Source organism: Eumetopias jubatus, unplaced genomic scaffold, assembly GCF_037043125.1.
Source record: "Eumetopias jubatus isolate StellerSeaLion01/CBP00866 unplaced genomic scaffold, mEumJub1_p1.0 scaffold_4, whole genome shotgun sequence".
Taxonomy (NCBI): domain Eukaryota; kingdom Metazoa; phylum Chordata; class Mammalia; order Carnivora; family Otariidae; genus Eumetopias; species Eumetopias jubatus.
The window spans coordinates 161,469,966-161,542,054 of NW_028274810.1; the positions used below are offsets into that span (position 1 = coordinate 161,469,966).

Sequence of the window (72,089 nt, forward strand, 5' to 3'; positions counted from 1 at the left end):
TCCTCTCACTCAGGCTACATGTCTCTCACAGATGCGGGCTGTGCTCGTCTTCGTCCTTATTCCAGGCCACAGTAGTGGAGGGAAAAGAGGGTGGTGGATCACGAATTTGCTCTTAAAGCTTCCACTTTCAGTGGCACCTGTCACTTCTGCTCACATCTCAGTGACCAAAGTGGGTCACACAACCTTACCTAACACCACGTGTCAGGGAAGTATAATCCCGAAAGGAAAGATGTCAGGAATAGTGAGCAGTACTAATGACAAATAAGGGAGAAGACATCATGGTTGTCATTAATGCTGTCGCTGAATCAGTCTGTGGTCTGTGCTGCAGGTGGCCACATTCTCTGTTTGTCCCTCCAGGGTCTTTCTCTACCTTTCTTCTTCTTGCCCAGCCCCAGAGGCTGACTTCTGTGTGTTTCGTCCACTGGGCTCCCTTGCCCTCTGGTTTCTGGTTGGGGATTTGGCCAATGTGAAGCCTTGTGTAGAGATTGAAGGGTGAGAGTAGAAGGATGGTGGGACATTTATTCCCCAATCCCTCCTTGCCAGGCTGTGTTTGTTAGAGGCTGAATTCCTCTCCAGAAGGTCATAACCCCAGGTTGGGCAACCTTCTACAGGTACAACTGTGTCCTGGGTCTTCAGGCTGTGGGTGGAAATGGCTTCTCTCTGTTGGTACCCCCTTGGTGCTTTACCATCCTTAGCTGGTTTCTTTTCATCTGTCCATACCATTCTATTGCGATAGAATCATCATTAATTTCTCTTCATCTACCCATTTATAGTGATGTATCATCGGTTTCTTGCCAGGATCTGGACCAACATGATGATCAGTAAAAACTCAGCAACTCTTGGATCCATATGGTGGGCAGCAAGCTGGCTGAGAGAACTGCTCGATTCCAAGGAAGGCATATTCTCCAGTGCCCCTGTAGATGTGGCCAAGGAGAATGAAGGAACAGGCAGATCTACTTAGAGCCAAGAGCCAAGAACCAAGAACCATGGATGGGAGACCTCCTCCCTGGGTATCAGAATAGAGACAGGCATAAGGAATGTTCCCTCTTTATCCCAAGGGTAGAGGGCCCTCACAGTGTCTCACCAGAATTTCTATTGTCAGTGAATGCTATGTATCTTCTATTATTTCCCTTTAGAACAAGTGTGTTTATTGTGATCATCTTATCCCCATTTCATCATTGTATATTAAATATGTTGGGGAAAATAATTTGTCTTCCCAATTAAGTTGTCTCTGCTCAAGAGGACTCATGTCCACATCTGTCAGAGAGAGTACTGGGCATCATCACCCAGAGACCCTGGACCTTGAACTTGCTGCTATGGTCAAATGGACCTGGGGATTTTATTACAAGGACGGTGTGAGTATGCTTTACATGTGGGAAGGAAAGTGACTGAATGTTTGGTGACCAGTAGGGTGGTAGTCACCGGTGCTGTTCATTAAGTATTCCTGGCTTTCCTCCTTCTGAGCTTATGTTGGGATTGCACTTTCCTGCCTATTTGGAGCGAAATGTGGACATATCGCTTGCTTTGGCCAATGAAATGTGCTGTGTGCCGCTTCTGGGGAGAAGCTTAGGAGAGCCAGTGCACGATTTGCCTGCTTTCACTTTCGCCCTTCTACAGTGACCGGCAGTGTCTCAGAGAAAGGCAGCTCCCTGGCCTTTAGTGCAGAGTGAGGAATGACACGGAGTCCAGAGTGACCCATGCTGGACATGGATCAGGAGTAGGAAATAAGCCTCTGTGATTTACTAGCCTCCCTGAGATTTTGTAGATTTTATCACAGCCTGATCTAGCATCTCCTGGCTAATTTGGAGTGAAGGTAATTCTAGGCAGAGTACAGCATGTGCATAGAGACCAGAAGTTTCTTGTCAGCGTGAATAGTTTGGTGTCCAAGGGGAGTAATGTTCTTGAGAAATGAGGGGGACAGTGAGGCACTTTAATGCCATGCAGAGGAGCGCAGATTTCATTCAGCTCTGGCAGATTGGAGTGAAGGAGACATGATTTTTTTGTAAGAGGCTAATACAACCCAAACCAGGGCAGTGATTATGGTAATAGAAAAGAAGGAAGAAATGAGGGACAGTTCTGAGGTCAAATTGATGCTACCTGATGATCAACTGGAGGTGGGTGGTGGGGACAGTGAGGGATCCAAGATGACCGCAGTAATATGGGGGAGAAGCTTGGGAATCTTATTTTTGCTTTGGGCTGTGTGTTTGCCTTAGGAATTTTCAGCAAATTGTCTGATCAGAAGTCAAGGATCATGGCTTGTTCAGGGCTGGGAACACAAAAGGCGATTATTTGGTTGCTTAAGTTAAGGGTGCCATATCTCCTTCTCATTCTCTCCCTTGGTGGGATGGCCATCAGGACATTTTTGCCTATGTTTTCTCCTCAGAAATGTTGTAAAGGCCGGTGCTTGCCTCCAGAGAAAACAACATTTGTCAACCCTCAGTTGTTCCATATATTTTTGAGTACAGAAGAAACAGGAGAGGAGGGTAAATCTTTAAACCACTGAGATTACGTCAATTTTCTTCCGAGTGCATTTCAAAGTGATATGTGCCATTTAAACATTGTCCTGAGGAAACTAGACTCTGTAGAAAAAATTCTAAGTGGAGTAAGACTAACAATCTGTGGATAATTCACAAAATGACATCATCCCTGCAAAGAGCTCTTAGTTCAACTCTTAACGGGTCAGGAGGAGATGTTTTAAGCCGTACTAAAATAATATGTTGTGTCAGAGATGCAAGACTATTGGTTCCTCGACCTCATCTGTCTCTTAGATGCTTTCTTTCTATTGTTTTATTAACCTGGAAGGTGTAGTTGTTCATTTTTCTTCTTCTTGGATTCCTTTGGGTTCCACTTACACTTTTTTGAGTACGATTGGATCAGTTTCTTTTCACACCCCACCCCAGTGGAACATGCCCTGACTGACACAATATCACCATGGTGGCCATCAGCAAGAATCCACACATCTGTATCAATGCCATTTTGTAGTGGGGTCTCTCAAGTGAGGTTAGTACCACTTGGGAACATGATAGAAATGCACATTCTCAGGCTGCCACACAGACCTCAGGAATCAGAAATTCTGTGGTTGGAGCTCAGCAATCTATTTTTAACAAGCCCTCCAAATGACTCTGAAGTATGCCAAAATTTGGAAACCAGTAGTCTAGGGGAGCTTCAAAGACATAATACATCCTCACTGGTGTGGTAAGATTTGAGGATGGTCTGCTGATGAGCTACTAATAAGGAGAGCATTCACGCTAAGTGGGCCTTGTGAGCTGGAGCAAAATCACTTAGCCTTCTCTGTCTCTCTGTGCCTTAGCTTCTTCACTTTTGGGATTAGGCAGTTGGACTGGTCAGCATTTCCAGTTTAGGGACCCACAAAGTAGTGTGAGAGGTTTGTCAACTAATTCTAATATTTCAGAAAACTTCACAGAAATTTTATGTTTCCCCTCAATATGCTGCAAGGAAAGACCAAAATATCCTACTTGCTAGTTCTGAGCTAAACATAAGCAAGTAAATTGTGAGCTTCTTGTGGTCACTCATTTTCATGTTTCTAGGGCTTAATCACAGGGTCTGGCCCAATGGGAACCCTTCGAATAATGGTATATAAAAAAATTACAAACTAAGTTATGTAAAAAGCAGTGTAAAAATACAGATTATTTTATGCTAATCAGAAGCTGCGATCGACTTCCCAAAGGAAGATAATGGAGCCCATGTTTGTAGGCATGTGTATTGATGGCTGCAATGTTAGATTCCTATAAATAAAGGATATTCAAGATAGGGGGCCAGGTGGCCTTCCCCCCCACCCGCCCAGACTTGGCTTGTTAGTGCTCCTATGGACGATAGCCCAGTTTACTTATTCATAAGTCTGTGGTTTCAATCATTTATGATTTTCTGCTAAACCTGGATGTGGTTCCTTTGGTCCTGGAGGATCCATCTGGGTCACTGACAGGACCCTGCTGTGTCCATGTGTGCAGTGTGCTTCTTGGCAGCGCAGAATTCAGCGGCACGGCAGGGAAATCACATCTCACAGGCTGGCGAAGGTAGTCTGTGGCCACATGGGAGAACGCGAGGTGTGCCAGGAACCTTCCAAGTGCTTTGAAAGGGGGTCTCTTTCTCAGAATGTTCCGTCTGAACCTATGGTTATCTCCTTCGGTCCTGAATGTTTTTTTTTAAAGGGGAACAGATTGAAGACCTCGCCTGCTGTGCTGGCCTGTCAGAGGGAAAGAGAAAAGAGAGGCTGCCGGCTGCCCTAGGAAGGAAGTGAGTCAGCAGGGCACAGGTTTCCTTCAAACTCTAATTATTGTCTCTTTGCTTAGGGGATTGTCTAATCCAATGGCCACCCTTTCAAAATCTGAACTCCAGGGTCAGATACGTGAAGGGGCAAGAGACCAGACCGAATCTTTATTAGTTCACAGAACTCCAATTCTTTATTAATCACAGCTTGCTCACAATGACATACAGGAAAATAGCACTAATGAAGAGTAAATATGCAGGCAGCAACCTTCAGGAGTTGGGATTTGGGGGAGAAACGACTTCAAAACTGCGATAGGTACTTATGGTGGGTGTCTGGTGATTCTTAGTTGGCACAAATGCCCTGCCTAGCCCCCTTAGCTGTATCAGCCCTCACAGATGGAGTAAATTTCATTTTATTTTAATAGGCAGGATTGCCTCACACTGGGGAAGAAAGACCAGCTTGAGTGAAAGTCCGCAGTGTTTTTGATCTTGTTCGTGTGTGTGTTTTAATGCAACAACCAGCTCACAGTTTCCAAGTGGAAAAATACTCAGTAGCATCATGTACTTGTACTATAGGTAAGAGCTTAAAATGAACATCATCAATCATGGCATCCACAAATAAGCCACCTGACACATTAAGTAATTCATTCCATCAAAAGAACTTAAACTAGAGAATTAAGCCCACTTCATGAAGAGCGATTTCACGGCTGCTTGAACCATTTGGATTTGGATCTGTGTTCAGCAGTTTTAAGAGGTTCAACTTTTTGCTTCTACCCAGACTGATCTCAGATCTGTCTTCTCATCCATCCCTTTCTAAAGCCAAAGCACATTTGTAGCACATAATCCAGTAGAAGCAGAAGTAAATGCTATGAATGGTGTTTGTTTGTTTTTTTTTCTCAGCCTGGTTTTGTAGTTTCTAGACAGTTAGTAGATTATGAGTGAACAAATGTGGAGGTTTGCATGGAATCATAATACCTGTAACCTAGGTATGGTCTTAGTCAAGTTCAGAGATTACAAAGCTGTCTAGGTCATTAGGCAATGGTGGGTTTCTAGCACCATGGACTGTCTACTGACCTCATTTTTCTGTTGGAATGAAAAGGGCAGGGAATGGAGTTCAACATGAGGGCTTCAAAAAGAACAGACCTAGCAAATTCATTTGAGTGGAAAGACACAACATCAAAAGCCTGTTACAGGACATGTAAGATTATGAAATAACTTGCATAATGCAATACTTGTATTTTTTAACAAAAATGTAAGTATTTACAAAATAAGATCCAAGGTATTTTTTAAACATCAAGCAAAACATTCTGCAAAGAGACCGCATTGAATTTTTTTTTAATTTTTGATTCTGTTTTTTGTTTTTTATAATGAGTTCTTTTTAAACCATGTCATACATTTCCCATACTGATATCGCATGATCCATTATAATATAGGCAGGGGGATTTACTAACGGTGGGGCGTGCCATACCCTCCATCACTTCAGCCAGAAAGTTCAACCTGGAGCTCCTTGTTCCTGCGCACCTCGGCAGCATGCCTCTCCTGGAAAACACCAAAGGGAGAAGCAACGTCACAGAGCCCGGCTCTCTGCTCCACGGAGACCCAGGAAGGCCTGCCTACTCCTTTACAGGGTACGTGTCTCACTGGAAGTCACCCAGTTGTTTGGTGTCTATCTTTAGGAAATTTTCTCATTTCACGAGACATGACCACAGGAGACCCAGGAAGTATCATATTATGGAGGATCTTATAAGACTTACAGCATCTAAAAAAACCTTAATGCTATATTTGATCAAAACTATGATCGAAAGGTCCTATGATTAAGAGAATTTTGAATATGACGACTACTATCTAAATCCAGGAAGTAGCAATAAAACATCACATTGTTGCTTACCCTGTCATTTTTAATGGTTTCTTTTTTTTCCTCTTCCTGAATATGTTAAGGGCTTTATAATTGCCAGTGGACACTTTGAGAGGATTAATTGCAGGAAGAAGGCTTTTTGTATGTTTCCTAAATGCTTACTCTGTTTGTCAGGGTCTTTCAAAGCTTGAGTCCAAATAACCTTTCCAGCCTTACCCTCTACTCTTCTCCTACATACACATACTTGGTGTTTTTGTATAATGGAGTTGTCTTTTCATGCAATTTTTAATGCTTGAGATTCCTAGTCTTCTGTCTCCATTTGGTCAGGATCATAAACCCACTCTTTAAAGCCTGTAGCAGTTATGTCTTCCTCCACGAAGATTTTCAGGAGATCACAAAATAAAATTAATCTTACTTTCCTTTTGAACACCTGCATAAACCTTTGCTTATGAGTGGCAGCCATTTTATTTTAACTTCTACTATGGGCATTCCTGTTCTTGTCTCATCTTCTATATTAAGTAGAAGCTTATATATAAGCTCACTGAAGGCCAGGACTGTATTTTCTCACTTTTGTTACACTTGCTGGGCATAGCAGAGTGTTCTGCACTAAGCCCGTGATGGGTGAATATTTATTTACATGAGGAACTGAGGCGCTAAGTTTGGTTTGGGAACTGAACTTTCTGTGGAGGAAAGTGAGGGGAAGGGTGGATCAGGTATTTTTCAGTACACAGTTCTATACTGAATGACTATAAACCCCATGTCTTGCATATCATAGGTACTAAATAATTGCTTGTTGAATTGAAATTGTAAAATGCTAAAAATTATTAGTATTATTTCTTTTTCTACTTAGAGTATTATTTATATTGCTATTTTTTTTCCCCTGTAGCTCCAGAAATTTCTTCTGGCTCTATGGATTCCCTTAGTTCAGGGGCAAAGACCGTGGCCAGCTATAAAGTAAATCTTACCATTAAACTCGATTAATCTCAATGAGTCCCTGCTTTCTGTGTTCTTTATAATACTGAGCATTTATTAGGCACTTAATAGGTAAGCACTTCTGCATAAATACACATTTTTACCTGTCAAGTTCCCTGTTCCTCCTCACAACAATCCCACGGTAGAGGCATTATTCTGGTTCCCATTTAACAAATGAAGAAACTGAGGCATGGAAAGCCTACGCCACTTGCCCAAGATCACAGAACTAACAAGCGGCAGAGCTGGGACTCCACCTCCGGGAGCCTGGCTCTACAGCCCACTCTGTTAACCACAACTCCACAACCTCACTGTTAGCAGAAGGAAAAAATTTAATAGTTGTGCGGAAACATGTATCTTTTCAAATGTGGGTGCTGGGAGAAAAAGGCGTATAACATCTTACACTTCCTTCAAAGATAGAATTGGAGTAAGCAGGAAGTTGACTCCAGTGAGTTGAAACACAATTTTATTTAATTGGTTTAAATGAGCTTTTTGTGTATGTTGAAAAGCCGTGACGAGAAGGGGGAAAAGGCTTATATAGGGAAGTCACGTCTGTCCCATTTAGAAATATCACAGAGGAAGGAGCAGAGACACACCTGGCCCTTCCTTCTTTTTGTCCCGCCATCGTGAGGAAAAAGATGCAGCAAAATCTTTCTCATGCAGAAAGAAGCTCATTAGTGAGAGCTGAGCTCGGACAAAAATTGAGAAAAAGCCCAGACCATCAGTATACTAGAGCAAAATAACAGAGACCCAAGCCTAAGGATTGATCTAAACTCAAATTTCTAACAGGGAGCATTATAATTAGCAATCCTGGGCCTCCCTGGAGCACACTTCTTATGAAACTCAAAATTAATTGTAAGGAAATGGGTTCCGCTACAGGAAAGAACAAATAGATCTGTGAGCTGAAGAGAAACATTAAAAAAGGGAAAATAAATAATTTCTGAGTTTCTAGGAGAAACATTGTTTATTTTCAGGTAGTTTAGTAAATATGTTATTTGAAAACTTTGTATTCAAATCCCCAAATATATACCCATAAAATTGTAATTTGACTTTCTATCAGAATGTGGGAGAATCAAAGGGCAGACATGCGGGAGGTTTTCAACATAGTCTTTTTTTTTTTTTTTTTTTTAATCAGGAAACCGCAATTGTTAGAAGTTATTAAGGTAGTTGTGATGCTCATCAAAAAGTCAAGGCTATTCTTTGACAAGATGCATCTCATTATTGAGCTTCCACTATTCGGCGGGTGCTGTCATACCCTTGGTTGAGACAGACTGAAGCAGATCTACATTTACAAAGTTCTCTGAGATTTCCCTCCTTCCTCCCATCAATATAAGGGAAGTGTAATATATCATCTTTTAGCATTGTATGCAACTATCCCCTTGATACGCAAACATGTATGAAAGGAAAAGTTAGGAGAAATTCCAATTCCTTAAGAAAATGTGATTAGAGAGATTTCTGTGCTGGAAGCCAAGAAATATGAGGTCTTCCTTTTTTTTTCTTTACCTTTTAATGTCTCCTTTGCCTCACTAGGTATCAAATACAAACCAGGGATTTGAATTAGATGACCCAGAGTATCAGTTCCATCTATGAAATTCTGTTATATGAGTCTATTTAAATGCAAAACGAGGTCAATCAATATCATCAAGAATTCTTTTGACAAATGACCATGCACTTGCAAAACAAAAGTGGGGTCAGGAGTGAGCTGTGAGTGCCAGGAAGGCACGTTTTCATATATATTAAGATGACAGTGGTCACTGGAGTATAAACTTCCAATGGTACTGCCAAGCCTGCTTACTGAGCATTGTTTGATGATTGACAAAGAATTGCAGCTTTAGCTTAGTATGGATGTTGGGAATCAAAAAGACATGGGTTCAAATCTAAACTCTCTGGTCTACTTAGCTTTGTGATCTTGACCAAATGGCGTAAACTCTCTAAGGACAAAGTCCCTCAGATGTGCAACGAGGACAATAACAGTATCTCCTTTCAGGGTTGTTGTTTGGATTACATGCAACAGTACACGCAAAATGGCTGGCCTACAGGGACCAATCGGTAACAGCTAGTTTTAACTCCTCTTTTCCTTTCATTATTCATTCATCTGATATGTTCAATAGTAAATACTTACATAAATGGCACTTGTGAATAAGAATGAACCCCCCCAAAGAAACAAAGTCAGATGAGAAGAATAAAAATTGACCACAGATGAAAACTAATGATGGCCGAAATCTTGATCTAAAGCATTATGTAGCATCAAAATCATCCTTTAGGAAAAGAATCACAGAATCTTATTCCCTCAAACTATTTTTATTATTTTAAGCTATATCATATCATGTGATGTGATTGTCACTGAAATAATGGCTATAATGTTTTCACTTCAACTTTTCTCTATTGTTAGAGGTGAAATTATCAGTTATACTAAAACAACTCTTATTTCTTAAGTACTGTCCTTTGTGGTTGGCTAGGCAAAGTAGCTGTCAAGGCATCTCCTTTTTTTGTTTCTCTCACTCCTGAACACCATGGAAAATTCCTTTGGTCTCTGCCACAATATTATGATCTGGGCAGTCTTGGCAGTAGCTAGTGAGTGGTGGGATTGTGGTATAAAAGCAAGAGGATGTGACACCATTTGAACTAAGTGGAGAATTCAACAAGCTTCAGTGGAAGTCCTTTCAATTGACCTGCTAGGTAAACCAACATTCTCCATCCCCTCCATCATCCTGCTATCTCCTAAATGTTGGGTTGCCTGTGAGGCTGGGAGGCTCTTCCCTATTATTTCCACATACTTTTCCTCTCACTGGTTGAGTTATATGCTTGCTTGCAGTCATTGATATTTCCAGTCTGTTCCACTAGCTAGTTGAAAATTTAATTATATGATTCAGTTAAATATTACAGTAATAGAAAATTGTGAGGGTGGAGGGTAAGCTTTGGAAATACTCGAGAAAGGGAATTATGATCAGATATTGGATCGACTATAAAAGCGAGGCGAAATTGTAAAAAAAGAAAAGTTGTATAGATGCTATATATCCATATTATTTTGCAGATGTCTTTAGTCCTCACCCAATTTTAAAGAAATTGAAACTGTAAGACATGGCTAATGGGGCATAGGTGGAAAATGGGGGGGTGGGGAAAGGACATGGGACCCCTATTAACTGATCCACTTCTCACAAAGGTCCTGGCCTACATCGAAAGATTGGTGATTGGCTGGACATTTAAATGTTTGATGTTAAACTTATGTGTTTAATGAATGTATGTATTATTGTTAAAATGATTATACCCGCTTTAACCGATCTTTCAAAATTACCCACTACAGATCCTGTTCGGGTCTGATGAGCGAGCTGTTGCTACTCAGGGTTCCTGGTGGGCCAGGCAGCGAATTTTCTGCAGGATGCTGTCGAGCGTTAGGGGAGGAAGGACATGTTAGGGGAGGCAGAAAGTGTCTCTTTAATCCTTTCTGTGTGGCAGGAATAGGGGCTTTTCTGTCTCCATCTCCGTCTCTGTCTCTGTGTCTCTTTCTATTATTCTATTCCAAGAATAAGAACATTTTAAACCTCACCAGAGTGTCACTCATAAACCACAGACTACACTTTTGAGTCCTGGGGATGACTATTTATGTCACTCAATTTGAGGACTGTTGGGTATGTGTAATTTCGATTTGAGTGACATAAACAGATCAGCCTAGTGTAGCTCTTTGTGGCATAGCCACTCCTTCTTCTACACCTTTCTCCACATTTGATTCCTTTCTATATAATAAGCTGGAGTGTTGAGGTGAGGTGTTATGAAAACAGAAATTGAAAAAAAAAAGTGTAAAATTCTTTTCTGAAGGAAAAAACAGTTTTATGGAATTAAAAGATTAAAAGATTAAAAAATATTTAAATATAATTTATGACAACATAACAAAGCATATTTAAGAAGTCTTTAGCTCAGCAGTTCTCAACTCCTGCTAAATATTAGCGCCGACTGGCAAATTTTAAAAGTAATACTGAACTCAGGGTCCCATCCTGGACAATTACATTGAAATCTCTTAGTTTAAAGAGTACTTCAGTGGATTCTAAAGTGCAATTGAGATGGCTTTTGCTTTCGGCTTTCAGTTTTAGCTAAAGACTCTGAGCCTAACATGGCTGGGTTTCAAGAAATTTGTTGGACGTTATCAGTGAATGACACCCAAGAAACCATGGACACCACGGGAAGACATGCTCTGCTCCGATGCTCTGTTCTCTTACTTGAGGGGTGAAGGGCAGGGTCAGGGGAAGGCAGAGTGCTGGCAAAAGCTCACGTGGAATTGTTTCACGTCTCCTGGCTAATTGTTAGGGTCAGTGAGGCCTGTCAAAATGGTGGGAATTTAGTGTGTTAGCCTTGATGTGGATTTATTTTTACTCACATTTTCCCAGTGCCTTTGTATTTACTATCTTTATTGGTTCATATGATATGTTGACTTATTCTCTAATTTTTGCTGCTAGGTTATTTTTGCTGGGTTTTATATTGCCTGCATGGGGAAAGAGATGGTTAATAAATGCTCTTTGATATTACACCCCCTTCCAGGTTTCTAAGTACACAGTCAGTACTCCATAAATACTCATTGAATGGCTAACTCGTTAATAGGTCTCATTTTCAGTGGTAATCATCTTTTGATGCATCAGATTCCAAAACAGGTTATGTATGTTAGCAGTTTCATGCATTTTCAGCATTACTATTGTTACTGATTCTCTTTTTAATTTTAATCTCATTGCAGTAATTTCATTCAAACAAAAGGCTAGATATTGGTAATAATAAAAAACTTACTTTGTCTTATTTTAGGAAAAAGAACACATATTTAAAATATATCAGAAAGAAGTAAATTTGGTATTCCATAAGGAATACTCCACTTTATGGAGAAGATAATAGATCTTGGCTAACCCTGGCCAAAGATCTCATTAGATTTGAAAAGCATCTCTGCGGCTATGAAATACCAGGGGAAGTGTGGCCTTAAAAATGATCTGCGCTGTATCATTCAGCATGGGATAGAACACTGTCAGCTGAGATTTAAATCAGAATAGGCTATAAACCCCTAGTTCTCAAACCTGGCTGAATACTGGAGTCATCTGGAGAGTCTTAAAAAAATATAGATGCCTGGGTCCCACCCCTGGAGATTCTGCGGCTTCATATCAGGAATGTTAAGCTGTCCACAGGTTAATTATTTCCAGGACAAATTGCAAGTCTGTATGCATGTGTGTGTGAAAAGGGGTAGAGACTAAATCTGGGTGAGAATGGGGAAGAGTGCAAAAAGGTGCTGGGCAGGGAGTGAGTGAAGAGAAACACACCGAGAAAAAGAAACTGCCTATTAAAATCGAACACTTCTGGAAATACTAGTTAAAACATGGAAGTTTCATGTACCATTTTATAATTGAAATCAAGAGGGACATGCTGCATATTTGTATATGTGTAATTTCAAAGAACAATCATGGTCTTGGTTGTTGATGATATAAATCTTGCACTGGATACTAAGGTCTAATGGAAAATCCTGGAATATGACCAGCATGTCCCATCCCTAGCAACTCCACTTGATTTTTTTTTTCCTTTCTTTCTTTCTTTTTTTTAGGGTCTAGGATATGAGAGAGTTGACTCGTAATTATTCAGAGCAGAATACATGGTGGTCTTTTGCTGTCCATGGTACCAGCTTTAGTCAGCAAGAATCTCCTTGGTTGTGCATAAACGTGTGAATGGAGGATAAATGGAGGCAGACCAAATGGCTCAAGGTGAAGGGCATAAATTTTACCCAGTAGAACTTTGCTCTCCTGCATCTCAGCAAAGTACTTGCTATGGTACCACCATGTGTAACATGCAGAGAGCCGAAGTGCCCCTTCAAATTCTGACCTGATGCACTTAGGTGAAGCACAATGACATTGTTCTGAGAGTGTTGGAAGCACTAGCTTAGATAAGTAAATTAAATTTTTTTTTTAAAGATTTTATTTATTTATTTGAGAGAGAGAGAATGAGAGACAGAGAGTACGAGAGGGAAGAGGGTCAGAGGGAGAAGCAGACTCCCTGCTGAGCAGGGAGCCCGATGCGGGACTCGATCCCGGGACTCCAGGATCATGACCTGAGCCGAAGGCAGTGGCTTAAGCAACAGAGCCACCCAGGCGCCCATAAGTAAATTAAATTTTAACTTTAAGGTTCTGACCAAGGCATTCAGTGGCTCTCCGTTCCTGCCCAGGTCACCTAGTACTTTATACACCTCAGAGAGCATCAGTGTCCTCCTGCTGTGTCAGCCCACACACGCTTCCCCAGCAATGCTTTCAAAAATTCCTCAAGAGCACAGATGCCCACCAAAATCTCCATGGAATTAAATGTATATATTTTTAGGTTTTATGCCTGATTTCTTTTGGTTCTGGACTGATATTTGTAATCAGAGAATGGGAGTGAAAACAGTCATCAGAATAGATGAGAACATCAGAATAGGGTTGCCTGATTCTTAGGTGAGATGGGCCAATTCTAGTAGACGACATGAGTTTTCCTAAGAAATACTCAGAAAACAGGAGGCTGATCTTGTCTAGATCTTAATGCTCTGATGACAGGGGGAGTCCTACTTTTCTCTCCAGTGCCGACATGTCATAGCACTCAGTACTGGTGCTGGGGACAACTGCTCAAGAAAGGACTGAGGTATTGTTTCTCAAAAAATCATATTTCTCAATGCTTCATCCAATTTCTGGAGATGGAAAAGCTAAACTATTTATAGCTATACATTTTCAAAGGAAAGTTTTCTGGGTGGTGGTGGTGGATAGATAGCAACTGAGCCCGCATAAAGGAGAGAACACTTTCCAGAGAATCTCCAGCACTGCTCAGCCTGATGGAAGGGTTGGTGAGAAGAAAGGCACCAGGATATGAGAACTTGGGGAAATGAACATCCCTTACTAGCTCCCCTTTGCTTTGGTTTCATGAAATGTTATTATACCCTAGTTTTCCATGTAGATTTTCCTACATGGAGAGTATGGGCTTCTCATTTTTTTATAGATATTCTGTCATTTTCTGACAAATGTATTTTTCCAAATTACTATTTATATATTTAGCATTACATTTTAGTGAAGTAAATATTGAATTTATTATTTTATTATATATTATTGTTACTTATTAATTATTATTTATGTGGCATATTTCATGTTTCCAGTTTAGTATTTTTCTAATAGACTGGTTCTTCAAGTTTGTACAGAAGTCTTTTCTATACTTGAGAAGCATGGATCAGCCTCCCTGAATTCATTCACCGCTAAAAAAATCTGACACAGTTCTAGCTTCAATGTTGGATTCCTATTCCTCTACCACGGTGCAGTGCCCATGAAGTCAGTGCTACCATGGGAGAACCTGCCCAAGGGGTTGGCTGTCTCTGCACTTGAAGCAAGTTTTGACTAAGTCTCTGGTGCCGGGGCATTTGAGAGCTCACCCAGCTGTGTTGCATATGAACACATGCTTATTATGCCCAGAACTTTGCCGGGATTACCTTTTCCTGCAGACGTTCAATAATAGCAGCTAGATTAGCCTCACGGTTTTCTTTAATTTGTTCCATTTTCAGGATCAGCTTTTCCTCCGCCATTTTGCTGAAGTTGTTGTTCTCCTCCAAAGCCTTCTGAAGGACTTCTCGCTCATGTTCCCTCTTCTCTGCCAATTGTTTCAGCACCTGGGCCTCCTGAGACTGCGGAAGAAAAACATATCCATCTTATAGTCACCCACATGCAAACCTGGCAGAACAATGGTCCACTGATTCGAGAGTGTTCTTTTCAGATGAACACTACTTCTAGCCTTGAGCACTGTTACCATTCAGTACTCATCAGCATGGCTTAGAGTTATCTATAGAATGTGGTTAGCTGAAATTTCAGCTGTGAGTTTTCTGGATGCACTGTCTTAGAAGAAGCATTTAACGCCGACTGAGGAGTTTTTGTTTTTTAGAATAAGAGGGGAGGGCAGTGGGGGGATAGGTTAACCTAGTGATGGGTATTAAAGAGGGCACCTACTGAATGGAGCACTGGGTCTTATACACAAACAATGAATCATGGAACACTACATCAAACACTAATGATGTAATGTATGGTGAGTAACATAACCTAATAAAATTTAAAGAAAAAGAATAAGTTGCTGCTAAGCATTTATGTAACCGGGGATGCTGCAATTAATCACTGGATAGCAGCATCCATCGAAGCCTAAGGAAAATACAGGAAGATTGGGGCAAGTTCTAGTCTTTTCCCTGCCCCACTTTTTGATCAGCTATAGGCTGAGTCCTGCAGTAAGCTTTTCAACTCCAGCCAATCAAATCGCCAAATTCATTTTCTCATTTTATTACACCAACATTCCAACCACCCCCCCACCTCCAATCTGCCTGTTTTTCTTTCATTAGCCAAATTCTCTTTGGATACTTGCGAACGGTGCAAAGTTAATGTCCACTTGGCCACAGAAAATATAAAGCTCTTGTTCTGGCCTCCTCTTGAGCATGCTGAGGTCACCTGGGTAATCTTTGAAACCCTGTGGTCCTTAGTGATTAGAGCAGAAACATCAGAGCCAGATACACCCCACCCAACATCCCTCCACATTTTGTGCACTGTAATCCTCCTGCAGCATCAGGAGGCTGTTCAACTCTATACAGTGTAGGTTAACAATCACTGAGGTGCTTGATAAAAATGCAGAGGCCTGGTATCTACCCCCTCCCCTAATTCTGATTCTGTGGTTCTTTCCTAAGATCCAGGAATCTGTATTTTTGATAAGCTTCCCCAGTGATTCTCATGCAGGCCATTCACAGAATACCTTCTGGAAAATGCACTGGCATGGTCTATGGCCTGTGTTGGTGATTTAGATGTGCTATTTAACTTGATTTTTTCCTCCATAAGATGCAGCTAAAAGAAGTCTTACTCAATACTGAGCTATCCAGGTTTTTTTTTTTTTAAGATTTTATTTATTCATTTGAGAGAGAGAGAAAGAGAGAGAGAGCACGAGAGGGGGGAGGGTCAGAGGAAGAAGCAGGCTCCCCACTGAGCAGGGAGCCCGATGCGGGACCGATCCTGGGACTCCAGGATCATGACCTGAGCCGAAGGCAGTTGCTTAACCAACTGAGCCGCCCAGGTGCCCTGAGCTATCCAGGTTTAAGACTAAATTATTGCACACTCATTGTTCCTGGGTAATGCCTAGCACTGGCTGGTGCTCTGAGGTGAGCCTTCACAGGAGTAATTGTAAATGGCACATCAGAAAAAATATTTCATAGCTTGTCAAATATTGATTACTATTAAAAGCATTAATAGGAAACCATTTTAGGTAACAGTGGTCACGGGGCCTTACAGGAGAGATCTTGGTACGTAAACACTGTGAAGTTTGACAGGGGAAGAAACTTCTCTTCAGGTACAGTTCTACAGGAATGGTAAAATCAGGCAGCCTTAAGACTCTTTGCTGATGTGTTTATTCTGAAGTTCATCAGGAAGGGGTCTAGTGACTCACTGGAGATTAGAACATTCTGGGAACTAGCCCTATGTCTTCTTTTAACCCCCAAACGGTTTCACTGACATCTTCAGTAGACTCATCACATTCTTGCTTTGTTGTAGTTTACAAATAACCCAGTATAAAAAATAACGAGAAAGTGTTAGCACAGAATAAATTCAAAATCAAATGGAGCCTTTTGGGAAGAAACACGAAAAAATATTTTCTAGCTGGTTCGTCCTCCTGCCTCTAGGTGGGACTATAGGTAAAGCATCCTACATTGATTTTGCTTCTTTACTGCTACCAGGACTACTGAATTGTGACAGAGACACACTAACTACAGATGTGTGTGTTTGTGTGTGTGTGTGTAAAGTTTCTCTCTGACGGACTCCAGGGCAAGGGATCATGTGCTTGCCGTTCTTCACTGTATCAGCTCACAGAGACAGTTACCAGAGAGTTATCAAGGGGCAACTGAGTAACTTCTAATTTTCAGGTGCTCAAATTTACTCTGGCACTTTTAAAACTGTGTTCTAACTTACAGTTTGTATTTGCATTCTTAATTTTCTTTTGTGAAAGACCTAAAGACAGTCAGGAGACGTCAGGGGAATAGAATTGAGAAGGGAAGCCCTGGGGATTCAAAGGACAATATCGCAGCCCATACCTTTTCAAATGCCTTGCCTTGGTGGCGCACATGTGGTCTGCGTGAACAAACACTCCCACAGGCCCCGTCGTCAGTGACGGAGGGCGGCCTTACTGGGTGGAGTGTTTGGCTCCGTTTGAGCTGCCTCAGTTAATGGCGTTAGTACTTTGGCAGCCACTGGAGCTAAATGAGACTACCCAGCATCGATGTCAAGTGTATTTCTTTAGCACAATTAATGGGGTGAAACAGAAAACAGAAGGCAGTCCAGAGCATTCTTATGTGAGGCCACTGCTAAATGACGAAGACCCGCCAAACCGGGCCACTTCAGGCCTGCTCCTTCCTGTAGTTTCTTTTCTTATACAGAGGGAAGGTTATATTCACCATTGCCTCGACTAACCCATTTTTAGGATCTAATGATTACCTGTGTTTCAAATATTTAAAGCTCACATCCATTAAAAAAAAATATGACATGAAGTTGATTACGGAAAGAATTCCACACTGAGAAAATATTTAATGATGGCGCCCTCTTTTGGCTTCTCCTCACAAGTACTCAACTCTTAAACACATTCTTCCGCAGAGCTAATAGTCTTGGGGCCTTTACCTCAGTTCCTAAGGTCTCCATAATTCCACTGCTGAGACAGTCATACTCCTTTTTCTTTCTTTTGCCCCTTAGCACCAGATATCATTGCCTACAACTTCTCTGACTTTATTCTTGGGAAGACATTGATTCTCTCATATATACACCTTAATCTCCCAAGGGCACCTGGGGGCTCAGTTGGTTAAGCCTCCAACTCTTGGTTTTGGCTCAGGTCGTGATCTCAGGGTGGGGAGATGAGCCCCTCATCAGGCTCCAGGCTTAGTGGGGAATCTGCTTGAGATTCTCTTCCCTCTCCCTCTCCCGCTTGTGCTCTCTCTTTCTCTCTCAAATAAATAAATCAATCTTAAAAAAAAACTATACCTTAATCTCCCAGTCACAGCCTCAAGGAAGAAAACTGGTTATGATTCTAATATTTCTATCAGTGAGCAAATAAAGCTCACTTTAGTTTAGAAAACTGCCCAAAAAATAAGGTGCGTGTGAGGATAGAATAAAAATATGTGCTAGACAAACGTGGAAATATTTCCCTTCACTTTGGCAGAAGTAAAGTTCTCACTGCATGGTGGAAGAGGTGTTTTTATTTTATTCCTTGCTTGGGCGGATTAGCAGAAAAGAAGCCCGACTGGGAGGCTTGAAAGGTAGGATTTGCTAAAAGTTGTTAAAAATAAATTGTTTAAGGGAAAAGGATCTGACCATGGAGGACCATCTCTGAATAGCATGTACCTCATATAGAAGATCACTGTCACACTGAAATGGAAAATTAGGGCATGATAATCATCAGCTGATATAATGCAAATGTCAAGGCAAACTATTTATAGAACCGAGACATCCAGCAGGACATTCTGGAAGATCAGGGAACGTTCTCCACCTTGCTACTGTAATAACGGAGGCAGAGAACTGGTGAAAACCTTTTCTAGGCATAAACCTCCCCACAATGAACTCAGTATCACTGAAATGATTACATGAGACGTACATGAAGGGAAAAATAATGAGACAGAGAGAGGAGTTATTGTACATTTAGGAACACTTTAACATTTTCCAAAGAGGTTCATTACCATTCCTTGTATCAGAGTATGAATTTAATTACTATACAAATGATATGGAAGATAAATTTGAGTTAAGTGGTTTATAAAACTCACTTTATTTTATGTACACATAAAAGATTTAGGACTATATTTTAGACAGTGCTAGTGTCCCACTTACTTCGGAAGTGAACACACTTCTAGCCCTTTATTTTATGTCTCCTTTCATCATTTGGATATATTACTTGCCACTAACTAGATCTCCTAGCATCTGAGTGTCTTTACAGTGTTAAGTTAGAGGATGTGTCTCTAATTTTTGGCTTTACTGTTAACAATGAAAAAAACATTAGTAACCCAGTTGGAATACAAATAATGTGTTGTTAAGATATGATAATTGAATATAATTGTGTAAAACAAAAGGGTGCCATATTCACTTTGTGTTGAAGAGTGAGAAGCATAATAAAAACTTAAAAATGATTAAAACCCAAAGACCTTTAGAGTGAGCTCTTCTGCTAAAGCCTGTACTGAGTTTACCGTAGTGAACTCCCAGAACTACGGCGGGGGGTGCTCTTCACTGAGGGGACGACACACATGAGGGTTCTGTGGACCAGGTGTCAAATTCTCCACGGAGCAGATGCTTCCCGAATGTTGAATTACAAGTAATCTAGCACTTTAGCTCATAATCCATTGCTGTACAAACCACCCCTCTCTTTTCCTGGACGCAACTTTAATTGCCATCTATGAGGTGCCAACAAACAGAAGAGGTAAGTCTATCAAGTTTGGTGACTCATGGTCCACTTTATTCTATTTTGTTAAAAATGAGCAATGCATCTTTCTTTCAGAGATTCGGGGACTTTGGAGTTGATAGGTGCCACTATTGTCAGTATGGGTATCTCACTGAACTGGTTTGAGTAGTGCTCTTTTTAATTCAATCTATTTGAGGGTGAGATTTTATCCATCTCATTAGAATTCTTATATTTTCATCATTTTTTCCTAATACTAATTTTTTTTCAGGCCACTGGTAGCTGGGCAGACCTATTTATATACCCACTACCCATCAAACTGTTTCTCCTTCTTCATAACTTGATAAATAAATTTTATAATATTTGAAAATATTTATGAAATGCATGGTAACATTTCAGTATCTTTGTTAATAAGAAACTTCTTTTCTTTATAAAATTGTGAATTTTTGAAATCAGAGAGGGACACAAACCATAAGAGACTCTTACCTATAGGAAACAAACTGAGGGGTGCTGGAGGGGAGGGGGATGAGGTAACAGGCTGATGGACATCAAGGAGGGCACTCGATGTAATGAGCACTGGGTGTTATATGCAACTGATGAATCCCTGAACTCTACCTCTGAAACTAATCATATACTATATGTTTAATTGAATTTAAATAAAATAAAATTTAAAAAATTGTGAGTTTGCTGGACTATATAGTCTCTATGGACAGGAACCAGATGTGTTTTTGCATAATAATAGCAAATTGTCCCACAGTGCTTGTCATGTGTCTTCATGTAGGATAGGTCTTCTGGTTCTCACATTAACTCCACAACAGAGGTCCTATTATTAGTCTCATTTTACAGATGGGTAAAATAAGACATAGACAGGTTAGTGACTTGTCCAAGGTCACACGGCTATTATGTGGTAGAACCATACTTTGATTGCAGGTATTGTCTTAAACATACGTTCTTACCCATTGTGCTTTTTAAAGATTCTCTTCAACACTATGGTTGGCTTATGATGGCCATCTAATTTGTTGCCCAAACTGGGGCACTTATGAGATTGAAATGATAATACTGATATCAGAAAAAAACAGGACTAAGCTGGAGTTGTGCTGGGCCAACTGGGATATGGTCAGCTTCGCTCTGATGTTTCTTGTTAAACGTTTGTTGAATGAATAAATGGCTGGCTGGCTGAAAGGATGGATGACTGAAGTGTTTCACCCAGGTGGGTCAGTTGCAGTATGGAAACTTTGATTTCAAAATATGAGCTTCAAGCTGACCTCCTGAGATAATTCTTATGGAGGCGAATGCTGATTCCCAGAGATAATCAAAGAGAGGAGGAAAAGCAGGAAAAAGGCTTATTTCTTGTGTAACCAATTTCTTCTCTGAACCAATCAATGGGGCATTAATTCTGGTTCAAAGGAGCCTGAGGGAGGATTGTCCAACCTAGTAACCAGATGGCCTGCGCTGCAATAGTGTCAGCAGATGGTGTGAGGAATTGGGGACACTGCCAAAACATTTATCTCAAAGTGAGTTTGAGCCCATGTGGACATGACTCTATGGCAGCCCTCGAGCTGTCAATCCAGAAGGCCTCTGCAACATAGCCCAGGTCATTGGTTCCCAGATGTGGTCCCTAAACTCCCTAAACTCCCGGAAGCAGGCCTTTTGATGATACCAATGGAGGGGAAAGGGGCTCATAGCTTTCTTTATGTTTTAGAAGTCCTATCAGAAATCATATTTCACCTTTATGTCTATGCCTATTTTTATATTCACACTGAGTTAGAATTAAGTCAATCTAGTGAGAAAATGCTTATTTTTTATGATAATCAAAAATATTGACAGTTATAGATTCCTTTGATTATAACCATGGCAAAAGGAATTTATTAATACTATTATATTAATTTACTAATATTATTATATTAATTTTATACTACTATTAATAGTTTGTTTGATAGGCAGAATCTTTAAAAACTTGTAACTATGAGAAAGGAAATGGACCCAGGGCAAAATGTTGCTGACCCCTGGGCTAGGTTGGACATCTGTTTATTTTTGAAAGCCTTTGGTGACTTTTTTCTGTTTTCTGTAATACAGTTTGAGGACCTAACCTGGGATTCAAGGCCCTTCACAATCTCATCTCACTAGTCTCCAACTCCCAAACCAAGTCCACTAGTAACACTGGTCTACCCACTGCTCTGAAAACACACACTATGCATTCTCACCTCTGAGTATCTTTAGTTCAGAACCATTCTCTTAGTCTAGAACACTTTCATGTCTTCTCTAGTTATCTAACACTATTTTTTTTCTAGTCACCCAGCTTTTTTAAGCAGATATTTTTTCTGAAAAGATGCTGCGACTCACATCAAATAGTGAAATTGGTTTTATTTTCCTCAGTGGTCTCCCATTTCAGTTGAAGTCAAAGTCAAAGTCATTAAAATGCTACCTTCTGACCTCAATTCCTACTAGTCCCTCCTTGTTCCTTCTGCTTCATCCACACTGAACTTTGTGTTCTTAAACTGTCCTAGCACACTCCTACCTCAGGGCCTTTGCACTTGCTAATCTCTTTACCCCCAGAGAGAGTTCTACCCCCAGAGAAGAGTTGTAAGGCTTACTACTTTCCTTCGTGCTTTTTTTCCCCCAAATATTCTCATATTTAAGAGGCCTTTTTTGATCACCCTATATGAATAGCGCCTTCCACTCCAGTACTATCAATTACCTTTGCCCCGCTTTATTCAGTGTCATCTGATGTATTATATACTTATTTATTAACTATTTCTTCCCAATTGGAGTAAGGTTGATGAGGCATCTCTATTAGCTAGAACAGTGCCTGTCAAATAGTAGGTTCTTAATATATCTGTTGATCAAGTGCTTTTCCCAGACTAAGAATTCTTTGGATTGTATAATTTATTTAGTGCACTTTCAGAAGATATCCTTTGGAAATGTATTGACTATAATTTTGTTTTAGAATGGGAAGATGAAATAAAAAGTCAAAACAAGTGATATATTGCCACTTTAACATTTGGCTCTAAAAATTATCATTTACTATATGGTGATTAACATAACAATAAAAAATAAAAAAAATAAATAAAAATTATCATTTACTTATTCATTTAAAAATATTTGTAGTACTAACTATTCCTAGGGACTAATAACAAAAGACACAACCCATGCCTTCATGGTGTTTATAATCTAATGGGGGAGAGTATTAGGGCTAAATATATGCTTACTAATTGTGCTAAGAGCTACCAAAAAATAATAATAATAATAATAAACTTGAACACCAGGAGAGAGACCAGCAGGTGAACGTTGGGCCCAGGGAAGTTCCCTCCCCACAGTGAGGACTTGACAAGTTAACACAGAGCTGAGGGAACCAAAGAAGAAAGTGTGAGATTTAGAAGAGCCTACTTCCAGTAGGTCCTAAACGTCACCTGGGTTTGTTTTGATAACGTAAAGATTGAAATCATAGCACAGCAGTTTCTTTTTAACTTTCTGAGTTTCTATATCAATGTAATTCTTAGAAAATATGTAAAAAAATAGTAAAGTTGAACTGAATAATTACCTGGTACCAATTTGAAAAAGTTAGGCCTAAAATTCCTCCATGGTTCACTAAAATCTTTCTGGTCTAATTATTTGTATGTCCAACTCAGTAGCTACTAGCCACCTAGGGCTGTTTCATGTTACTCTTTACTTCTTAAAATGTGACTGCTAGAAAAATTTAAAATACATATGTGGCTCACATTGTATTTCTCTTGGATAGCTCTATTCTATATAGCTGCAGGGATTGCTTTTTTCACGTTGGCAGGGCTAGGAGAATTACCAGTTGAATAGTGTGTGAGCTAAATAGTTATTGTAATTGTTACACTAACGCTAAACCTCTACAGATAAAAATTGTGGATATCTCTCATTCTGCTTGTCTAAATTCCATTTCCCCTTTTTAGATAACAACACCTCAATTTTCTTTTAGGGCTCTACTCCTCCACATTTCTCTGCAGGATTCTTACCTCAATGCCTCTGCAGGTCATGTGACCCAGACTAGGCAATCAAAGTGCCGCATCCCCTCCTCCACAAGGATGGGCTCAGGGTTGGGCGTGTGACCCAGGAGAGGACACTGAGGCTCAATCCCAGGACTTTTGTTAGAACTACTGGGAAAGAAAAGCACTCTTTGTGCTCCAGTGGCTAATTTGTGAGGAAAATAAATTGGGAGCGACTGTTGGAAACTAAACTTTCTTGGTCTTGAAACCAATTAGAGGCAGGAAGAGATCGATGATGATATATAAAGGTTTATCTGACCATACTGCTTGATCTGGATCCAGGTGTTTTTGAAGCTGTAACCTTTCCTAGATATTTTAATCACATACCCACTTTGTGTTTTAGCTAGTTGGATTGATTTTTGGTTATATGCACGTCCTCATTAAGGTAATCATTGACACATACGAACTGGCTAGAGGTTCTTGGAGGAGAATCAACAAGTCTTCTGACAAGCACTAATTAAGTTGGCACAAGCCAATAGAATAAAATCAATTAATGATTTTTTTAAGTTGGTACTTTCTGTTAATCAGTTATATTCTCTTCTAATTAAAACCTTACTACCAGGACATAATCTATATAATGATTTTTGCCTTGAAAATTGTAAGAAGTAATACCAGACATGTGAAGGAATACTGATTTTAAAGGCTTTCAAAGAAGATTTTTCCTGGTGTCATGATGCTGGATGATTATATTTGTAAATGTCTTTTAGCCATGAGGCCAATTTCTAGTTCAATTCAATTGTATAAATGTGTAATTGTTGATGATTTATCATCGTCAGAGTGTAGGAATTTTACCAGAATTTGTAATTAGCTAACTCAGGGAGTTTTATGAGAATACCCAGTTCATTTTGATAATCTCTGGGTTGTTCTTTCCTTTTAACAATATCCTTCAAATTAAATACGTTACCTGGAAACACCAGCAACATTCTGAACCATGATGTTGAATTTTCATCTCTAAGTTTCAATCTCAGCTCAGTCACTGACTTTCTATTCTAAGCAAGTCACAGCATCTCTGTATGACAACCTAGGACCTGTATCTACAAGAGAACTTGAACTGCTTTGAATGCAACACACCCTCACTGTTGTAGTTAGTTACTTATATCTGCTGGTAGCAGGCTTGGTGGACTGTAACTGTTAGTTAATTTAGCTTTACTATAAGAAGAAAGCTATAAATAACAACAACAAAAAAAAACCCTGCTAAACATTTTTTAAGGCAACTTCCTGTACATAGACTTGGGTTAGTAGCTCAGTTTCCTCCTTTTAAAATCCACATCTATGATAACAGTAGTTGATCAAATATAATAAACATACATGTAAAGAAATACTTGTCAGATGCGTGGAGAACCTCACTCTTCAGTGAAAACTGAAATTGTATTTCGTATGTTTTTCTGACATAGGAAGATTTTTCAGCTACAAAGATCAAAACAAAAAGTATTTTCTAGCTCAGAAAATTTAATCTGAGGTCTTCTAATCTTTGAGTTTTTCTCATTATCTGCTATTACATATGTATGTATATATATGTGTGTGTGCATATATGTACACACATTATACACACACATACTCGCACATACACGTGTTTGGCTTTGTCACATTTTGACCGTTAGAGAATTCAGTGAGAAAGACTATCTTTGTTTTCTTTGTAACTATCCAACATAAAGGTGTTGAATGTATTGGCTAACTTTTTATAGGCAATATATTAATAAAATAAAAAATTACTATAAATGCAGAGTTTCATTTCCATTAATACTGTGCATGGAGCATATTCTCAATGACTACATGCTTCTAAAAATACTTTGTGATAAAGTCAGTGGAAAATACAACATAGGAATGAATTACCTAAAAATTATTCCATTTGGGTTGGTCAAGAGCATTTTGGTGGGATGGACTGTAACAATCACATGGTTGGTACAGATATATTCAGACATAACTTTTATCTTTATGTGTAGAGTCCTTGGGATTTCTGAGTGCCCTCCATTTTTAATACCCATGGCTTCTTAGTCATCTAATTGTGAAAAATTAGAGATTTGGCAAAAGAAAAGTGCTCTAAAACAAACAGGGACCAATGGAAAAGAGAGAAAAAAATGCCATCAAGGCTTAGAACTGGGTAGAGGAGGATACTAATAGATTGAGAGGGTCCTGATCTTAGAAGGACTAACTTCAAGGGCAGGAAGTGAGGCCTTGAGGACAGAGGCAAGCTTGGGGCCCTCACCCTGGGGTGAGCAGCATCCGGACAGAGATATTTCAGGGGGAGGATCTGGTGGTCTATTGTTTCAAGGAAAACCATGCACTACACTGGGGATGAGACACAGACCCTGAGAAGGAGGAATCACCAGTCCTGTACCCCTCCCCACCTCCAAACCCTGGAGTTAAGTTACCTAAGGCTCTTTTTCTGGATACGCACAGTGGACTAAGGTGGGGAAATTTTTGTGATAGGGGATGCAAGAGAGGGAGAAGAGCACTAAAGTATTGAAGCTCTTTTAGTGCTCTTTAGTGCAAATCTTTGGTTTTAAGTAGCCTAAAAGTAGCAATTTTTACTTGAACTAGCCTGGCTCCATGTATGTTGAAGACCTACACGTGCTGGGATGTTGCAGGTTCACACGCAGATGTCCCCTGGAACCTCTGCTAGAATATGTGGGGCGTGGAGGGAGGAGAGGGAGGGAGAAAGAAGAGGAAGGAAGGGAAGAGACAGAGAAAAGAGAGAATTTAAAAACCTATGGGAGAAGTTACCTTTCTTCTTTCCTCTGCAGCCTCCAGTTTTTTCTGGATCTCCTCCAGAGACAGGTCTTTCTTCTTAGGAGAAGCTAAAGTTCGTGGGGCTTCTGAGATGGGAGATGGTGGCTTCAGGATCAGCTCAAAAGCCTGGCCAGAAGCACGTTTGTTGATTTGCTTCACTTCCATATCTGAGGAATGAATATTTGAGAATGTCAAGCATACAGAGCAGTGAAGCAGGGGTTTATTTAAATAATTTGAATTCTGGCAGTTGCAAGTAGCCTTGTTATTCTGGCCAATAGGAATAAATGCTGCCTGTGATTATTTGTTCTACATGGTTTTGAACATACAAGACCTCTTTCTTTAGTATCATTACAGATATATTCCAACAGAATAAATATTTACAGTGTTGGGAGATTCCACAATGTCCACCGGGAGTCGAATGATGGCAAGCCTACTTAGGAAAAAAGAGCCGGAATTGATTTTAAATTGAACTTTATTTTCCTTTTGAATAAACATGAGCTTCACATGAAAATAGAGTAGCACAGATTTAGATTTATCTTTTGAAAATTACCATGGCTGGAGGCATTTTTGGGCTAAATGGGGAAGAAAAAAATAACAAAGGTTTATTGGAAATTTGACATGCTCTACCAATTCTTCTAGGAAGCAGTGCACGAGCAATGTTGAATTAATCTATTTAGTTTCTAAAACTCAGCTTATCCATAACTTCCGACTTTCTTTTTCCCTTGTCTTCAATCCCTAAAGCTGTAGAACCAGTCACTGTTTTCCCTGTCTTCCTAATACATTTTGTGTCACCTCGAGTTTAGCCCTTAATCACACTGTGGTCTGCTTGCTGATTATTTGTATATTGCACGTATGTCTCTTGTCGGCTCTAAGTTCCTCCAAGAAGAGGCCTGTTCCGTATTTATCTTTGGAGCCTCTGTGACAACACATAGTAAGATATTAGAATCCCAGAAGCAATGTGGCTGGATTACTAGTCACAGCTGTATCTAGCCGAGGAAGCATCTGTCCGGTTTATCTGTTGACTGAATGAACATACACAAAGTGGGCACTGAGCCTGCATTCTAATGAAAGTTTGGGTTGGAAACTGAAACCCTTTCCCCTGAAAGACATTGCCTTATGAAATGGTTAATTAGCATTTATGACACTTGTGCTGTGTTAGCATAACTTTGGAAGGAAAGAGCCTCTGAGTCCTGGGCTAGCCTTTAAAGGCACAGAAGGGGTTAAGTGCCACAGATGCCTTCAGCTTGTCTTTAATGCATGTCTTTACACATATGGAAAAGAAACATGATAAGCCAACAGTATATAAGCAAAATATACCTCAGCTCTGACTGCTACACATAGAACTCTTTCAAACATTTTAATTACAATGACTGAATTAAGTGAGGATGATATCATTGGCAATGATAGCTACGATTTTTGAGTGCTTACAAGGGGTCAGGCTTGGTGCTAAGCGTTTGACTTGCATTAGACCATTTAAACCCTACAACAACTGTGGGAGGAAGATACTGAGTTAAATAAGCCTCAGAAAATCTAAGTTACTTGCCTGAGGTCATGTGGATAGTGGCAGAGCCAGGAAGAAAAGCAAACTAAGTAGAATGAACTTGGATAAATCCAACGGAAAGGGTTGCACTACAGTGAAGTTCATAGTCATGCCAATTCTTTAGGCTTTTTTTTTTTTTTTTTTTAGTTCTCTTTATCTGGGGCCTTAGTCGTAAGTCACTTTTATCATGGGAACTTGTTAGCTTGTTAACATGCATACTCAAAATATGGGAACTTTATGAAGACTATAATAAGGGGGAAACAGTGATGGTTGTTGATTTTTTCTTTTGAGTTTCCTAAATATAAAGCATTTTCTTGCAAATTACTGTTTGGTCTAACTAAAGCTTAGTATATTATATTATTTGCAAAGAAAAGCTTTAGACATGTTATCGACGTTGATATGCTGGATGTGGCTTGTAACAACCATCTACCTCTGTTTCTTAGGAGATATTAATGTGCTATTGTTAGCATCAAACTCAAACTGTTTTAGGGGCAGCTGGTTCACTCAGTCGTTGGACGTGTGGCTCTTTCTTTTAAAAAGATTTATTTATTTATTAATTTAGAGAGAGAGAGAGCACGTGGGGGTCAAATGGCAGAGGGAGAGGGGGGGAGAGAGAATCTCAAGCAGACTCCATGCTGAGTGTGGAGCCCAACATGGGGCTGGATCTCACGACCCTGAGATCATGACCTGAGCCAAAATCAAGAGTCTGGTGCTTAACCGAATGAGCCACCCAGGCGCTCCCAATGTGTGACTCTTGACCTCAGAGTTGTGAGTTCGAGCCTGATGTTGGGGTTAGAGTTTACTTAAAACAAAACAAAACAAAACAAAACAAAAAACCCTCAAACTGTTTTGAGCAATAGGCAATTAATAAGACCAAATAGCTAGACACAACAAGTCAATAGTGAGATCTACAAAATATTGATTTAATTCTATCAGGAGTTGTGAGAGAGAAACAAGTGTATCTAAGTTTTTCTGAATGATGTTAGCAGGAGCATTTCTATTGTAGGCAACTCACCATCGTAAGTATAGATGTTGATGTTGCGAGGTTCCGGGTAAAAACAAGAGCAGATCAGTGACAGCATGGACAGCTCCTTCATTTTTTCCTTGTAGGCTAAAATAAAAGACTCGAGATTAGTATCTTTCATTTTCTGAGTTTCCTCTTAATGCCTGTTTTCATCTAAGTAACAGTTACAGACTCTTTCAGAATGAATATTGCCAAGTACACAGCTTTGCAAAATATAAGTGAGAGATTGAAACAGGACTCTCAAGTGCATATTCCTTATTACAGAGGACAGAAATGACACATTATAGCTGGTTAGATAAAAAGTGAGAGAAAGGGAGTGAGAGAAAGAAAGGAAAGTCAGAGAATTTAAGATCCAGTAGGACAGGGAGGAGAGACAGAAAGGACATGGAAGAAGCAAAACCAGACAAAATTAGCAGAGAGAGGTCCATCCGAGTACATGCGTATGTAAGTCTACTGGACATAAGTATGATTCAGGAGGTGTCCTTTGCTGCTTTGGCCTGAGTGGCCATGGATTCAGTCAGGGACAAGCAGAGAACCATCGGGATGTTCTCAAGCGGATGCATCCTCCAAGAATCTACGTTTCTGCTTTCTCTTTATCCCTGAGTGCACTTTCTTGTTGCAACTTCTTTCCACAACCATAAAGCTAGATCTGAGATCTTATAAGGCTCTCGTTTCCTCTGCGGAACCTGGTTTGGGTGCCCACCTTGCCAAGGAATTGCAGGAGTTCAGTGAGTGATCTCCCTCCTCCTTCACTCCCCCTCCTTATTTCATTTTTCCCTCTCTCCGTCAAGAGGCCTCCTGCCCAGGTGACCTGGGAAGGCATCTCATCAGTGCTGGTTGTCACCAGGACAAGAGAGGACCAGATGGGGATAAAGAGGTGAAATCTTCTCACCATTGTTGATTATCAATAAACTAAGAAAAATGGAAGAGAAATGATAGGTATACTGTGCACTAACTTGTGGAAAAGTATAAACAAATGGCGATGCCCTAACATGTTGAATCTCATGGGTAATGTTTCTTTTTTGGCAGGGGCTTCTGATCATTATGGTAACCCAAGGGAGGGTGAGTACCTTGGGAAGACAGGAATTCCCAGAAGATTAATTTGGGCATTACTGACAAATCCATCTTTTGTTGGCTAACAGGAAACGGATTCAACACCCATATGTTTTAGAGCTACAGAATGCTAGATTCGGAGGGTTCTAAAAGATCATTTAGCTAAGAGTCCACCCGCCCCACCACCAATTACGCAAATGAAACTGGCACCCAGAGGCTAAAGTCACACGTGGCCTCGAGATAAAAATGCGGTAAATCAATCAATATCAAGATTGCCAAGAGGCCTTTTTCTATTTCTACTTTTAGGATGAGGTTCAATGTGTCAAGGCTGGACATACTTGCATATCAGTGAACCACATGCAAAGATCAAATATTGCCATATTGTATATGGTTCAACCTAACACATCCAGAGGGTCACTCCAAGAGAATTTTTCTCCCCGTTTAGCTTATTTCCTTTAAAATAAGCAACACAATTTGCCTTTTACCATAACAGTCCTGCTAACACCTACTTTGAGAGATTTCGTTGGATGCCTTTGGAATTTTAGAAGGCTGAAACCATATTTCTTTGTCTTATTTGTTTATTTAGTTAATAAAATTATGTCACTTATAAAGGTCCAAGCAGGTCTTTACATGGATGCTTAGTGTGAATCACAGTTTCTGTCAGAGAGAAACATTTGGTGGTTTAATACATTTAATTCCATGAAGAATAAAACTCAAAACAGCAAGTTTTTGTAGGTGGGTGCCTTTTTTTTTTTAATAAGAGAAAGTAATATGGTATCCAAAATATTTTGAAAAATTAAGCACATATTCAGAGCACATGTTAGAGACACCAACTTTATTAGGGAGGGCCAACCCAAAAATAAAAATAAAATAAGATTCTCTATCTCATAGAACAGTAACAGATTAAAATAGTGTTGTAGAAGAACATGAATTTCTACTGAAAAGAATACTCCTCAACATCTGTCTTCAGTTTCTTGGAAATGAAATTCAATAATTTTTAGTATTAGCCACTGCTCTTTATACTTGATAGGTTAATGCCTAATAAAGGCAGACGATGTAATAAAGGTTGTCAAGGACCAACACTTTAGACCCCTATGTGTAATGTATAACCGTGACTGATAAAAAGTTTGTTTTTTTCTCTCCTAGGTGGTTTGGGGACAAAACCAATGGATTTTGTGGGTGTTTACTTAAGAGAATCCTTACATTGTTTTTATTGAGGGCCATGACTCTCCATGGCATGAACATACCCAGTAGCAGCCATTGCATAGATTCTCACTCATATAGTTGCTCTGAATCCTAGGGAGCTCCTTAAAACTACTTGCAACCAAAGTCCAAGCACATCTTGACTCTTTCCCTACAACAAAGGCACGCTCTCCAGTGAAGAAGGGTTTCCTGTTCACTTGGTACAGTTCCCCAAACTTTCCCCACATGGCATTGCCCTTCCTAATCCCCTCCTCTCATCTAAATTCTTGCCAAAATTTCAGTCCCAATTCACATCCTCCCTCCTCAGGGTTTCTCTCTCTTAGGGGTGCTGCCCACATTGATCTCCCATTGCCCTTGGTTGGCTGTACTACACAACCTTGATTATATACTGTTATATGGGATTCTATACTGTCTAAGGTCAGTCACTACTGGGTTTTGATGTGTAATCTTTGTTTACAAAACTATAGGCTCTTTGAAGGCAAATGCTACATCTCACTCATCTATGTAAAAATTCACAGCACAGGTCTGGATGGGAAAGGAAGTTATTGCTTAGTAAATCATTGTTGGCTACCTTGCTCATTGATTTTAAGTCAGTCTCTCAATTAACAAGTATTTGATTATGATCACCACCGATGGGCAGGAGTTTCTGTGAGGCACTATGGAATTACAAAGGAATATAATAGTATCCTCATTCTCAACAAGCTTTCAAATCCAGGAAGTGGAGTATATGTATATAAAAATATGGAGTATATGGATAGAAACACATGCAAAATAGGGTGTCAAATGGAGGTACAGATGATTTGTGTTGGAAATTCAGGAGAACCTCAAAGCCTTGGTGCTATGGGCAGAGTGGTCAGGAATGGCTTTACAGTAACGGTTGCCAGGTTTAGCAAGCAAAAATACAAGATGCCTACTTAAGTTTTAACTCAAAAATTGCATGGGACATACTGGAAAATCATTCCTTGCCTTTCTGAAGTTCAAATTTAATTGGGTGACTTGTATTTTATACGCAACCAGAGCAGTGGACCTGGATGGTAAAGACTGCATAGTGTTAAGGAAAACAAGGAAGGGAGAAGGTATGTTTATTATTGTTGACATGGAAATGGGGTTCTGAAGAAGCTATCTGGAAGGCTTTTATGGGTGGGCAGTGAGTTGAGTTCATGCAAGAAATGATAACTCAACTACAGGGAGCATTGTTCACTTCATTTTCATGGACTACACGACAATGAGGTTTTCAGGAGTTGTGTCCGGATAGAAAGACTTCCTGGAGGTCAGTTTTGCTCTAAGACGTTCGGTAAGATGTTTTGAATTTTTGTTCATGTGAAAAGGTTATGACTTAAGATATTGTGTTTACATTAAGACAACCATAGGTATAAATATTTTTTTACCAGAATGTCAGAATATCATGAATTTTCCACATGTTACTTAAAAGAAATTTAAGCTTGAGTGTTCTGTTTTGAGTCCACTCTCAGGAATATTTCTGTGGGAAAATTTGAGAAGCACAGAGGTGAGAATGAGTGAGTTAGCTAGAAGTCCTGTTTGCTTGCATAGTTCTGATTGAAGCCCATTAATAATATCCTCATTCACTATCAGAATTTGGCCATTACAATTATCTTAGCAAGAGGCAGCCTCTGAACATTTTGAAAAGGGGGGGTTACCTGATGAAAGGCTCTTCTTAGAAAGATTTATCTAGTCATTTCATTATGCAGGAAGGACGCATTACAAGAGATACCCTTAAGACACAAGCGAATGAAGTTCAGCAAGTAATGTGGTATGTATGGCTTAAGCAAATAGTAGGGAATAGCAAAGGGAAAAGAAAGGGAAGATAGATACAAGAGACCTTATGAAAGAAGAATAGATAGTAAACAATAATTGTATTTGGAGTCAAGGGCAGAGGGAAGAGGGCAAGAGATCCTTATAGATGGGTGGTTAAGGAAACTTTCCAGAAAAAGAATCACTAAAGCTGAGTCCAGTAGGATAGGTCGGCCTAGCAGAAAATAGAGTGTGGGTTGAACTATATGGAATTTAAACATTTTTTTTAAAGATTTTATTTATCTATCTGACAGAGACACAGCAAGAGAGGGACACAAGCAGGGGGAGAGGGAGAAGCAGGCTTCCCGCGGAGCAGGGAGCCCGATGTGGGGCTCGATCCCAGGACCCTGGGATCATGACCCGAGCCGAAGGCAGATGCTTAACGACTGAGCCACCCAGGCGCCCCAGGATAAACTTTTTTTTTTTAATCAGCAATGAAAAATCCCAAGCTAATGTGAAGGCTATTAGAAATGTGCGAATAAGATTTCACTACTGATATTTCATACTTTGAATTGACAATCCCGTTCACTGGTGTTTGGAACTTGGCATATATTAATTTTTTCATTACACCCCAACACCAAGTAGAGTTCTGTGCATGTTTGTGAGGATGTGGGAAGTAACAGGTAATTCCATATAATCTTTCTCATAGTTGGTTGCATTTGCCATTAACTATTAATGTTTGCAAGTTAGTGTATTTCTCTAGTGAACTCATTTAAAATTCAACCCATATGATGTATAATGATTCTATAGCAATACCCATTTAACCTAATGATGTATGAACGCTAATTGTTTTTCCATTCTTCCAAATGGCTACAATGAACTATGAATCATGGTAGCAGTTGCTATTTGTGTTTGGAGCACAAAGAATGTATCAGGCACCGAGTTCAGATATTTGCATGCGTTTCTCATTTGATCCTCTCAACAATGCTAGGAGAAAGATATTATAATTAGACTAGATTTACGGATGAAAGAAAAAGATGCAGAGAAGTGGAGTAGTTTGCCCAATATCCAACAGACCATAAAGTGTGGAGTTCAGTTTGAATATAGGTCTGTCTGACTCTATGTGCCTTGCTCGTAATGCCATTCACTTCCTCCAACAATCTGTTCAGATGCATTACACACACCTTCACCATCTACATATTGTTTTTAACAAGAAAGTGATGTATGTTACTACTGCCTTTGAAAATAAAGAATCCAAGACTTTTTTCTCTTCCCATTTTTCTTTGGCATTTGTTCTTTAATTAATTACCACATGTGACTTACTGACTACACAACTGTAGGTTAAGTACAGAGATTTACAGAAAGAATTTTTTTTTTTTTACTTGTATGTTTTACTTGGATAGTAAATATTGGTGCAGAGATGGCTAGAAAACTCAGGAACAGTTTCTCAAAAGGAACTGTGAGTATATGTATTCTTATATGACTGAATATATCCTCATACATTCATATCACAGCTAATGGGGTAAATGGAGAAAGTGGCAATTACCTAGGTATTTTACAGGAAAAAACCCATTTGCATCAGTTATTTGGATATTTTAAGAGTGATATATTTTGTCTGGCAATTACCTGAATTTTCTCATTTTTTTCTTTTTCCTTTGTGTTTGTGTGTGTGTGAATCTGAGCAGTATCTTCTTTGAAGAACAAAGAGCACCAAGGAGAATGGTACAATCGATACTAGAGATTTAATAGTCAGATTAGATCTTGGATTAGATTAGACTAAAGCAGCAGAGAGGTTAATTGCACTTAGTAAAATATGAACTAGACAAACATATATAATTATTTCCCTACTCTTCTAAATATGTAGTCTCCACATAGATCAGGATCAGTGATCTTACAACTCTTTCTTTGGCACCTTCTTTTTTCATGTCATAAATTAAGCTCCTCATCCCTTTTTTTTTAAAAGATTTTATTTATTTATTTGACAGAGAGAGACACAGCGAGAGAGGGAACACAAGCAGGGGGAGTGGGAGAGGGAGAAGCAGGCTTCCTGCCGAGCAGGGAGCCCGATGTGAGACTCCATCCCAGGACCCTGGGATCATGACCTGAGCCGAAGGCAGACGCTTAATGACTGAGACACCCAGGCGCCCACCTCATTCTTCTTTTAATTTGATTTTGGCCCGTGTGTGTGTGTGTGTGTGTGTGTGTGTGTGTGTGTGTGTGTGTATTGCGTTTGGTAGTTTGACTGCTTTGGGGTCCTAGAGCCTGAGGTCAGATTATTTTCTAAAAGTCAAATCTATCATCCTATTTAGAAATACTTTTGGGTGCTCTATCACTGTGATTTTCTTCTTGAAAGAGGAAATAGATAAAAAGGATTTTATTTAAAACACTTGTATACTATATTAGCTTGAATTTGGACCTTAAAAATGGTTGATGAATATAGTTGATGAATATGTAATTGAAGATTCAACATTTACATGAAAAATAAATCTCACATTTTTGAAAATCTATTTTAACATCCCAGAAGATCACTGATATGAGGTAATGTTCTAGATATTTCTGCTATGATGATGTAATGTTAATTGGCTTAGTACAAAAATGGATTCAGTCTACATTCATTCTACCCACCTCTCCCCCACGAAAATTATGGTTTCCTAAGATATAATGACCAGGGAAGGTTTGAAAGACTGATGTTTGAAGAGCTGAAACAGCATACTTTTCCTGCAGGAATAGATATCAAATCAAATTAAGGGACATTTAAGAAGGTCAAAGCTATACAACCCATCACTGGGTTGTACAGAAACATATGAGGCTCTTAAATTTCAATTTGATTGATTCTTGGCAAAGCAACTGTGACAAGGAAAAGAAATTGGATGACTTGAATCAGTCCTTGTGATAAAAACTGTAATAAAAGCAGTAAATTGTACCAATCTGAGATCTCACCTTACCCTTGTTTCCAGTTAAAGCTCCTGCCCAGTTTAATGAGAATCCCACTATATCATGCAGGGTTTTGTCCTTTTTTTCTTTCCCTCCGATGAAAGACATTCTTACAGTCCTACATGGAAGTTAAACTACACTGGTTTACAGGAGTGATGAAAGCACTTTATTCTGTTTATATTTCAAGACTTTATTGCCTACCTAATTTTGAGTATTAAAGGATATCTTTTCTTAGGCCCTCAACACTACCAGGTAGTATGAATAAAATGAAAGCCTAAAATGATAGCTAGATGGCTGGGACTTAAGTGAGAGAGAGCCATCTCAGACACTCAGGGGAGTCTGTTCATCTGGCTGAGTAGAGTTCTCACAGAGGGATGACTCTTCCATTCCCTGTAGCCTCCTGAGCTGGAAGCAACTGTCATCTGAGGCTACCATGATGTTCTCTGAATTATGTCTGCAAAATGGCTTCCTCTGGCATCTAAGTAATTTAAATCACTCGCCATTACTTTTTTTTTCTTCCCATTACTTTTTAATTGTTTTGGGGTGAAGACTGGAAAAATACTTTCCATCCATTCTTAATTCAGCCAAAACTCATACTTACTATCCAGACTAATTATTGCATTTGTGGGCTCAATTTCTAGAATCAAAAATGTTTTGGTCATCAATGATAATGATAACGGTTTCCTTTTTCACTTTGTTGTAGTGTGTGGCTTTTCTCCAGAAAATAAGACCTGGTTTCTACTTCATATGAATTTTAGAATTAAGTTTGTGTCTTGTGTCTTTGCATTGAATAAAATGGTATGAAACTACAAATACAGTAAATTACCTACTATGTTCTCAGTAAAAGCAAGAACTTTCAGAAATGGAAAATGCAAGACTTTTATCACAAGCACAAAATAAAAAAAAACCTGTCATATAAGATTGAGATGACTTTATCTTATTTAATGAGCCAGTTGACCTTTTCCCTGAATGGACCAGTGGTTTAGATACCAAGGATACAGAAAATGAATCCAGAGAAAATCCTATCTGTCAATTACAAGATGGGGCTGGCTGTCTTCATATAATGGAACACGTTAATTTACAGAAAACACTGTGAAGAAATAGTAGGATTAAGCAGAGACCCCACAGCAATTTGTGTGACAAGCCCTAGATGTTAATCTTGATAGAATTCCTCTATCAGTCTGAAGACTTACTAAAAGTTGAAAGCATATTTCTTGAAGAGTTTCTTTGTAAACTTCTACTTCCTTGGAATGGTGTGAAGTTTCTCTGCATTCAAAAAGCTCCATATTTTTTTTTAAAGATTTTATTTATTCATTTGACAGAGAGAGAGACAGCAAGAGAGGGAACACAAGCAGGGGGAGTGGGAGAGGGAGGAGCAGACTCCCCACTGAGCAGGGAGCCTGATGCGGGGCTCCATCCCAGGACCCTGCGATCATGACCTGAGCCGAAGGCAGACACTTAACGACTAAGCCACCCAGGCACCCTGAAAAAGCTCCATATTATTGTTTTAGTTCTGAGTGTGTTCTACAAAATACATGCTACTTAGTTACTAGCATCAATCGTGAATAAAAGTATTTTACCTTGGTGTTACTGCCAAATATTTCTTAAAGTTCCACTGGATAGAATCTTTATCTGGATAGTATACAAACTGCACTCATACTGGTCTCCCTAAATGTTTTCTTAGGAAATAAATGGTACATAAATCATTAATAGAAAATAACTAGTTCAGACAACAGCTACAAAAACCTCATAGAAGGGCAAGCATTTTGCTTGCTTCCAAAAACCTAATGAGAATTCCAGGATCTCATTTAATGAAACTTTGTAAAATGTACCGTATGTAACATTTACTTAATAGCACACTAAAAAGTCAGATTTTAAAATCACATTCAGTAGAGTTTTATTTCAGCCTTCCATTCAAAAACTGAACATTACATGCTTCTGTAATTGGTATAGTGAATGAAAACTGAATAATCAGTTTTTCCTTCTGACTGAAAATAAATCGTGACTTTGCTAGTCACACTTAACGTGCCAGTCACCCTATGTTATGGAGAATAGAGTGAACAAATACATCTTTAAAAAATAGGAAATATAAATATTGTTAAGGTTTAGAACCACCTGATATTAAAAATATTTACTGTAGTAATGTTATTCTTGAGTAGCTCTGGTAGGATGAGGGAGTAACAGAGCCTTGGAGGTGAGTGTGAAGCACCTTAATGTTACCATGTCTGCAGTGGGATCTTCAGCATCCATTCTTGTTCTCGAGGAATGAAAGAAACCCTTCAGGTTAATCCAGCTAGGGAACAGAAATTGCTTTTTTGTTTTGGAAATTAAATGCTACTTCCTCAAGATCTGCCAGGTAAAAACTCATTTTCTGAAATAGGATTCATCAGATCATACACTGGAACTTGAATTAGTATAGTTTTCTGCAGGGAACGTAAAGCAACATACAAAGCGAGTATGTAACACTCTTGAAGGCTCTGCATTCTAGTCAGCTGGCGTCATCGCGGCTACAAACAGGATTACAAATATAAAAGACAACTTAGTCTAAGGCAACTGGAATCACTAGCCCTTAGACTTGGAAGGAACACTTGAAATCATCTATTATTCTTATTTTATAGATGAAGAAATCAGATTAATAACCTTTATTGCTTTGAAGGCTCCCTTAGGGGGTGATCGGTGGTGGGGTGATGCTGGTGGCAGGGACAGAATGGAAAATAGAAGTGGGAAAGGGGCGTCCTAAATGAAAGTGATGGTAAGTTTTTAATAAATCAATGTCTTTCTTCAATATCAAAATCTTAAAAAAAAAAAAGTAGGTATAGAGTAAGAGTCAAGAGCCCAGATGCTGGAGCCAGATTGAGTTCAACTTTTCTTTTCTTTCTTTTTTTTTTTAAGATTTTATTTATTTATTTGACAAAGTGAGAGGGAACACAAGCAGGGGGAGTGGGAGAAGGAGAAGCAGGCTTCCTGCTGAGCAGGGAGCCTGATGCAGAGCTCAGTCGCAGGACCCAGGGATCATGACCTGAGCCTAAGGCAGAGGCTTAATGACTGAGCCACCTAGGCGCCCCGAGTTCAACTTTTCTCTCCACTAAATGTACTAACGTCGTTTTATGCTACAGACTGGTATTTCTGCATACTTGAAGTTGTTTGTTTCTCTCAGGTAATACTTACCCCTTGCTGTAGCTGTGTGGATAGTTTCAAAATGGCACTAGTTAATGGCACGACTATGATTGTGTGGTTCCCTGGCAAAATTGAAGAAAGCCCTACCACCTTTATTCTTCACAACAGCAGGTAATCAACTCTCTCTATTCAAGGAGAAGGAGCCAAGAGAATGTTTCCTCTACATTTATATGCAGTGTTGTTTTCTTTTTCCCCCAATGGAAAGAATATGAATAGGAGCTGAAGACTTATGCTCTCGCTCAGGATTTTTTCAACTTTAAACAATTTATTAAACCTGAACAGTTTATTTACCCACAAAATGGAGACAGGATATTGTTGTAAGGATTGAATTAGGTGTGTGTTGGGAAACTGAAATGCTGTACTGATATAAGATATTGTTAGTAAAGATTCTTCTTCTATCAATTGATCTATATTCTTGAGTGACCTTTGAAGTTTTACCGGGCTTGGCTATAGTGAAATATTGTGGAACATTGTTTTGTACAATTCTGCCAGCTTCTCTTAGTTCATCCTTAACTCATTCTCATCGAGTCAACGAACACAGTCAGAGCTCCTGCGATGTCCAAGAGAGACAGAGTGGTTAACCAGGTGAACTCTGGGATTTGACTGATTTGTCTTAAATCCTGTGTGTGACTTTTCCTCTCTCCCTTTCTCACCTGTGAAAACGGGGATGATAATACCCCTCGCAAGTGTTTGGCATAGTCACAGATCCCTGCAGAGTTCAGTACTCAATACATGTTAGCCAATAGTAGTAGTGTTATTGCCAGCCACAGAGGTGCTATGGGGGAGACAAAGTAAGTGGAACATGGTTCTATCCTAAAAGCCCTCAGCATAGTTGGATTGAACACAGAGAAATGTCGGCAGCAAAACAGGAAGTAAGAACAGCGCATGATGAGGAAGCTGGAGTGCAGGGTAGTGAGCGCTAGATTTGAAACCTTGCTCTGCCCTGAACATTTGTGCCCCAGAGCAAGTCACTTAACTTCCCTTGGCTTCTGCTTTCCTTTCTTGTCAGGTGGGGATAATGAAAGCTGTTTGGGGGGTTGCCATAAAAATTAAGTGGGGAAAAAGAGCGTAGGGAGCACATGAGACATGTAGATGGCTCATGTGTAGTAGGGAAGCAATAGATGACCAGGAAGATGTTAGCAAAAAGTGCTATTTGATGATATATGGCCAATTCCCACATTTACTGGGAGACAGTATATGTGGGAACTCTTATTGCTATAAGAGTTCATAGGAAGGAAAGATCAAGAAAAACTTGACTTGGGAAAGCTGCTACTATTTGCTTCAAGGAGAGCAAATCCTTTCTCAGAAGCAATTCTGAGAAATCCCATTTGGCTTCTTAGCTGACGACCCTATGTATTCCCCCGTCACTTCTAAAATTTAGCAGAAGGGATAAAACGTGTAGTTTTCTGGATAGAAAAACTTCGGGGCTATTTGTTATTTGTCAGGAATGACAGTTTCCCCTTGCAATTAATTTAGATGCATAAGCTTTCTTTCCACCAGGCAAGCAGGACACAAAGTCCTGTGTTCACTGCAAGTTACGTTTTTCTGCATTTCTTCTCTTGCGTACATTGTAACATAGCTTGTGGCGATTTGTAACCAATACAGACTGCAACTGTGAACACTATTTTAAGATTTCATTTTAAGAAAAATTTCAGTGAGCGAAATCAAGTTCTTTCAAAGCTACTTAATTCCATTTCTTCCATGTTAGCCCTGAACTTAGAAAACAATTTTCATCCTAAATACTGAGTTTCATTTTCATTTATTTTTTCTACTCCTAAACTTTTTTCTTTTTTTAAGCCAAGTTTTTGGTTGATAGAGAGATGCAGTTCTTTTCTCTCTACTTTGTGTTTGGCTAGGTATTTCAGAACCCTGCTAGATTTTCTTAAACGAGGAAACGTCTACATTATCTTTAAAGCTGAACTTTCCTACCGGGTGCAATGTATTATGGACTTGTGAGGATTTACATTGTTTTAATGCTTTCATATAAAGCTCCTCCTTTGTCATTATTCTATGTTTATGAGAAAGTAGGCGTCTATCATTACCTGTATTTTATGGCCTTTAAATGAAAAAATATTGAGTATTTTTATATGGAGATTGCTATAATCAACAGTATCTAATTTGAAAAAGGACTATATAACACTTGTAAAATGTAAGCACATATTAATATGGCTGCAGTTATGTCAAAAATATAATTCCTAGTTTATGTACCATACATTTATATGAAATTTTGGAGGCAAAATATTTAAAATGCTCTTTTCTATTGGTAGTCAATTATCCTCCTTTCAGCCTTTCTAAAGTCAGATGCCAGATGAATGCTAATTTGATTTCTTAGGATATCTTTATTATTCTAATGATTACATTCTGCTAACATCTTCCAGATTTATATTGACTGGTACCTGAAACACTATTGATTGAAAAGGTGTTACTGTCATGAATGACTGAAGAATAATATGAAACTCCTACGTATCCATAGTCTTTTCCCACCACAGTCATCAAAGGAATATTACATTCGTACTGTTTGGCCCTAGTGTCTTTGTTGTGCTACATCTACTAATGGATGGAGAGGAAGAAGGCTAAGTTGATCCAGATAAGAAGGTACCCGGAGTTATCTCTGAAAGAAAAGATCTAACTGGAGGAAGGGTGTTGGAAATGGAAAGACAGCAGGAGAGTGCCAGTTAGGGAAGAGACTGAGGAAGCAGGGGGGAGGGATTTCGCAATAGCCAAGTGCTCTGGAGATCCCATGAAACTGATGGATTAATAAGATTGTAAGGAGAAGGGTGCCTGGGTGGCTCAGTCGGTTAAGCGTCTGCCTTCGGCTCAGGTCATGATCTCTGGGTCCTGGGATCGAGTCCCACATCAGGCTCCTTGGTCTGCGGGGAGCCTGCTTCTCCCTCTCCTCCCCACTTGTGCTCTCTCTCACTATCTCTGTCTCTCTCTCTCAAATAAATAAATAAAATTTAAAAAAAATTAAAAAAAAGATTGTAAGGAGAAGAGACTCTGTGTGGTATGTGTGTGTGTGCGCTACATGACATAATGCCCCCTTTCCTGCTCTCTTGTTTTTCTTTAAGAGAGAGGGAGGCAGAGGGAGAGGGAGAGAGAGAGAATCCCAGCAGGCTCCATGCCCAATGCGTGAGCACCTGCCAAGGGACTTGGGCAGATCTCACAACCCTGAGATCATGACCTGAGCAGAAATAAAAAGTCAGAGACTTAACCCACTGAGCCACCCAAGTGCCTTCCTTCCTGCTCTTTAAGAGAACTTAGTGTAGACTTTCACATCTTAATGTTTCTTATTATTTCTATTGAATGTGACAATTTATGTAGCTGAGCCTTACTGGGCAGACAAGAACGGTCAATTTTATTGGAGTTTTATATATATTTGAAGTAGGATGAGACACGAAATATGACGGTGAAAAACAAAATGAGAAATAAATGCAAGAAAAGTGTACTTTTAATTTTGGCATTGCCCAGAGTGCATTTGTCTTGGAGATATACTATACTGGTAGCTGCGTCATAAATATAATATTAGCTCTCCCTCTATCACAAAGAATCGAATAGTGATCATTTCTTAAATTCCAAGTAATTTCTAGTAGATTTATTACTTCATGTGGAAATTCACAAATCACGAAAATTTAGATGTTTATTTTATTTTTTTAAAGATTTTATTTACTTATTTGACAGAGAGAAACACAGCGAGAGAGAGAACACAAGCAGGGGGAGTGGGAGAGGGAAAAGCAGGCTTCCCATGGAGAAGGGAGCCAAGGACTCTGGGATCATGACCTGAGTCGAAGGCAGATGCTTATTGATTGAGCCAGCCAGGTGCCCCTAGATGTTTATTTTATTTTATATTTTTAAAGATTTTATTTATTTATTTGAGAGAGAGAATGAGAGAGAGAGAGAGCACGAGAGGGTGGAGGATCAGAGGGAGAAGCAGACTCCCTGCTGAGCAGGGAGCCCGACGTGGGACTCGATCCCGGGACTCCAGGATCATGACCTGAGCCGAAGGCAGTCACTTAACCAACTGAGCCACCCAGGCGCCCCTAGATGTTTATTTTAAATGATTACTTTTATTTAGTGTTTTCATCATCTATTTAGGGAGTCTTGGAAGGAGATTAATTTTTTTTTATTACAAAGTACTTAACAGGTTTAATTAAGCCTCATAACAACCATGTTAGGTGGCATTTAGGTGGCATTATTTTCCCCATTTCATATTTGAGAAAATTGTGGTATAGAAACGATAATTTGCTCAAGGATTATCTGATAGTGAGTAGTGGGGCAGGCTTCAAAACAATGTCCATCTAATATGCAACCTATCTTTAATCTGCCAGAGCGCTCTCTTTCATGTAATAAGAATGTTCCTGACCTAAGCTTTTTTTTTGGGGGGGGGAATTTATAGTACTCTTTTTAACTTTCATAACATTTTGCATTCTTTTGAGCTCCATGACAGTTTGCTTTTTTCTATTATACAAAGTGTTCCCCTTTTGTTTTTAACTTTTGGAAGCAGCTTTAAGCCAAGTTTTCAGCACGCATGAACATCTGGGCTTGGGTTGCTTTGTCTAAGGTGGGCTTGTACGGTTGCTCGATGGGGCAGACTCAGAGGGTAGAGAATGTCAAGGTGGTGCTGGTAAGGGGCAAACATGGAACCAGCAGAACAATTTGTATTGAATTTTTACGTTTTCCTTTTCAACCCTCTCATATTTTGTATTTCTATTTGCGGGGGCACCGCTGCTTTGCTCAGCAATTCTCTTAGCTTGATGGCTGCCATCTTGGGCCACTATTCCCCACCCTTCCCTTAAAGAAGGTTGGGTTGGGGAAAAAAAATGAGTGGGGACTGACTGCAAGAGATTAAACTTTGGATGGGTAAGTTGCTTCTTCTCAACTGGCATTTATTTAAGAATTTTAAAGAGGAATCTTGGGTGGGACCTAAGCACAAGTCTTCCAAAATATCAGATACTGTTGCCCAAGCAATTCACTCAACATTTTATTTCAATTTATTATTTAGGAAGTGTTTTTTTAAAAAAAAACCCAAATGACTCAGTTTCTGTGCTCCTTGTTCCCTCGTTATTCATTCACTAAATGTGCATCAGTACATGGGTAAAATATCCAGGCATTCTACCTAATGACACACAATGCTAAGGGTTCCATTTATATAGTATTTGACAGATACTAATCATTTTCACATTTGTTTCCTTGGTTCTGGAAAGGACCCTCTGAAACAGACAAGGCAAGATCTCGCCACTTTACAGATGTTGCAACAGAGGCACAAAGAGAAAAAGGGACCTGACCAAGGTTGGCTAGCTGAGAGAGTCAAGACTAGAGCTCAGAGCTTCAGAATCCTGCTCCTGGGCTCTTCCAGCAATGCAACACCGGCAGCATGTGGAGAGGGACGGAGCTGTTAGGGTTTAAGTCCTCTATTCTCTTGAGTCCAGAGTTGCAGAGCTGGTCAAAGGAGGGAAATCACACTAGAGGGCCATGTCGCTCCCTGCACTGTGCCGGGTACCCCACTGGTCACCAGCATTAGGTTTGATCCAAGTGTGGTTCTGGACCAGCAGCGTCAGCATCCCCTAGAAGCTTGTTAGAAATGCAAATTATTGAGACCTACCTCAGAGCCACAGAATGGGAATCAGAACCTCTGGGGGTGGGAGCTGAGTGCTACCGATGCTCAGTAAAGGTTGAGAAACGTTTTAACTAAGGGATTCCCTGGCTGGATTTGTTGATAGAGGAGACTAGTTAGATATTTCAAGTTTGTATCCTCTGGGTGGATCATAGTACTTCATAACTGATATTCTTTGTGTAGCATTACGTACTGTCTTGTAATATTGTAGGGTAGATAGTAAAATTTTTAAAATTGTGGAGACTTCCAGTTATGGTTATAGCTCCTACTATTGGCATTCAACTTTTTTGTATGTACAGAATCTTGTCTTCTACAAAAGACTAAATTCCCCCAAGCAAGAGAATCATGTTTATTTATGTTCTCATGATACTTAGTTTCAGAAGAGAATTGGTGCTTGTATCTATTTTACTTTGGTAAGTCTTGTCATTAACTACTAATGACTTTGGACTAAAGGCAAATATGTTTCGTGTACGACCTCTCTCATGTGTGCATATTTGCTTATAGGACTTACAGGAGTAAGTGCTCAATTTTATTAGTTTTATTTTTTATTACTATATATTTTAGGCCATTATATTTATATAGAGTATATATCTAATACGTATTATATATATACATATATATATATATATGTCTTTATTAGACACATATTCTGGCCCTGGCCCTGAAGCTTACCACATATGAACTTGACTGAGTAAAGTCTTTGAGCTTAAATTGACTCATTTTAAACAGAGCAACATGTATACTATGCCCATATCATAGGGACTATGTGAAGATTAAAAAGGCTAGAGGAAGTGAATATTTTCTAAGAACTACAAGGTCCAGTATAGATAGATCATGCTATCTAACATTTCTTTTGAACCTTTTATATTTTTCAATCTTCTATGTTAGTCTTCTCTCTTTTTTAATATAAAAGGAAAAGGTGAGTCTGAAGTAGAATGAAAAAACTTTTAAAATGACGGGAGTTTTGGATCATGTAATCTGTGCATCAAAAGACTAGAATTGACTCTGGTAATTTTTCGTGTGTTTGAATGGTGATAATGAGAAGGATGAGAAGGATGCTAACTGGCGCTTCTCAGATAAAGCTGCAAGACTTAAATTACAACAACAGATATTAGTGTTGGGAATGACAAAGAACTTTGCAGTCTTAAGGACAATATGTTTCGGAGCAAGGTTCCAAGGGAGCCTACGATAACTCGTGTCAGCTCAACGGCCTGAGGAGGCTCCCATCCCATGGGAGTCTGGAAGTGATAACAAGGAACATCTTGATGAGATTTCCTGGTGTCCGTTTTGCAAGAGTCAGTTTATTGTAGGTTGAGCTTTGTCACGTGAGTTAAGCTTCTGTCTACTAGGATACCGGAACTGAAAGATTATCATTAGGTTCACCTCGAGTGGTGTTACTGAATGGAAATCAAACTGGGGCTGTGGTGCACAGGGGTAGGGTGGAGGAGTCGGGGTGAGGTGTGGGGGGGTGGGTGTTGAAAAAAATCTTCCAAAAGAGGGAACAGAGTGCTAACAAAAAATTAAAGCTTAAAATGCTCTCTCATACAAGTATTTGTGGAACTAGGTTTAGATAGAGTTCATGCTTTTCTTTTTATCCTGATATAAAGACCTGCAACTTGAACGGTGGAAAGATTGATATTCTGATGATCTATTGTTACACTAGTTACTTGTTCTGTGGATGGTGTACAAACTCTGACATCAAAAGTACAATTATTCCAAAAGAATAACTGCTAAATAAGCACTCATACAGGCATTGCTTTACGATTTTGCTTAAAAAAAAAATCAGTCCCAGGCAATGTTCTTTTTAATGTACTATACACAAACTGTTAATTATCTATTTCTGGTCAAATTTTTTGAATTTTGTAATTTTTCCAAGTACTAAATATTATAAACTGGAGGTCGACAAAATTACAAATGAGAAAAATCTTAAAATTTTTGTTACGGTTTTGTAGTATAATGTATGGCTGCTTCTCTTAAGTACAATTCCTAGAGAAGCTATATTTCCAGCTGACTAGCAAAATGATTGCCAAAATGCATTAATTAACCTTTATATTCACATAAAAGTGTTTTGTGAGAACCAATGTACACAAAATGTTATCTTTAATCATGGCTAATAAAAATGGGTTATATAAACACAAGTTTTACTACTGCAAATGTCTCCTTGACAAATGACAGGACCTGATTCCTTTATTAAAAGATAATTAAAAATGTTTCACAAGGGATTCAGAGCCTTCCTCCTGTCTGCTTGCTTTTGCGGTAATAAGGGGAAGAGTCTTGAAGTAATACCGAATGATTATACTAAATGTGGATGCCTGGGTGGTGTATCTCTTTTAGTTCTAGATTTATTTTATAAAACAAAATATTAAAGTTAAATATCTAGTGTCTATGGAAGGAGGTAAGGGTCCCTTTTAAAATGTGATAACCATGATGACATTGATTAGATTAAGTCAAGATTTTTTTTTTTCTTTCCGGAACTGGTCATCATGGTGTGTCCACATCAGATGTCCCTACTCCTCTCTTAGCTGAGCCTTCAGACAGCCCTGTGTGCCATACATTACAACCCCCAAGGTCTCATAGCTCTTGTTCCCCCAAAAGCCTAAATCAAAGCAATTATTTTAATAAATCCCAGGTTAGCAATTAAAAGTAGTCATCAGTTTGAAGGTATCTCCTCTTTAAAGTGAGTCTGTGCTAAGGATAAGACCATCTCAGCCTCATTAGACAAAATGGCAGTCTCACAGGTTTGACTGCCATGGTGGGAACACCTCTGACATGGAACATTTATAAGAGTAGCTTGTACTGGTTAAAGGGACAGATTCTGGAACCAAATGGCCTGGGCTCAAGTTCCATATCCAACTGTGTGATCTTAGGTAAAAATCACTTCACCCCTCTGTGCCTCTGTTTCCTCATCTGTAGAAGTACTTACTTTTTAGGATTATTGGATGATTAATATAACTAATAATGTGTAACGTACTTAGTGCCTAGCATGTTATATATGCTATATAAGGATTAAATCAATCAGTAAAAATCATTTCTTATAGATACTTTAAAATTTATGTCTATGCTGGAAAAATGAATCTTGAAAGAGAACAGTGGCAGAGGAAAACTGTTGATTGACAATAACAACAACAACAAAGGAATGGAAAACTTTGAGGCTTAATCCAACCTCACATTGCATAATAATATATCCTACAACCCTAGGGCCAGTTTTATTTGGGACTATGATTTTAGTGCCCTATTTGGGATATGTATTTCTAATTTGAGATTATTTTATGTATAGTATAATTTTGTAGGATAGCATTTCCAGAAATGTGGTAATTCACCCCACTGCATGGGAGCACTGACATATGGTATTTTTGGTGCTATTCTTTGAAGACCAGTTTTTTTTTTTTTCCTTTATCTTGACTTTCTTAAAAAGTTAGTATGGAATAATGGAGGTCCTTTATTGGCTTAAGTAAGGAGAAAACATATACATAATCTGTTTTCAATTATGCAGTCATACTCAATAAATTATCAATAATTTTCTCATGTGGAAGAAATTCTCTGTTAGAATAATTTGGTAAGTAACAAGTATGGGCTATGTTGAAAGGCAATTTTAGTGCTGTTCAATCTGTTTTAGTTTCTGCAGTATGTGGAGTATTTGTAGCGAATTATCTATATGGCAAATGGGATTAACTATAAGGCAAATGGAATTAGGCAAATTTTAGATTATCCCATAACTAAAAGGTTGTGAGTTGAACTCTTTGTTCTGCACATTGTTTTGTAAATAACAGTAAGCTAGCAATATTGATTTATCATCTTTCTCGACTGTACCACAAGCCATATTCATTTTTCTTACATATACACACACACACACACACACACAGCCAAATTCTCATTTTCCACATTTCTCTTGAAGGTCTTCTGCTGAGTCCTACAATATGAATATATTTTTAAAAATCTAATTAAGAAAGAGTGATGGCAGAGAACACATAACTCCCAGAGGAATAAATCCCTAAGAGTACAAAGGGGTAAGTGAAATATTTTGTAAAGATTGCCATGCATTTGAAAATATTAAGACCTAACACCAAAGCTTATTATGGGAGGAACACATCTATCACAATTCTCTATTTCTAAAACTGACATGTTCCGTGGTTAGAATCAGCATCATCTGGGAGTTTGTTAGGAATGCAGAATATCTGGCCTCCACCAGACCTACTGTATCAGAATTTGTATTTTAATGTAAATCACAGATAATTCATATGCACATTAAAGTTTGAGGAGCACAGTAATATGAAACTATTAAATATTTTACAGATGGATTATAGTTACGTGACACATAAGAGAAAAAAATCTCTGCCGATGCAAACAGAAAAAATCTACTTTTGATGATCCTAAAAATTAGTTTATGCTTGTTTTCGGTACCCCCTCCTCAGTATCACTTTGTATCTACGTTTTAACTGCTAGCCTGCAAGCTCCCTGAAGGTGGACACTGACATTCGGGTATGTCCCCAACATCTTCAGCACATTTTAAATAAATGAAGAAGTAAACTATGTTTTTGTTTAATTTATTCCTTTATTTAAACATTAAAACATTCTGTTCCTAAATAATTTTGCTATTACTACTGGCCATTTTCTACCATTCATCCACTACAAACTCCCAAAAGTAACATAAATAATATTATAATAGCAATGTAATAAAACTAGAAAGTAAAATCGTAAGAGAATGACTAACCAGGGTTAACACCCATTTCCACTCATTTTGTCAGTCTCCTTGAAAAAGTGCAAAAACCCTTTTTATCCAGTAGGGTAAAGCATGGCATTAATTTATTGAGTAAGCAATTGAATGTCCCAGACTAAAAAAAATTTTTTATTAAATAGTATTTGAAACTGGGTTAAAAAAAAAAAAAATCAATCACCTATTTCTTTAGAGAACTAGATTGCCCTCTAGTGGGGTGAAAGCTAATGTGGACTCTAAGGTTTTCCAATTGAGAGAACCAGGAAAGAGAACCAGCCCTCAGTTCTGGAAACATCTGGGTCATCAGCTAATTTGGTATTTTCTTCTTATGTGGCAAATTTCTTGCATTTTTCATATAAGGTCACAGATCCTGTGACAACAGTATAGTGTGTGTTTCTCCAAGAAACAAATCGAAATTGGTGTGAGCTGGAATGAGGTTTCAGCAGCTTGGGAGTGGCCACACCCAGAGCAGGTAGCCACCTGCTCAGGGCCAGTGTCATCCAGCCTTGTGAACAAGGAGCTCCTGAGGTGGAATGTGGCATATAGTCAGTCCTGTTCAGTTGGAGTAAAAAACAGTGGTGACTGATAAAATCAGGAATTTTCCTTAAGATGGTCTGGATTCATTAATAACAAAAATGCTCAATTAAATATGTGATTGATTCATCTCCCATTTCATTTTTAACTGTACAGATTTAACTTGAAATTCTGGATGATAGCAACTACTAGATATTCACAGAATTAAGTAACTATTTTGATCCTACATTGTAGGGTAGAAAACTATTTTATTGCGTGAATCAGCTTTATGCACTCTGAAAGGACTGACAGGCACTCAGGAATCTGGCAAAATGTAGCCTTTTGCAGCCTTTTCATCACAGAGAGCAAGCGTGGCCCAAATGGCCGAATGCTTATTCCACAATCTATCCATTAATAATTTTAAAAATCCCCAAAGTAAGTAAATGTGTTTTTAGTACAACAAATAAAATCCTGCTAAAAATGTTAATGACTAAGAGCAGACGCAATCGTTCTAACAATAAAAATAATCCCCTCCCCCTTAGGATAGAATAATTTACTACAAATCTGTAGGTTACCTCACAAAACCATTGCGAATTGTGACTGAAAAAAAATTCCAGACTTTAATGTTAAAAACCATTCAATCTTATTTATTATTTTAAAATATACTTTCAGAGAATTTTAATGTGTAGATAAACACCACCAGGTTTACTAATTTATACCATCATGTATAAATGTATTTGGGCTACACTGGGTCACATAGTGCTTATTGCAGGCTCAGCTTACTCAGCTGGTATTAACCATATATATAATTAATTGATAAGCTACTGCTATTTCTCTTTCAGTTTGATCTTGCAATCCTGACCAAATTCTCATTTTTCCACTTCAGGTTATTGATATATCCATTTAGAAGGTGCCCACTTCATTAGAATAGATAATGGGGAATACTATATGCACCTAGTACAATCATGCTGAATAATTGTTTAATGAATCAGGAAAAAGCACCCGCCCTGGTGATTAATTGATTATGCTTTGCAACTGAAACGATTTCAAAATCCATTATTTTAGTATTGTAGAGGTTGTACTTCTCTTCATGATTTGCAAATACAGCTTACTCATGGCAGAAAGGACCCTTGCATTTGTCATATTTTGGGTGGGATTTTTATTAATGGGATGGTGGCTACCATTTCATGATCCAGGTTTCTGTGCAGGATTGAGACTGTATCAAGAATCAGCAATTGCAAGAACAGTTTCAAAAAAAGAAAGAAAAGAAACAGTTAAAAATTTGTGCATAACCCATATATATTGATTAATAGATATGACCTTATGGAATACACAGTGAAGATCATAATATCTCAATTATATATGCATAATTTTACCCATTGCAGTCACAAACAATGATCTGCGGAGAATTTTCCAGCAATTTTTGGCACACAAACCCTACCCTTAGTAAGCACCTGCACATAATATCCGACCCACAAGAACATATGTAATTCAGGCAGGAACTGAAAATACATTCGCTTTATAATGTAAAATGAACAACAGGACAAAAAATTCTTTTTTTAAGGGGTAGGGGAGAAGGAAGGGAAGAGTAGAAGGAAGAAAAGTGAGTGCAACAAGGGTTAATAATCCTTAATCAAATTCAATCGTTCAAACCTTTTGAACAAATAAGGCCATTGAGTCATTAAGTAATAATAATAATTTGAAATAATACTGATAATGATGAGTTTGTAGCCACCCTCCTGCAGCAGAAACCTCTCGGTGGGAACGCAGAACGCAGAGCGAGACCGCCCCATCCCTCATTCTGAGAACCTTTCTGGACTTGCGGGTGAATCGCGAACTGTGAGAAGCGGGGGTAGCTCAGGACACTGCGCAGAAACCCGTCTCCCGGGCTGCACCCGCGGGGGCGAGCGCCCAGCTCGCGGGAGGGGAGCACAGGGCGCGGCGCTGGGCTCTGCAGGGCTGGCAGCGCTCCACGCGCCGGCTCGCCAAGTGCGCCCCCACCCGGCCAGAGGCTGACTGGTCCCAGCAGCCGCTGGGAGGGGTGGGGCCGAGCCGCGCCTTGCTCGATTAGCGAGGGTCACTTCTGGAGAGACTATCCAAAGGGTCTACGTCCCAGGAAATGATAGAGAACCCGGCTTGGGCCGAGGGCTTCAGCTGGGGGAAAGTAGCCTGAACTCCGCGGGCTGTGGGAGGGCAAGAAGAGGAAAACCCTCCCCGCACCACTGGGAAGGGGTCACCTCTGCGGTCTTGCCGCCGGCTGGGGTGGGGCCGCGCCTTTGTATGGCCGGGCGGGGCTCGAGCCAGCTTTTCTGCAGAGACACCCTCTTGGCTGGGAGGGGCTCGGCGCCAGCTCTCAGAGCAACACCGGGTGTCTGCGCCAAGCGAGGGGGTGTCTGGGCTGTTCCGGACTGCAGGGCTGAAAAAAAAGGGGGCTCTAGGACTGCAGACCATTCAACCGCCCCTCCCCAACTCTGTTTCTTCGCCACGCCTCGGAGCCCGAGGTCTTCCCAGCACCGCGGAAAGGGTGGGGCAGGGCGGAGCTGTGCAGAGCGAGCCCTGTCCATCGCTTTTTCGCTTCTCCGCATCCCGCACCGGGTCCCGGGGGAGGTGGTGTTTCCAGCAGTCACCAGACCTCGGGCCTCTCCTTGCCTGTCCACCCCGAGGGCCACCGAACGCTGGAACCATGGGGCACTTAGAGGCGCACAACCGGCTGGGGATCTCTGTGTCTCAACTGTTTCCCTGATATATAGGTTAAGCCTATGAAAACTGCCATTATTTGGCCCTGTTTGCCCTAGAAGACGGGTATTTCACGTGGCTCAATTTAAGAAGTTGGCCTCTTTTTTATCTGTATTATTATATCTACACTTATCTAGGTTCCCAAAGCTTTTACCCAAAACGATCAATGAGCTCTAAGAAGCCTTCGCCCGCGTCAATGTCTAGTCACCCTATGCAATGTGGTTTTTGAAAAAGAAAAGGGCTAACCCACTTTTTTCCTTCTCTCCGTAAAACAGAACAATGAGGCCAGGGTGGGGAAGGCAGGAGCTATGGTCAGATCTCATTCGGAAGCCGAGTCGGAGTCAGGAGCGACAAGCGCGGGGCGTGGCGCTGCTGTCCGCCCCACCCCCCCAGGGCTGGGCTCCTGGGTGTCGCGCTGCGCTCCCTACCCGGCCCTCTTTCGGCTTAAGCTGCTGCACCCGGCAGGGGGGAGGAGTGAGGGCGCCGGCGCCGCTTCGCACAGGGTGGGGCGGTCCGCATTGTGCGCCCAGCGCTGCAGGTGCCTCCCCCTGGGACCGCTCGTCCTCACACAAAGAAACCCCACCCCAGCGCCTGTGAAACCGCTGTCCCTCCACCCCTCCCCACCGCGCGCTTCCCCGCCCCTGCAGCTGCCCACCCGCGCCCTCCATGCCCTCCCCGACTTCCTTTCTCCTTCCCCTCCCTTTCCCTAAAACAAAGGAGCGTAGCACCCCATCCCCCGCCCTAACCTCCCCGCACCGCGCCCCAGGACTAGCGGTTTTTCCGACGAGACAATACCATAAAATTTGCCCCGTTCTCCACCCGCCCCCACCCCCCCGTCTCCACCCATCTTTCAAACAACCTAGAAGGGACCGATTTGACTTCGCATTTTTCTTTTTCCTTTCCGCCGCCTCCCTCTCCTCTTCCCCATTTTCTTTTTCTTAACTAGAGAAGAAATAAAGGATGTTACAAAGCACTTTCCAAAATGTCCCTTAACCCCATTTAAGGCAAACAGTAAAGGTAGCTCCCTCCCCCAACGACTGAGCCCTAATTTTAAACATGGAAACAGAACAAATTCTCTTCCCATGGGAGGGCAACTTACCTGCTTCTACCTTTCAAAAGAAAATTTTAGTTTTAGATTTCCAGGGACCCTCTCTTTGCCCTTCCCAAACCCCCAGAACTGCCTTCGTCCTTCCTGGTTTCTGTTTTATCATTAACGTCTTTTTCTTTATAAAATATTTCCGAATGCCTTCAAAGCTCTAAGAGAGAAGGTGAGAGGTGGGCTCCAGGTCGAGCCGAGGGAGAACGAGGCGCGATGCCTTACCCATTGCTGTTTTAGCCATTGTAGGGATGTGCAGATGCTGAGCGGTGGCGAAGGCGAAGGGTCCAGCTACAGCAGCGGAGAGAGCGAGAGAGAAGACTGAATAAGGCACTGAGTCTGCAGAGTGGGACCGTGCGAGAGAAAGAGCAAGAGGCAGGAGCCCATGAATAATTATCACTCAGAAGCTCAAGCAGATTGGCTCCCAAGGTCCCCTGACATGACTCCCGCAGAGTCAGAATCTCCAAGCATTAAATATTGATCGGCCAATGGTGCTGGAGTACAAAGTACCAGAATGCAGTTTGAAATGGAAATCAGTCCTTCCCTGGCAGCTCCCCCCCGTTTTGGGGGCCTGATAGTACAGTCCAAGTAGAGTGGAGGCTTAGCCCAGAAGCCTCCTAAGAGCTAAGAACTGGACTGTGTCTACCTGGGAGCCAGGATTGACTTTGTTCACACATGTTTTATTGCACAAATAGACATAAAAAGGAAAAAGGATTTAGAGCTTTGAGAAGTCTTCACAACTTGCTGACTATTGGAAACATCTGTTTAAACATTGTGGTTTTACTTGTTCATGTTTTCTCTTTCACCTCTGGCCCTGTTTTGGTAGTTTCTGGTCTCCCAGGGTGACCCCACGTCTGGCTATGGTGGTAGCCTGAAACAGAAATGCATTATTGCCCTTTGTCTCTTAGCACAGTTGGACTCAGATGTCTCGGACTCTTGAAGGTCTCTCAACAGAGTGAGGCCTGGTGTTTTCTACTCTTGGCACAGAAGGAAGGGGCTGTCTGGGCTGTTGGGAATAGGGACAAATAGTTATGGTCTACCTGGAGACCTCATGGAGGAGGATGAGAGTCAGCTTCCTGTGTCTGTGTCTTGTCCATCTGGTTACAGGGCAGAACCATTGGTTTGAGCATTGGAGGAACCATAGGTGGATAATGCCATTCTGCCTTGGAGATGTAAGATTACGGGGATTGAAACCTCAGTGACTTTTGCAAGTCTCAAGGAGAAACCTTTATATTGAAAGCTTCGTGTAGATGAAAGATGTGATCTGGAGCATGATTTTTCAGAGATCCAGAGACTCCATTGATAATAGGCCAAAGAAAGATGTTTTCAGGTTTCAGGCTGAGAGCAATGTGGTGTGTGAGGATCTCCCAGATCAGGTGCAAAAAAGTGACCTTTCATTAGAGAGAAGATATTCACTAATTCATTTTGGTTGACTTAATGAACATCATTCATTAATTCATTCTTTCTCAGAAGACTCACATAAATATTCATTGAGCATTTATCATGTGCCAAGCTTTGAGGACACAATGGTGAAAAAGATTTTAGACCTTGTTCTCATGGAGATTTTAATCTCTGTTAATTTAACACTTCTGTGGTTTCACTGAGCCTTCCTCCATTCTAGATCCATTCAGAAACTTGGTTTTGACATTTGAAAAAAAAGCAAAGGATTGCTAATTCCTTGTGTTTGAAAGCTAAAAGAATAGCACATTGTTGAAATCATGAACATATACAAAATGTTGGCAATTTTTAAATTTTATAGAAATGCTTGGGATTATGCAAATGGATGAAATAAATTCTTAGCAGCTTTCTATTAAATAACATTTCAAAATTTCTTTCTAGCCTCATGAATAATACGCAGTTTTGAACTCATAAAACCATTTGAAAATAACAGGCACTCTCCTTGGTGCTGAAATAAATTTCTTCACCCCCCCCCCTATTAACTTGTAAGGCATTTACATCCCATGGATGTCTTGCTGAGTGATAGAAAGTACTGGAACTAGAGCAATTCTAACCTGCTGAGTCATAGGAAAAATAAAAGATAAAGTGGAGATCAATAAACTTACTTCTTGAACAGGAAGATTTAGAAATTATTTTTCCTGTCATTGTTCAGGTCTGTGACTATGACACAGCAATAGAGCAGTATGGAAGTTGGCAGGGTCTGGAAATAAATAACCATTTTCTACCTTTCTATGGCCATTTCCCACTTTAAATGTGAGAGCTAATTCCTTCTCAGTGGAGTAGTTAACGCGTTATGATAAGAAGGATCTTCAGCATTCTGTGTGACTCTTTAGAGTATTCCTTCTTTAGAGTATTCCTCTTTAGAGTATTCCTCTTCTCCTCACCACCCTCTTTCCCCTTAGGCTATGTATCATCTTTACCTATTCTTTAACTTCCTTGGAGAACAAGATCCCTAAGTCATGGCATTAATGTCTTTAACAATTATCACTTGCCGTTGAATAAGATCTTTTGCACTTCTAATTAAACAAAACAAAACACACATTCTACTGTCTAATCTCTCATTCTATGGTGAACATGCCTTACTAGTGGATAGTAATATGAGAAGGAGGTCAGTATCCAGAGGGGCAAGTGTCAGATGTGTGTCTCTTTTCTATTTCTGACTTTCTGGGCACTAGTCACCTAACCTCAGCTCTGCGTGATTTTCAAGTAATGTCAAGAAGGGGAGAGGGTAGGTTGTTAGTATGTTTTACTATAGAATATAGAGATAGCAGGTTGTCATCAAGTGGTGAAGAAAAACTAAATAAATTCAAAGAGCTGACTTATAATCAATTATTGTTCTTTCTTTTCTTTTAACATAACAATTTCAATCATGGATCTTGGCCTGGGAGGGTAGGGGCAAACAGGAACAGAGAATTATTTTATATTCAATAGTTTATTCATCATTTGTTCAGCTAATTCATTCACCCAACAAATATTTATTTAGTGAAATTTCGGGCTTTTATAGTATGAAATCACCAACCTTCTCCCTAATGTCTAAAAAATACACAGTGAAGGAAAATGTAACTCCCACTTCTTTAAGAAAATGCCATTAATTTTGGAGGACAAATATTATCTTGTGTATCAGCGTGTTTAATTGCAAAATATTAAAAAAACAACCAAACTGGCTCTGATAATAAAAGGTGTTTTTTTTTTTTCTCTTTTTTTTCTTTTTATTCATCTAACTACATAGAAGTAGAGTAGGCCCCAGCAGTCTGGAGATAAGAATAAGTTTTCCCTGAAGCAAGTGGTTTTGATAAGCATGGGTGGATACCCAAATTAAAGAATAGGTACTAGGTCTATAAAAAGTAAAATAAGGCCAACAGTTACCTACCTTCTAGGATTTGGGGTAGACTGAGGGATTATAATGTATAAACTGCCTAAAAAACTTGGGATACCTAATAAATTATAGATACTATGTTTATGGTTTCCAATACATTTAAAGTTTTTAAGGGTAGGGACTGAGTAGTGTATATCTTTATATCCTTTTTATTGCTTGACTTCATGATTCACATGGCTGAAAGTCAGTAAATGCTTGTGAACTAATAACAACAATAATAAAACACTGTTGAACATAATTCAAAAGGAATGAACCTGGGATGAAACCATAGTGATACTTTCAACCACCTTTCTTTGGTTAGCTCATGTTGGGAGCAGTGAATAAGCTGTTTACTATTGTTTCTTTATTTATATGCTGCTCATTCCCTAAAAGACATAGGTGGATAGAACTCACATGAGTAGACCCTTGTTAACTTTTTAAAATCTTTAACAGCAGTAAGAGGAAGTTTTGGAAGTCAAAGATGTGCTAACAGAGATTTTAATTACTGTGGGTTACAGTGTATTGTGTATTATTTCTGTGAGGAGGCCTGAAGTGTTGATTTCTTTCCAAACTGGGGAGGAACAGTTGCTTTGGAGGATTAGCTGATGTAATCTAATGTAGTCATATGATTTTCTGCTATTAATAATCACGTGTCTGGGAAAGAATCCTAAAGTAATTATTAAAAGTTAGTAAGATATGAAAAATATTGCTAGAGTTGAATTAATTGTTTTGGTCTGACCTCAGTTGATTACAAAGGAAGTTTGTGGGGGGAAAAAAAAGGCCATAGAATTTTTTTTAGGTGGTTGGGAATGCAGTTATAGCTGAAAATATCTAGAAATGCATCTAAAATAGTAAGATGAAAAAATAGTTAATTGACTAACATTTTGACTATTTTGCTATTTTTAAACCCTTGTAGATTAATGAAAAGTAAAAAGAATCAAATGTCCTGTAATAGCATTGTCCAATATGGTTTATTAAAAGGAAAATCATTCTGAGGAGGGAGAGTTAGTGTTCCTTATTAATAATGAAATCTATATTGTTCAGGAATTTTCCAACGTGGTAGAGTTTTTTCTGCAATGGTGAATGAACATATCTTATTATTTCTTCTTAGATCAGTTATTTAAAGATGAAGAATGCTTAGTTAAAGCATTTTTTTTTTGTACCTAGGGTTTTCTTTATGTTCAAATGGGACTTCTACATTAGTAATTAGTATAATTTATCCGGAAGCAAAATGACCTATTGAAATTAGTAAGTCCTATTGATGGTTTTATAATTGAACTTTTCTGAAAATGAATTTGCTCTAATCATAAGAAGGACTTAATATAAATTTAATAAGTTGAATCTTTAAATTGGTATGTTGAAAAACTGTTTGCTATCTTGGCAACAACTACCATGACTCTCTCCTTCTCTCTGTGAGTTGATTTACAGCTTGAGTCCAAGGAGGACATTAGTTGGACACCACTGAAGCTGGGAAGTTGATTCCCCTTGGGATTCCACTCAGCATTTTAGCTTACAACACTTGAGTGGGAACAAAATGGAGACAATACTGAAGTGCTTGGAGGAGAAATCTAGGGGAAGTATGACTCACTCTATTTATCCCATAGGCCCCATTTTATTTTATTTTTTAAACAGAAGTCCCACTATGAGCATTGCACTATACACACTGTTAATAGTAGTTGCCTAAGAACTTTGTTTATTTTAAGTCACAACCAGGAGGAGGAGGAGGAACTAGGGAAGGAAAAAGCAAAAGTGTTTTACTATACTGCCTTCCAGGGATATTTTTCCATTAACTATTTATTAACTCATTCTCTGACCCTCTGAACTTCCCTCACCCCTGTTCTGCTTTATTATCAAATGGAATTGAATTAGTAGATGTAGGTAGGATTTTTAAAAAGCTATTTCATCAAAAATTCAATTTGACAGTAACATTAGCCTTGAGCTCAAGCATCATGTATTTAATTATTAGTTAAAACTTATCAGGGGGAAAATATTCCTTGAAGCAAACAGGCATTTATCAGGGAAAGCAACTGTAGTTATTTATGAGTATTCTGACAACTCTTGTGACTGAAAATGATGTGTTTTGTTTCTGGGTATGGCTATTGCTGAACTCTGGGCTGGACTTTGCTGAATGCTCCTCCTTGGTCAGACTGACTACCATTTCTCTCTTATACTGTCCTCCTTTTGGTCAAAGTGGGCTAAGTGAGCTGTCATGGCTTCAGTTGTTTCAAGGGTGGTAACATCAGCAAGTGTCCTGCTGGTAGAGTGGTGGTGGGGTAATTTTTAAGCATATGATTCAGTAGAAAGGGCAAGATGAATGGGGATGATCATAACGTTAAAAGAAATATTTGCAATCCCACTTTGTATGTAATTTTTAATTTGCCTAGAACCAACCAGGAGTATAAGTCTCATAGATCAATTTGGCTAACCTTAAAAACTATGTGCCGTTTTTCTACCCTTCACCCCCACCCCCCGCCCTGCCAAATAAACGATTCCACTTTTCCTGAAGTGTTTCTCCAGCATTAGTTATTGTATTGCCTTAGGATTTGGTTGGCCTGTAAATAGTCAGGGACAATTTTATTAGCTGGAACTATTCTAGCCAACAAATTTTTGCACGTTGAGTGGACTTCTAAAGTGTAAGCTCTTTTATTTGTCGTGTAGTTATAGTCAGTTGTAAATTGGGGATCACACATTTTAGTCCGAGGACGACATTTTCATGGTATCTGGTGTCTTAGATCTTTTCTCATAAGTTACCTAGTCAGGTTTCTCACCAAAACTATGAGATGCAGAGGGATTTGTCTTGAATCCTCAGAAAGGCAGTATGATCTTCTCAAAGTGTAAGTCATATTTTGAGGTCATTAGCATGGAAGGCCCATCTAATTATATGGGAAAAATAGTCCCATGGGTGTGTATTGAGAGGGCATAAAGATAATCAGCTGGTACCAATTGCTTCCTAATTGTAATTGGTCTAATTGCAAAGAACATTTTTGGTAGTTTTAAACAAATGATGTGATGGTCTGAATTGATTTATGACAAAGTAGTTGAATTATAATTTGCATGATTAGTGACCTGTCCCTTTCCATTTTTGACGTTCTATAGGTGATCGCAAGGCCTTTGATACATATGTAACAGCAGTAATTGTGGGAGGCCTAGAGTTCAATTGAAACATATGCATTAGATGTGTTTGGGTTAATACTTTTTAGAGGATCAGGACCAGATAAGAAATTCCACAAATGGCAATGTTAGTAGCTATGGCAATTGTCTGTTGCAGTTGTCGTTTTATTTCTGTAAATTTCCTGCTCCTGAATTAGATCTCCAGTGGAAATTGATATCTAGATTGTAAAATCCTTAGTACACTTGCATTGGGATGTATAAATCCATGGATTATTTGTTCTGGAATTTAAGAACAGCATTAGTGATTTGAAACACTTGAAATGACCCTGTTTTCAATACACTTCTAAAACTGACTTTCATTGGTGTCTTTTCCTATATAACCAGTCTGTTGGTTATATATTATATAGAGGTGTGTTCACTGGTATCTCTTTATAAAATAAAGTTTGCACCTGTTGGATATGATTGTATATGATACTAAGTTTTGAAAACACCTGATAAGATCAGAATGTGGTAAGGATAATGTTGGTCAGTAAGAAAATGAGAATTCATGGGGATTTTGTAATGTACATTGTATCATAATTAAGGCTAGGGTAGAACTTTAAGATAAGGAGGATTAAATTCTTCCATAAATATTAACTGTTCTCATTTTAAATACCGTTAGTTCATGACTTTTAAACACAGTGCTCTGATTCTATACCCTCAGTTTAAAGACAACAAAACTGCAAACCCTCGCCCCAAATTCAAAACAACTACCCCCAAACCCAAAAAACAAAACGTTGAGCCTTGAACATTTCTTAATTGTTTCTTGTTTGTACAGTATGGGTGTGGAAATTCTGGAATCATTTTGTATATACATCCTACGAATGAGAAACTGAATCAATGTAATCTTACTGCTGGAAGCCAGACGGCATGCCTCTGTGGCAGGAGGGAGACACAAACAAGAAATTTGGGAAGGTGGAAAAGAATATTGTGGTATTAGATTAGAATTAAACATAGAAAAATTCACAGTATAAAAATATATATGCACTCCTTAATTCATGATTTAAAATATACCGTATGTATAATAAAAGTCTGTGCTTCTTAGTTTTATCAACTCAATGCACTTAGAAGCAATGATACACTGGTATAATGAGAACAGCTAGCACCCAGAGTTCGGTTTTGAAATACCATTCTCCACTAAAAGGAGCTAGGGCAGGATGATCTTGTCAAAGTATATACCACATTTTTATGTAGTTAGCATGAGAAAGCCATCTAATTACATAGGAAAAAGATTCTTTGAGAGTGTATATTGAGGAGACATAAACTTATTGATATGAGAACAAACACTCTAGGTAGAATTAAACAAACCATGTAATCGTTTCTGAATAGCTTAGAGACTTGGCTGATTCCAGGGCTGGGACAGAGAAAATTCAAGATGAGTCTGAAGCACGTTATTGAGTCAAAAAGGAAGGAAGTTCTAAAAACTAATGGATATTATAAAAAGGGCACAGGAGCCAGCTTGAAGGAATCCTAATGGCCAAATCTGGGATAATCTAAGTATTGATAAAAAGATAGCAGCAATGGTTAAGAATTCATTATATAAAATAGAATTCCTGGGTCTCTACTGATGATAAATAAATAAATGGGTGAGAAGGAAAGGCTCTTCTTTATCATGGAATTTTATACAATAAATGTAGAAGGAAAGATAGAGTTGGAAAAAAATCACCATTCTGCAACTGCCATAGTGATCATTGATTTAGGCAAGAATCATTAATAAATGCTAAAACTACTAGGTAAAAGTTTGACGGGGAAGAGATAATTAAACTGTCTCAGAGTATTTCCTCACAGATTACTTTTTAATTACAGAGGAAATATTGATGATTTTACATGGAACCTCAAAACCTTGTGGAAGCCAACTGAGCCAAGCAATTGAAGTTAACATCACTAGTAATGTGATAAAGAAACATCATGTGCCTCTAGATGTGGTACACGGAGGACATAACATCAGTTACTTGGCATTCCTGCCAAACATACAAAAATTAATTGTGACAAAACATCAAAAAGCCCATATTGATGGAGAGTCTGTAACTCAACTCACTTGTATTCTTAAAAAATATCAATGTCATAAAGGCAAAGACAGATGAGTAACTATTAAAAAGACACGACAACTAATTGCAATGGATGATTCTGGAATGGATTCTAGATCAAGAACAAAATTATATAAAGGATGTATGCTATAGTATTACAGTATATTATATTGTGACATTATATCAATGTTGATTTTTATGAATTTGATGAAGGTACCGAGTTTATGTAAGAGAATATATTCTTGAAAGATAAACATGGGAGTATTCAAAAATAAAGGGTCAAAAATAAAAAAATAAAAATAAAGGGTCATAATATCTGTAACCAACTTTCAAATGGTATAGCATTATTAATAATAATTATTTTATTATTTTATGAGTATGTATAATATATATAAAGAGAGAGAGAAAGGAGGGTGATATAAAGCAAATGTGTAAAATGTTAACAATTAGTGAATGTAGGTGAAGGGCATAGAGGAGTTAACAGTTCTTGGGACTTTCCTGTAAATATGGATTTTTATTTATTTATTATTATTTTTTTAAAGATTGATTTATTGATAGAGAGAAAGTGCAAGTGAGTGGGTGGGGGGGAGGGACATGGGGACATGGGGAAGGAGAGAGAGAGAATCTCCAGCAGACTCCCCACTGAACGTGGAGCCCAATGCAGGGCTCCATCTCAAACCCTGAGATCATGACCTGAGTCAAAATCAAGAATGAGAGCCCAATCCACTGAGCTACCCAGGCATCCCTAAATTTGATTTTTAAAAAAATAAAAATGTAAAAAGTTAAAAATATTATTAATTCAATTTACCTCCTCAGGGCTTTTAGGCTAATAGATCAATGAAGGTTCTGGGTTTGGTTTGGTTTGGTTTGTTTATTTATTTATTTAAAGATTTATTTACTTTAGAGAGAGAGAGTGTGTGTGTGTGTGCAAGAGTGAATGGAAGGAGGGGCAGAGGGAGAGAATCTTCAAGTGGACTCCCCAATGATCCAGACATGGGGCTTAATCTCACCACCCTGACATGGTCAGCGGAAGCCAAGAGTTAGTTGCTTAACTACCTAGCCACCCAGGCTCTCCTTCCTTCTTCATCATGTGCTATTTTCAGTAGTATTTTTTCAGTAGGACTTCTCCAAGTCAAGCTATGGTCCCAATTTGAAATTTTATTAATATTTTGTTTTTTGCATGAAAAGCTCTTTTTACATCTTGATTTGGCTCATTTTGTGTATTTCTATGGGATTCTTTTTTTTTTTCTTTTTTTTTTTCTATGGGATTCTTATTTCTTTTCTGAAGAAAGGAGAAAAAGTCAGGCACCCAGAAAAGTTCAGATTTCTTGGGAGGTACTGAATCTTCAGACATGCCAGAAGCTATGAATCCCATTTCATTTGCATCCCCTCTTTAGTGTGTTTGTGCAAGTATCATGCAAATAGAGTTCTTTGTTTTTCAAGTAATGCAAATGTTCATTAATTCCCTCTTATTTTTGTAATGTCTATTCAGATTTCTATTTAAGTGTTCTTTTTCATTCCTGACATTGATAATTTGTATCTTTGCTCTTTTTTTCTGGATCCTTCTGACTGTTGGTTTCATTGATTTTTTTCTATTGTATCTTGTTTCATATTTCATTGATTTGTGCTTTTTTATTATTTCTTTCCTTCTGCTTGATTGCAGATCTCAGAGAGAGCTACCTGTCCTGGAGCTGACAGTAATCAGGGAGGAGGGCATTTTCAGCTATTTTCAAAAACCCCTTATGACTGTGGAATGTGTGTGGTATATAAACTTCTGGGTAATGGCTACTGGTAATGCTTTTGGTGTCCATCTTAGTTAAGGTAGATGTGCCTTATTCTCTTCATTGTAATTCCCTTAAATTCTTTGGTAAGAATCTCTCACAGGTGGCACAGGGTACCTTATATCACAATACATTAAGGTTCATGCATTGTCTAAATTTTTGTGATGCCACGAATGATCAGGGGGCTTTGGGTGGTGGCAGCCTGATCCCTCCCTCCATTGTAAAGGCCCCTGTCATGTAATGATTGCATCTATTGATGAGGTTTGAATCAATTATTTCATTTCAGTTTATAAAATGGGTCTTTAAGAATTCTATGTTACAATCCCATAAATTCATTCACACCATTCTCTTATTAAGAACTTTCTCTTATTAAGAAGAATGATGTTGGATCTCTGAAATATAGTTAGTAAAGGCAGATGGACACTCAATTTCATCATTTTAATTGATATTTTTTGAAGTAAGGATTTTTAAAATGTTGTCTATTAAATAGATTTTTTTGCTTTCTTTCTTATTATTATTTACTCATTTAAAATACATCTATATTAAATGTTTTAGACAATTACATTCATTATTGTATTTGACACTCAAATCATTTCAAGTTTGGCCAATAGGCACCCCTTCATGTTGGCTTCTGTGGCCTTTGGAAATGACCCTTTGACTTTGACAATTTCCTTCCTCCTTGACAGAGCAAAATGTTCATCTTGTATATTTACATATCCACATTTAGAATCAGGTTTTCCTCTGAAGTCCCTTACTCCTTTTAGAAGGAAATGGCATTTGGAAACCATAATGCTAGTTGTGCTCAGTACTATTTGGTTATCATGACTTTTTGATCTCTTCAGTGGACAGAACTAGGGCACTTGTATTTTTTCAAAGGAGAAAAAAATCAATGAATTTATAATATTTCAAATTCATATTTAACATTAAAATATTTAAGTCAAATTTTTGATTTTGTACTTTTCTCTTACATGGAGTATTTTACTATATAATACTATTAAACTTTTATACATATTTGCATATATATATAAAATGACAAAATATACTTACCAATATTATTACCAACAAATAGACTACTGCTAAGATTTCTTTTGAATTCTATTTGTCTATGAAATATATCCTATTCCACTAGGTACGAAAAGTCAAAACACTATGTGGAAAAACAATTTTTTGTGTTTGTGTACTTATGTCTCTAACTGAATATACAATTAAGTTTGATTTTTCTTTTTGTTTTCATATTTTAGGACTCTTGCTTCATTCCAACGCATTCCATCCTCTCCCATCTTTTTTTCTACAGCTACCCATTTTTTTTTAAATATTTTATTTATTTATTTGACATAGAGAGAGAGAGAGAGAGACACAGAGTGAGCACAAGCAGGGGGAGTGGCAGGCAGAGGCAGAGGGAGAAGCAGGCTCCGCACAGAGAAGGGGGAGTCCGATGCGGGACTCGATCCCGGGACTCCGGGATCATGACCTGAGCCGAAGGCAGTGTCTTAACCAACTGAGCCACCCAGGCGCCCTACAGCTACCCATTTTTTTGTAACAAGTTGTGATCAGTACAAGTTTAGCACAAAAAATTCTTTTTACAAATGTAATTTGCCAAATAAATGCAAATTCTTTTCTTATACAAAAGATAGCATAATATATATGCTCTTTTGCATTTTTTCCACTTTATATATTTTGGAGATCATTTTATATCAGTGTATAGCAATCTTCCTCAGTCCTTTTTATGATTATATACTAGTTAATTTACCATAATTAATTTAATCAGCATTTGAGTTGTTTCCACTTTTTGTTTTAAAAATAACTGTTTTAAAGATTTATTTACTTATTTTAGAGGGGGGGAGGTGCAGACAGAGAGGGGAGAATCTCAAGCAGACTCCCTGTTGAGCATGGAGCTCCTCTGGGCTGGATCCCAGGATTCTGAGATCATGCCCTGAGCCAAAACCAAGAGCCAGGTGCTTACCTGAGTGAGTCACCCAGGCACCCTGGTTTTTAAAAATAATTTTGCAGTGAATAACTTTGTACATAAAATATTTCATAATTTTGCCATTTCTTGACAGATACTTAGAAGTGGAATTGTTGAGATAAAAAGAAAATGCATGAGAAGTTCTTTTAGTTACTGTCACATCCTCCTTTATCTCTGTTAACTCTTTGTATTCTTACCTCCCACGGGTTGTTCCAACAAAATAAAATATATATTGTCAAAATTTTGGATGTTTGCCAATTGGAAGTGATATCTTAATAAAATTTTCATGTATCGTTGATGTTGAGCATCTTGTCATATGGTTCATTCTTCTGTTTATTATTTATTCACTGATTGCACATGTTTCTATCTGGTTGTTGTTGGTTTTTTGCCTCAATTTTTAGGATCTCTTCATGTCATAAAAATATCATTCTTTTGTCTATGATATTAGTTATAAATATCTTTTCTTAGTTTGTCCTTTGTCTTTGTTTATGATACTTTTTCTTATACAAGTTTTTTAAAAATTTTAGTTTAGTCAAACTTATTATTCCTTTTATTGTTTTTAAATTGTGAATCAGGGATATTTTTCCAACCTCCAAGTTATAAAGAAATTTACCCTTATTTTATTTCTCTATTGTATAATTTCCTTAATTTAATTTAATTTTTATATTTTAGATCTCAGATCTCCTTGGAGTCAGTGTGAAATGAAAATTCACTTTTCTTTTTCCAAATGGCTATCCTTTATTCCAATGCCATTTAAAAATGTCCATCTTTTCCTCACTAATTTACAATGCTGTCTTTGTCATATAAAAGAATATATTTTTAAAGCTCAAAAGTTCATACAAGTATTTCTGGTACCAGAGCTAGATGCTCTCTTTAGTATTTGACAGACACAAACTGCCTTCATTTCAAATAATGTCAACTCAAACTCATCCTTGAATTTGGCTATAGAAATTTCATGTTAGGTCTTATCGAAATGTAAACAGGTTAAAAACAGAGACAAAATTTCCAAGACACTATCCTATGCCATACTACAAAAATGTATAAGGCGTAGATTCTGTAACTAGGAACTTATAGACTAATGAGAGAGACAGGTACACAGAGACCATTTCAATATATTTTCAATGTAAAGGTTACTGATCAATGGACAGCATTTGCAAAGATATATATGTGGACTTGGATTCTTCAAAAATAAGATGTAAAAAAAAAAACCAAGGCAAGATAAAACAATTATATTTATGTTACGTCTATTCCTTGATTATTATTAGTCTTCTTTGTTTTAATTTTTATTTTCAAAGTCATGTTAGAAGACCCGCACATTCAGTTGAGTAGATGCAAATAAGGAAAGAAAATTACTTGTGTGAAAGGCAGAGCATGCAGATAATGGATTCTTTAGGTTCTGGTGAAGAAGGAATTCTGCATTTGATGTTTTAGGCTAGGGTATTTTATGAAAACAGAGAAACTTTGAATTCTCTCTCTATTTCGTATCTGCGAATTTTCCCACATGGACAGAGGTTTCCTGCCTTGGGTGACTCCTCATCCCTGGGGCCTCCAATGCTGGATTAGATGGTATATTTTTCAACCATGTGGTCATGGGGACTTGCTTTCTGCCTGAAGTTTTAAACTTTTAATTGACACCTCTGCCCCTTGGGTTTTGGAAAGATTTTTATTACTGGGAAAAGGGTAGTTCTAATTCTCCACTAAGAAGGCCAATTAAAGATAAATTTTCTTCCTTCCTGCCTAGCGTTGGCATGATTGGAAGAACTTCTTATTGGTCAGATGCTGAGGAAACTAACTGGAGGATGGATACCTGGGACAAAGGCATGTGAGCTGTTTCCTCACCGGAGAAGCTGTTCAGGAAGAGCTGCTTATAAACGTATTTCTTCTTCAGAGCAAATGCCAATTCCAGACTAGCATTGTATATTGAAATGCTGCCCTGGGGGAGAGGCAGAAAAAAGGGATGTTAAAGAGATGTCTGAGCTAATAGCTCATGTGAGAAATAGCATGTTATTTCTCAATCACTGTCATTTCTAAGTCCTGCAAGGAAATTATTTATGGAGAATGGTTACCTGCCTGTTCATACATCATTTGGATCCATATCTGCCCCCTAGGTTTTGTCAGATGGATTCAGAGATGTAATTTTAAAAAATCACCCTCAGCTGTTCTTTTGGAGTTTGGTTGGAGTGTTCACATGACTTTCCAAGTTGAGGTGGTATTTGTATTCATGGAATTACAATATTTGCTTCCTGAAAGCATGGTTGAGGAGAATATTGGAACACATATCATGAGGCATGATAAAATCATAAGAATCAGAGATGGAAAGAAAAATAAAATTGGCCACCTAGCTACAAAATAGGATTTGTGTACTTCCACCTTCCAAATAGACTCTCATCAGAAGAGGACATGGTAATCTATTGTTTCTCAAGAGCTTCCAAGTCAAATAATTCTTTTTGATGTTTGGCTTACCAAATAGATGAAGTATAACTATTTCATATCAATAAGTATAAGTTTTTGAGTACTTACCTTGTACTAGGCATGGTGGGCTTAATATATACAGTACTTAATTTAATTTAATGTCAGCCTTATATGATATGTACTATTATCTTCATTAGAGCTCTGAAATCTGAGGGCTAAGAGAGTTTAATAACTTGAGCAAAGTGACAAAACTAAGATTTGGACGTAGGTTTGATTCCAAAGCACATGTCCTTAGCAACTATGCTTTACCTATGTGGAAACCTAAACAATGTTTTGGAATTGGAACTTTATTTTAGACTTAAAATATATGTTAGAAATTTGATGTGATATTTTGGGGAATAATGAAAAGAGGTCACTACCAGTGATTAGAGGCCTGGATACCAATTCCTGGGGTATAGTATGTGGATACTAAGTATGTTTATTTACTTAGCTATATGTCTCTGAATTAATAAATAAACTTTTAAGATTTTGACTAAGAAATTAGTATTTATAGATGTATAGCTATAGACATATATAGGAATTCTTCAACTGATTGATGGGATTATTGTCGTCTGTAAGATTATTATGAATTATGAACAATTTCCTATAGGATCATTGCTAATTATTCATCATATTTATGTATTAAGACCAATCCATAAAAAAACCCATAATTTTATCTGTTACGGCCATTTTCCCAGACTCATAAATGGTGCCTGAAATATAGTAGACAACAACAAAAAATATTTCATTGAATAAGTAAATGAATAAATGAATAAAAAGAACTGAAGAATGATACCAATTACATTAAAGATATAATGTTATTTATATTATTGCTTACACTTGAGGAGACATTCAGAATTCTAACTGGGGTTATCTGTAACTTATCTTTCCTCTCTCCTTTCCTGAATACACAGAAGTATGAGTGGAGACCTTTCATCGGGTCACTAATTCAGTTTCCACAATTTGGGAAGTGGTCTCTAGCAGGCCTGGATGAAGGGCTGACAAGATCACCCCAGAGGCTGGGAGTAGAGGTTCCAGGAAGGGGATCTTGGAGAGGCACAGGAGGTGGTGGTAGACTGGCAGGACAGGTGTACAGATATGGAAGGAAGGGAGGGCAGAAAATCTTTACTGACGGTGAGGTGGAAAGAAGAACTCCTGCAGCCTGGCTCTCAGGATGCAAGAATTGTGTGTAAATCAGGATGGTGTGTGTGCATGTGTGCGCAAAATGGGAAAAGATGATTTTTATTGTAGACTCATCATAGAAATCAGTCTCATGATTTTATAGCCATAGCACAAGAACATGGTTTCACACTTCAAATCTGAAACCAGTCATAAGAAGCAATTCTCAAGAGACAAGAATTTCAGCTACACCAGACTCACAGGATTTGTGAGTCAGACAATTGCATTTAACATAAAACTGGGGAAAATAGAGCTGTTAGTCCATTTTTGATTCAGGCATATTTCTTGAGAAGAGCTCCATGTAAGCAAATAATGGCTTGTGAGGGAAATAAAGTCCAAGGAAGCAGAATACCTACATGGACATGCTTGGAGGTAGGCTCACATTTCTTTTTGAATTATCAGTATTGACACCAAAGAAATATTAGTAACTCTGGAAGAAGTAGAAGATATTTTATTTCTTTTCCAGTTTACATATGCTTCCCTGAAGACCTGATTGCTCTAAAACTTATATTAATACTTCCCACTGTTGCATCAACAGTATCCAGGTATTGCAGTCTTTGTTAGAATCCTCTCTTTTGGCCAATACCCAAGTCATTTCTTAGTAGAAAGTTGGTTAATAAAAGAATCTCTTTAATCCTTTCAGTCCACAAAGATACAATTTTGTGCATTGTAGTAGCACTGCTTACAGGAAAATGTTCCAGAAAGCCATTAAAGAAGTATACAGGTCTAACTCTCAAACTGCTAGAGTATACTCAATGGATTTCAAAGTAGAATCATTCCTATCAAGAACATTACAAGAACAACTTCAATCTGAAGTCACCCTTGTGTTTTCTCCTAAAATAAGTAAATTAGAATGTGGATCTTGAGTTTTTTCCTCAAATTTTCTTAGTCACCTTTTATTTTGGACTGCATTTTTGTTATAATCAGCAATCACTTTTACCACTTATCAAAATCCATTCAAATTAACTTAAGCAAAAATGGGAGTATGTTGAAAGAAAACACCAACCTAGTGAGAGGAAGTGAAGTCAGAGCTCACAAAGAGCTGGAGCCAGGAATGGAAATCTGTTCCAACCCACTGCATCCTCACTCTCTCTGTCTTCCTCCCTCTGGGTCCACAAGGTATCTCTGCTGTTTGTCTCTCTCGGCTTCTTCATTTTCCTCTCTCTGAGCAGGTTGACTTACTTGTGCATACTATAAAATGGCCTTCCCTGACCCCTAACTGTCCACTCCGCTTGATGCTAACAGAGATGATGCGCAATCACCAAATAAATTCCTGGGAGAGGAAATCGGAATGGTTTGAGTCAGATTTCTACTACTGATTCAACCATCAGCGGCCAAGGAGGAGGAAAGGTGATGGCTGCAAGAGTCCATTACCAAAGATGGCAGTGAGGCAATTTTTAGAGGAGGGGGAGGAGAAAGATGAGGGAAGGGGGAGATCATCAGAGACAACAACAACAGCACCAAACGCTTGTATAGGATTTACTATAAGCCGTGCGCTGCCCTTAGTGCCTTGCACGTATCAACTCGCATAGTAGGAAGTCCTTGGTTGTCTCAAAAGATGCCCACACAATTTAGCATTTTTCGAAGTCTGTGTAGACATTTTAAAGATTGCTCTTTATGTGTGTTCAAATAATACCCTAATGTAACTTTTTTGTGACTTCTGTTTAAAGAAAAACAATTATTTCATAGATGAATATGTCTTGGGTAGTCTATGATTTTTACCTTTCTTCTCTCTCCAACTCTGTTTTGATATTCTTAAACATTTTATGTGACTTTTTCTAGTCACAAAGATTCCTAGAGATTGTGGGCTCCCTTTTGCTGGAGTCTCATGTACTTACAGGACAGATTGGTGTTACTGAAAGAATAAGGTCTCTTGGGGTCAGGCAGAAAGGGTTTAAATCCTAACTTCCTCACTTCTATTTCTAGGAACTTGTGCATACCTTTTAACGTCTCTGTGTCTTGGTTTCCTCAAATTAAAGTGCAGACATAGTGTTACACATAGAATTATAAAGGGCCTGGCACATAGGAGGCCTTCAGTAAATCTCACATGTTAATATTTCCCACTGTGTATATATTTTGTGTGAGTATGGCATATTGGCATCTCGTAAAGGGAAATTTTTGATATATTTATGTTGAAACATATTAAAGTTGATAACTTACCTAACGTTCATGGTTGCAAGACCCCATGCCCCTGTGAATGAAGAAGGGGATAGAAAGAAAGCACAAAACATGATGGGACAGGCATCTGATCAGTGATTAAGTTATGAATAAAAATGCAAATTGCATTTTGTGTGTCAGTGTGTAAGTTTGTGTGCATGAGTGTGTGTGTTTATATGTGTGTGTGGGTGAGAGAGAGAGAGAGAGAGGATAATGGCTTTTTACAATCACTGTTCAGAACTACAAAGCTGAACTTTACGATCACTCATCATCGGAGGTTGTCTATATCTGATTTTTCATAGAAATTCGGCAACCTTGTTCTTCCAAATATACTTTCAGGCATGAAAATGAAATTATTTATAGATTTATTTTCTCTGAAGTTTACAGCAAAGCCTTTTGCAGTGCTATTTATTCCTTAATCTTGTTAGAAACTGCCTCTGTAACTTCATCTTTGCAGTGCCTTCAATTACTCTCATCTACTGACTTTGGATGTACAAG

The 72,089-nt window shown here is 38.7% G+C and overlaps 1 protein-coding gene across 1 annotated transcript; it reads right to left on the reverse strand.

The window, feature by feature from the left end:
• Positions 1–4,394: 4,394 nt before the first annotated feature.
• On the reverse strand, positions 4,395–53,895 carry STMN2 (stathmin 2). The gene is made up of 5 exons (XM_028112928.2): positions 53,793–53,895; positions 28,770–28,865; positions 26,209–26,381; positions 14,514–14,705; positions 4,395–5,766 (listed from the first exon to the last, which is right to left on the reverse strand). The coding sequence occupies exons 1-5, from the start codon at positions 53,809–53,811 to the stop codon at positions 5,707–5,709; spliced, it is 540 nt and encodes a 179-aa protein (XP_027968729.1). The 5' UTR covers positions 53,812–53,895; the 3' UTR covers positions 4,395–5,706.
• Positions 53,896–72,089: the final 18,194 nt, after the last annotated feature.

Excerpts from the sequence above, each read along its gene's own strand:
- STMN2 (XM_028112928.2), bottom strand. Across the intron at positions 26,382-28,769 it reads CAACATCTATACTTACGATG|ATATGGAAGTGAAGCAAATC; the intron begins GTGAGTTGCCTA and ends TTCATTCCTCAG. Across the intron at positions 5,767-14,513 it reads TTGAACGTCTGCAGGAAAAG|GAGAGGCATGCTGCCGAGGT; the intron begins GTAATCCCGGCA and ends GGTGTTTTCCAG.